This window comes from Natator depressus, chromosome 2, assembly GCF_965152275.1.
Source record: "Natator depressus isolate rNatDep1 chromosome 2, rNatDep2.hap1, whole genome shotgun sequence".
NCBI classification, from domain to species: Eukaryota; Metazoa; Chordata; order Testudines; family Cheloniidae; genus Natator; species Natator depressus.
The window spans coordinates 166,844,635-166,916,723 of record NC_134235.1 but is presented as its reverse complement, the minus strand read 5'-3'; the positions used below and the strand labels follow the sequence as shown (position 1 = coordinate 166,916,723).

Sequence of the window (72,089 nt, the reverse complement as noted above, 5' to 3'; positions counted from 1 at the left end):
TTTTATTTTATTGGTATAACATCACCATGCAGTATAGCCATCCTGAAGTGCAGCACTCATTGCACAGCATTGCAGACAGGAAGGCTGAGTATGATAACAGGACATATGCAAATCTGTGATTCTACCGTTCCCCACCCCTCCCCCTTGCCCTGTTTCCCAAGCAGTTGTGTTTCTTTTCAAGAAATGGATTTTTTGGCTTTGAAAACATTCTTTATTATTGCATAAAGGAAAAGATACCTTAGCCCAGAAAAGAAACAGGCATTGGAAGTCAGTGTAGCAAACACAGATTCCTACTAACATTGGAATTACTGCACTTCACTCCCGTGCAGGGCACCAGACATTACTGGTGGCTTTCAGCCTCAAATTGCTCCCTTAAGGCAACCCTAATCCTTGCAGCCCCGCGCTGGGCACCTCTAATAGCCCTGTCCTCTGGCTGTTCAAATTCAGCCTCCAGGTGTTGAACCTCCGAGTTCCATGCCTGAGTGAATCATTCACCCTTCCCTTTACAAATGTTATGGAGGGTACAGCACGCGGATATAACCGCGGGGATGCTGTCATCGGCCAGGTCCAGCTTCCCATACAGAGAGCGCCAGCGGCCCTTTAAATGGCCAAAAGCACACTCTACAGTCATTCTCCACTGGTTCAGCCTGTTGTTGAACCACTCCTTGCTGCTGTCAAGGCTCCCTGTGTAGGGTTTCATGAACCATGGCATTAAAGGGTAAGCGGGGTCTCAAAGGATCACGATGGGCATTTCGACTTCCCCTATGGTGATCTTCTGGTCTGGGAAAAAAAAGTCCTGGCTTGCAACTTCCTGAACAGGCCAGTGTTCCAAAGATGCGTGCATCATGCACCTTTCCGCGCCAGCCTGCGTTAATGTCAATGAAACGCCCATGGTGATTCACAAGCGCCTGGAGAATCATAGAGAAATACCCCTTCCGATTAACGTTCTCGGAGGCTAGGTGGGCTGGTGCCAGAATTGGAATGTGTGCGCCATCTATTGCCCCTCCACAGTTAGGGAAACCCATTTGTGCAAAGCCATCCACAATGTCATGCACGTTACCCAGAGTCCTGGTTCTTCTGAGCAGGACGCGATTAATGGCCCTGCAAACTTGCATCAACATGATTCCAACGGTCGACTTCCCCACTCCAAACTGGTTAGCGACCGATTGGTAGCTGTCTGGAGTTGCCAGCTTCCAGATTGCAATAGCCACCCGCTTCTCCACCGTCAGGGCAGCTCTCAATCTCGTGTCCTTGCGCCGCAGGGTGGGGCAAGCTTCTCACACAGTCCCATGAAAGTGGCTTTTCTCATCCGAAAGTTCTGCAGCCACTGCTCATCATCCCAGACTTGCACGACGATGTGATCCCACCACTCGGTGTTTGTTTCCTGAGCCCAAAAGCGGCGTTCCACGGTGGTGAGCATGTCCGTGAATGCCACAAGCAAACTCGTGTCATATGCGTTACTCGAGTCGATATCATCATCGGAGCCCTCACTGTCACTTTGGATCATAAGGAGTAACTCGACTGCCAAACGGGACGTGCTGGCGAGACTCGTCAGCATACTCCTCAGCAGTTCGGGCTCCATTCCCGCAGACCGAAAGGGAAGACAGAGCGCGCAGTACAAAAAACGTTGAAAGATGGCGCCAAATGTGGATGGAAGCATAGGGATTGCTGGGATGCAAACTGATGCATCACAGGGCATTGGGACAGGACCCAGAATGCCCCGCACCCCCCGCACCCTTCCCACAAGCCACAGCACCAGAATGGGAAGAGGTGCTCTGTGGGATAGCTGCCCATAATGCACCACTCCCAATGCCGCTGCAAGTGCCGCAGATGTGGCCACGCCAATGCGCTTCCAGCTGTCAGTGTGGACAGACTACAGCGCTTTCTCTACTGCACTCTCCGAAGGTGGGTTTAACTCAAAGCACTCTACATCTGCAAGTGTAGCCATGCCCTAACTCAGGGTATGTCTACACTGAAACTAGGCACCTGCGGCTAGTCCGTGCCAGCTGACTTGGACTCCCAGGGCCTGGGCTGCGGGGCTTTCACTGCAGTGTCGACTTCCAGGCTTGGGCTGGAGCCAAGGTTCTAGGACCCTGCCCCACAGCCCAAGCCCCGTGAGCCCAAGTCAGCTGGCATGAGCTAGCACCCGCTTTAGACATTCCCTCAAAGTGTCATTGCTAAATACAAGATTTGAACAGAGAGTTTAGCATAAGCAGTTAACACATATTTCAAGGGACCATTCAAGGTGAAGTGGCCCATTAACACGGTTCTAGTCGTAGGGGGGGAAGAGGAGGGGGGCGTTGTTAGTGGGTTACAGAATAACAGCCGTGTTAGTCTGTATTCGCAAAAAGAAAAGGAGTACTTGTGGCACCTTAGAGACTAACCAATTTATTTGAGCATAAGCTTTCGTGAGCTACAGCTCACTTCATCGGATGCATACATGGGTTACAGACTATTGCAATAAGCTATAAATACAGTGTCTCCACTAACAATCCCACTAGCTGCTTCTCCCACCCTTCCTTTCCTCCCTATGACTGGTGGGGTGTTAACCAGTCATCATGAATGATCCCTTGAAATACGCGTTAACTACCTTATGCTAAACAATCTGTTCAAATCTTGTATTCAGCAGTGACACTTTGGGTTAGTTTCCCCAGACCTGAAGAACAGCTCTGTGTAAGCTCAAAAGCTTGTCTCTCTCATCAACAGAAGTTGGTCCAATAAAAGATATTTCATCTTCACCCTCCTTGTCTTTCTAGTAGCCTGTCACCAACACGGCTACAACAACACTGCATACTCCTGGTACGGTTTCATATTTTAAATGATACAAAACTGCTATCAGCAAGAACACAAAATATTGAAAATTAAGGCCCCGATCCTACAAACATTTAAGCAGATATGTAACTTTACTTGTATGAATTGACTCCAATGGGCCTCCTGGTGCTTAAAGTTAAGCATGTTTTTGCAGCATAAGTGTTTATAGCATATGGGGCTAAAGTAGTTATTCACTAAAAACCATTCTCTTAGTCACATAAAATATTTGTTTATGTGGTAAAAGTCTAAATAACTTTTCATTGTTTACACTGAAGCAGTTTTGTTTTGAAGTGACAAAGTTATTGTGAACATGTTTTAATACACACAGGTCAACATTTTCGAAAACAGGAACCTAAAGTAAGACTAAATTTAGGCATCTATATGACTTATGGGCACAAGTCCCACTGACTTCAAATCCTGATGGACCAGTATAGCCTGGTTGGAGCACTTCAACATTCTTGACTCAATGCCTGGGGAAGGTGGTGTAGGTTGCAAATATAGCCCGGGCTATTTGCTATCAATTTAGTGTTTGAGTTTGTGTTGTTCTCATGAAAAAGATTTTAATAAGGCCTTGGGCTTTTCTATTTCAGCATAGATGTGCAATTCTAAGTGTGAAACTTCGTAGAGATGTTTTTTCTATTACATCAGCCCTACACCTTTGCCCTGGCCGAGGCACTCTCTGGCCAGTTGCTAGATGGTAAAAATTTTAATGCAGAAATGCAGAAGTGTTCAATAAATAGTTTTGTTCTGTATTTGGAAAACAGCAGGATAATAGACTTGTATCACATGAGGCTGAGGAAATACTTTCCAGTCCATTCGTAACCAAAGAGGATGTTAAATAGCATCTATTAGGGATAAAACTTTTTTAAATCAGCAGGCCCAGATAACTTCAATCCAGAATCCTGGAAGAATTGGCTGAGGAAGTCTCTGGCTCACTGATATTAATTTTTAATAAATCTTGGAATACTGGGGAAATTCCAGAAGACATCAGGATAATTAACCACGGGAACAACTTATTAAGGGTTCTTGTGGATTTTCCATCACCAGCAATTTTTAAACCAAGAGTGGATGTTTTTCTATAAAATATGCTCTAGGAATTATTTTGGGGAAGTGCTAGAGCGTGTGTTATACAGGAGGTCAGACTAGATCAGAATGGTTCCTTCTGGATTTATAATTGATGAATCTATGAAATCTGAAATTCTACTAACAATTAGTAAACGTATTAAAGAAACAAGCACAAAACATCCATTTAAAAAAATTAAGACTCTCAAACAGGAAGAAAATAAAAAAAAAATAGCAACATAGAACTAACATTTTTAAAGGTCAATTAACTTATTTTTTAATCTTGATTTTACTTATTTTTATTATTATTTTAAATACACCCTGGCCTGATGCCTCTGATGTAGGCCTCAAGAAGCTGTTCCATACCCCTAATCATTTTTGTTGCCTCTTTCTGTACCTTTTTCTATTCCAGTATATCTTCTTTTGAGATGGGGTGACCAGATCCGTACACAGTATTCAAGATGTGGGTGTACCATGGATTTCTATAAAGGCAATATTACATTTTCTGTCTTATTATCTATCTCTTTCTTAATGATTCCCAACATTCTGTTAGATTTTTTGACTGTTGCTGCATATTGAGTAGATGTTTTCAGAGAACTATCCACAATGACTCCAGGATTTCTTTCTTGAGTGGTAACAGCTAATTTAGACCCCATCATTTTGTATGTATACTTGGGATTATGTTTTCCAATGTGCATTACTTTTCATTTATCAACACTGAATTACATTTGCCATTTTGTTGCCCAGTCACCCAGGTTAGTAAGATCTCTTAGTTCAGTCCAAACCAGACTGCAAAGAGTTACAATCTTGAGTAGTTTAGTATCATCTGCAAATTTTGTCACCTCACCGTTTATTCCTTTTTCCAGATCATTTATGAATATGTTGAATAATACTGGTCCCAATCCAGACCCTTGGTGGGCACCACTATTTCTCTCTCACATTCTGAAAACGGACCTATTGCTACCCTTTGTTTCCTATTTTTTAAACCAGTTACTGATCCATGAGAGGACCTTCCCTCATATCCCATGACAGCTTACTTTGGTTATGAGCCTTTGGTGAGGGACCTTATCAAAGGCTTTCTGAAAATCTAAGTGTACTATGTCCACTGGATCCCCCTTGTCCACATGCTTGTTGACCCCCCTCAAAGAATTCTAGTACACTGGTGAGGCATGATTTCCCTTTACGAAAGCCATGTTGACTCTTCCCCAACAAATCATGTTCATCTATGTGGAAACACTCCCAGGGACCTCTCTCCACTAGAATCCTGGGTAACAGGTGAAAAAAAATTGTCAGAATGTTACAAGGGTCTTGATCCATTATGAATTCAATAACCTAGCAACATTTCCATCACTTTTTTTTATAACTGTGAAATCACCTCACTCCCAATCCTGGATTTGATCATTTATTTTACCTACCTCATATAGGTCCAGATTTTTCATGTACTACAGTGTCTGTTTGTGTGTGTGTGTCTGTCTGTCTGTCTGTCTTTGCACAGAGGTCTCTTCTCTCCATTGAGGAAAAGGAAAGAAGAGGGGACTGGCTATCCAGAGGATGGTCAAAAGTTAGGCCTGCATTGGATGGCACAAGCTGTCAGAAGAAACCTGGGCAGCACAGCTCCATTGGATACATGTTGCCAGCGAGGCAGAAGGAGGTCAGAGCATCCCAGAACCAAAGGCACAGCACCTTTGTGAGCAAGTGGATTCTCTGAAATCTGGGCAAATCCTGGGTGATCTGATGGTTTTGGGGGATGTGCAAGGCATCAATAAGGCAAAGCAGGGGGAATCTCCCCCTTCTCCATCCCTACTTGGGTAAGCAGCACTCCCCTGCCTCCTATGCAGGTGTGTGACAGCTCCTGCTCCTGTTTCAATCTACTTTAATCACCGGAACAGTGGGCTGTAGTGTGTGCCTGCCTCTTCTGTTGGAGGAGTTTGGGAAATACTCTGTGAATGGATTTTCATGGAGTTTTCTTTCCTCTGTGCCCCCTTGCACTTTGTGTTTTATAATGGTGGGGTGATCCTACCCTTAGTTATCATATTCTTCCCATTTTCTTGCATCAAGTGATTTCTGTACATGATTTCACTGATTAACTCCTCGCTTTGACTTTGCATCATCGTCCTTATCCACCTCTACTTCCCATCACCCTCTTCCAACCCTTACCCTTTTTATGGCCCCTAACCCTCCCCTTCCCAACACCCAACTTCTCCTCCTTTGTTTCTTACTCTTCCCAGCTTGTTATAACAGTATGTCTAAGTGCTGTGTTTAATGTTATGTCTTGAATTAAGTCTTCAGGGAAATTTTGCATCTAAGGTTAGACTGGAAACTCTTCAGGGCAGGGGCAGTGTATTTTATGTTTTGTACAGTGCCTTGCACAGTTTAGCTGGTGCAACATAATGGAAAAATTCTTAGGGGAAGGGACCATCTCTTATCCGTAACAAGACTTTTGTGCTGTCTAAATTTATAGTACTATATATATGTTTAATAATAATCTATACAATTTCTAATGAGGGAGTCTTATTGCATCATAGGCACCGACTCCGTGCGTGCTCCAGGGCTAGAGCGCCCGTGTTAAAAAAAAAAGGTGGGTGCAGCCCCTCTGCTCCGCTCCCTCCCCACCAGCATCTCCCAGCGTGTAGGAGGCACTGAGGGGGAAGAGTGAAGGCGGTGTGTGCTCAGGGGAGGGGGCAGAATGAGGCAGGGTGAAGGTGGGCCTTGGGGAAGGAGTGGAGTGAGGGCGGGGCCTGGGGCGGAGTGGGGGTCGAGCACCCACCAGCACATTAGAAAGCCAGCACCTTTGTATTGCATTATTCATCATCCTATTCAGAGGAGTTAATTGTTTCAGTTATTTTACAGCATATGTTGTATTTCATCCCTTTCATCTAGGGTGTCCCTTTAATTTTCTCCTCCTTTATTCCTTTAGAAGCTAATCTTTTATGTTCCTCTATTCCAGCCACTTTCCCTACTATTTGCTGCATTCTCCAAGTAATCCTTTGAACACACATTTTTAAAGTAAGTCTCTTTAAAAAGACTTTAAGAGAATCCTTTTTAGGACTCTACCAGGATATATATTCAGCATCTATCTGTTCCATATTTGTTTGTGTGTGTTATATATCCTTGTCAAATTCACTCTTCTGTTGAGCAGAGTCATCTTTATATATCCATACTGGCTACCATTGTTGAATAGGGATCTCTAGGCATAAATAGTTTATCACTGATTTTCTTACTCTAATCTCCAGTAGTTTTTCTTCATTGAAGTTTGCTGATGCACAATTTTCAGGCTCGTGCTGGTAATATGACACTAAACTGTTTTCATTGTTGTTGTTGATTATATGCATTTATTATCAGATTAATACAAGTTTTTAATTGATTTGCCTCCAAAGTTCAGGCAGCTTTAGAACTGGCTGGCTTGTATTTTCTAATTTTACTCTTTGCCTCCTTCACCATCATGGAGATCTTTATTTACCATTCATCCCTGGAGGTATCTCAGTTTAATATTCTGCTAATCCTGTGAAGAACTCACCTTTCTGTGACTGAGTTTAGTAAATCACTAAAAGCCATCTGAAAATTTAAACATGGACTCAAACAAACAAACAAACCAACCCTTCGTTAAAACCGACACCTGGGGTGAAGTTCATCCCAAAGTAGATCTGCACCAAAGTCCTGTGCACTTAGGGTGACCAGATGTCCTGATTTTATAGGGACAATCACGATTCTGGGGTCTTTTTCTTATATAGGCTCCTATTACCCCCGACCCCCGTCCCGATTTTTCACACTTGCTGTCTGGTCACCCGATATGCACTGCATATGCCCCACCTAAGTCTGTTATGTCGAGCTTACCTGATAGATTCCATACAGGGGTTGGGTACCAGCTTAGTTTGATGGGGTAGAGGAAATGATCACAGTAAGCTGAAAAGGCTGCACTATCCTGAATACTAGAATTGGTCAAAAAAAAAATAATTTTATGAAGGCTTTTTTCCAAAATATATAGGGTTTTTGGGATGCGGAGTGGGGGAAGGAGGCATAGTTTGAAAACTGATTTTTTTATTTTTTTGTCATATTCAAAACATTTCAACCATCTCTACTAATCACACAGTTGTGGTCAACATCATGGTTACTGGCTTGATAGTGAAAAATTGTGTTAAAACAAGGTTGTTTGGGTATGACCTTGATTATTATACTTGAGGTAGGTTGAATTGCAAGGGTCATGGACAGTGTATTTGAGAGTCTGTATGAGAAGTGAGCTGTAGCTCACGAAAGCTTATGCTCAAATAAATTTGTTAGTCTCTAAGGTGCCACAAGTACTCCTTTCTTTTTTGCAGATACAGACTAACACGGCTGCTACTCTGAAATCTGTATGAGAAGGTGGTGTATATAGCTTTACACTTTTTGGGGGTGGAGTGGGGTGGGATACTTTTTTCTTTCTTTCTCCCTGTGGTTTTGTGTTATGCATTGTTTTCAATCAGCAACCTTAGGTATTTTGCCCCCAGGCATCATCTACGTTTGAATGTAGACAAAACCATATCATTTGCATTCTATGAACGTTTCAGCACTCCAAATGTTGTTTCACAAATACTTGCATAAGCATATTTTACCACGGATATTCAAACATTCACTAAAATTTTTTTTTAACTATTTGATTGTAAAATTCAGTTACTTCTACATTGGTTAGATAAACCATATGGTATTATTTGTATTACCTTCTTAAATGTATTCACTTCTTATTGCTAACGCCAATTGTTCAAACATCACGAGACGGGATGCCAAAAACAATGATATTGGCTTAAAAATAATACATTTGGTATTCTTTTGGTTTGTTTTGGCATCTGCACCTTTAGAGTGCACTTAAGTCATGTTTTAAGCTTTTTTCTATAATCATAAAGGCTGAAAACTTTCATTACTTAAAAAAAATAAAAGTACCTTGAGATTCTCATAATTGCTTGCCTCCAGGATTTGGGTCTGTAAGAAAAACACCAAATTTCATCCAAGTGATCATAAAAATCATAAGAATCAGCAATACTGGATGACAAAGGTAACTAGCCAACACAACAGGAGTTTCAAGTGATGGTGATTTGTTGCAGCACTTCTAGGATCTGTTTGGTTATTGGACCTTGTGCTACTTTTCTGACATGATATTCAGTATGCTTTTGTTATTCATTACACTTGTTTGTTCATTAGTAATGGGCTTGACCTAAAACCCAGACCTAAATATCACCAGATTTTAACATTTAGAGCCAGCTCCTGATCTGAATTTTGTAGCTCCCCTATTTCTCAAAGGTGCTAAAATAAACCCCAGGATTATAAACCACCCTAAATTTTCGGGGTTCAACTCTGGATCCAAATTTTTCAATTCAGGCCTCTCTTTAATACTCAGAAGCCTTCATGTAAGAAAGTGTTATGAATAAAATTTTATTCTTTAATTAATGGAAGATCCTATTAAAAGCAATGTGTAGTTGAGATTCTGTTCTCTGGTATATCTGTATTAAGCCAGAGTAACCCCACTTACTTCAGTGAGTACAACTAAACTCAGGCTCTAGCCCTCACTCTTTCAGTTTTCAGTACTTCGATACTCAATTTCCATGAGCTGCTTTCACTTCCTTTCTAATTCTTTCTTTTTGGAGATGCCATTCCATATTTGTTTGACTAAAAACATGCCAGGTACACACGAATGTTCTAGCTGAGATGGTGAGGGAACTGGAGAAGCTCTGCAATAATTTATGAATACTGTATGTTGACCTGATCGCCGGGATGTGCCCGGTCTGAATATATTGGTTTCGTTTAATAGGGGGCTGTAAGGAAAAACAGGCAGGAAGTGAAAGAATGGCTCAAGATAAACCACCTTTCAGCAAACACGTGAGGGTTGTTAAGGGATAATGCCCGGACAGTTAATTTGAAGATTTTACCTCCTCCCCTAGAAAACCTGCAAAGCTAGTTTTGTCCGGACGGTTCCAAAGCCTGGGAACACAGAAGAACAAAGGAATGCCGGCAGTTTAGAAAGGGTCTCTCTCAAGGAGGGTAGAGAGGTTGTTTGGGGCATTTGTCACAATTCAGGGCAACTGCACCTATATTCCCTGTCCAGGGGTCACCAAGGGCACCCCCTTTTAGACTTCCAGCTCCCAGCCGTTACCTCTTTTGGACAGAGACCCACAGCTCTCTCCCTCCTGACCAGGATATTTCCAAAGTTCCCGGCCTACACTGTGATATTCCCAGCAAGCCAGACTGTTTAAAAGGCCAGTATCTGTGCTTTGCTTTCTCTCCAGAGGCTGTGCCACACAGCTCTTTATAACCAAAAATATTTATTGTTAAGGTGAAAGTATTATCGAGAAAACATATTTAAAACAATGAAAGAACCTACACACATGCTAAAACTATTACTAGCGGTCATGCCAGCTCCAACTTTGGGCTCTGGTAGGTGTTAGTCCTTCAAAACCCACAGCTAGGTTTTCCCTGTGGTTGCAAGTTCGTAACTGTCTCAGATTCAGAACCAAAGTTATCACAAATTGTTCATATTTCTTCTATGCAGCTTGGACCTTTTATCTTGACCTCATGTTACAGGTGATCAGCAGACAGTAACTCATTCCTCAAGGCATAGTTTCAAAAGGCTGGGTATTTGCATTCACCTCTGAGATAGTCCCCAGCAAAATCATTTAGCACTTTTTGTTTCAAAAGTCCATTCTTGTCTGACACATTGTTCAAAATAGTCCTTTTACTAAGTTACATACAATCCAGGCCCACAGTAATACATAAACCATTAACTTAATACAATAGGCTGCAAAGATACTTAAACTTAATTCAATAAGATCTCCCAAGGGTATTGCAAGAAGTCGCTGTATCTGTTAGAGTTTGGGGGAACCAGACTAAAGCAATGGATGGATTGTCTGAAGAAGTTAGGCCTGCCTAGGTTACCATCAGGTAGGTTATGGTAAGCCTTTAGATAGGCTAGCTATGCATGCAGTCTGCACGTTGTTCTAAAATCATCTCTCTAACTGCTCTGTTCCTACTGCAAAAGAAAAAATACTTGGGTTTAAGAAGGCTGTTTGGTCACTCTATTTGCTACTCGTCACAGATGCCTGAAGAGAAGAACTGCAGATACCAAACACCATAGGCGCTGACTCTGTGGTTGCTCGGGGGCTGGAGCACCCACGGAAAAAAAACAGTGGGTCAGCACCCACCACCTGATCAGCTGTTTGGTGGCCCCTGCCAGTCAGCTCCTCCCCCCCCCCATACAGCACCTCCTGCTCGCCGCTAATTAGCTTTTCTGCAGGAGGCACTGGGGGGGGGAGGGGGAAGGGGAGGAGCGAGGGCAGGAAGAGGTGGAGTGAGGGTGGGGCCTTGGGGAGAGCGTGGGGCGGAAAGAGGCAGAGCAAGGCTGGGCCTTGGGAGAAGGGGTGGAGTGGGGGTGGAGCACTCCCATGGAAAGCTGAAAGTCAGCGCTTGTGCTGTGCTAAAAGACAATCACACCTGCTGAGTAAGCACAAAGTACTGTAGCCCCAGGCCCAGCCTAAGAGTGGGAGAATTGTGGAATTCCACCCCAGGAGGGGAAAAGGCACAAAAGGTGAAGGGGTGTGGGAGATGCCAGGAAGGGGACAGACGTGCAGCTAGCCCTGTGACTGTGACAGAGTCTCTCTCAGTGAATTCCATGTGATGATATACGCTCATCCCATTCTGCATCTGGATTGGGATACACAAATGCAAGCACATGCCAATCAAAAATACTTTTGACCTTGTTCGTCCTCTCCATTTGTATTGTTGCGCACCTGTATTTATCTGCTCTAGTCAAAGCTAATCTGGAGGACCCTGAAAAATGAGTTATCTGCATTCCATGCAGACTCACACAAACATACATCTGGCCAGACGTGTACAGAAGGAGGGCTGGTAAAATCCCTTGTCTAATATTTGCTTAAAGGGGAACTGAAATGCTCTATTGTAAAATAAAGAAGTAAATATAACATGTTGTTTAAGATCCCTAATCACTAAGCCCGTATGTACAGTAAGTAATGGAGCTGGTATTAACTGATCTAAGTATTATGTAGTTGTCTTTGCTGTAGTGTCCAAATACCTCTCTAGTACTGAACTGTAATCGGTAAAATCCACCAGCAGCAAATATACCCAATTTGGTTCAAACCCAGGAGTCCTGATTCTGCCACTGTCCAGAAGCCCTGCTTCTGATACAGTTTCCCTACCCCCACAGCCAGATTGGGAGAGTATCAGCTTTGTTTTTTGTGGGTGGGGGAAAAAGTACAGTATGTAACCTTTTCTCTCCCCATATCCTCCAACCTCTGATGTCATGTTAGCTCTGGGGAGGACGTGTTCAATACCACAGTGATCTGTGTGAGGATACTAGATAGGTAACATATCCCAGAGCTGGTGTGTGTATTTGTGCAGGGAATTAGAGAAAGAGTGGGTGGAGGTTTTCTGCTAAGTAGAGGAGAGGGGAATCTGCCCTGTGCCCAGCCAGGGCTCTAACACAGGGGAGCTGTCACCACCATGGAGCAAGGGGTCACCACCACGGAGCAATGGGTCACCACATGCGACTGGAGCATAAGAATAATCATCATGTTGGCACTGCTGGGCTCCCTAGGCTGCTGGTTTGTTTTGTTCTTCTGCTGCAGTATCCTGTTATCAAGAGTTGGAAACCTGCAGGGAGATACTGACTCCTTCTGTCTCACTAGGGAAGGTGCAGCTCCTCAACTCACCATGGACATAAAGGAGGAAGGCGTTTCCCTTCTGGTTACTGGAATCTAGTAGAAGGAGAAACCCTAGGAAAGAGACAAGCCTGCGGAGATGGCTTTGGCTGAAATGTCACTACGTTTAAGTAAGATATGAGTGTTCAATGCAGTAGTGATGACAACCCTTTTCTATGGAGCAGACACATGGCCATTAAAAACAGCTGAGGATAGGAAACTAAACAGTTTTCAGTGTCAAAAGTAATAGCATATTCTCAACATACGGGTTGGGGTTTTTTTTGCTTCACATAAGAAGATACATAGACAATCCTGGCAACTGTGAACAAGATGACTGCAAGGGTGGTTTGTTAGGGGGCTTATTCCTTCACCCACTTACTTCCCTGGTCCTTCTCGCATGAACAGAGAGCAACAATACCCGAAGTCCAAAGGTTCAAATAATTTGATGTTTATTGGGGTGAACTTCCAGCAAGCATGATTCCAGTTTCCTTCCTTAGTGTCCCCCTTCCTAGCTCTGACACCACAGAGCCTTACACCTGTGTCCCCGTTCCCATTCCTGCCCTTAGCAAAACATGATTCCAATTTCCCCACCCCCATTCCCTGTTCCCATCCCCCCCCACACCCACCCACTCACTCACTTCCTGATTGACTGCAGACTATATAGTAAAACTTGAGTTCTGCTTAGCTATACCTTAACCAACCATTTTCCTGAAATTTAACTAACCAATCCTAACATATTGTAACATGATTATGTAACCAATTATATCCCACCACCTTAATTAGTTTACACCCAGCAAAATTAATTATACAGCAGACAGGAACAAGCACAGAACCAGACAGAGATTATACAGACAAACAATAGCAAAGTGGGAACTCTAACGACAAAACAATACAGAAGTGAGGATTTCACATCCCAGCTATTGATAAGTGAGTTCTTGCCAGACAGGATGCTATCAAACTAAGTTTCCTTTTACATTTTCTAGGCACTTCCCTTTCTCTGGAGGCGACAGGCACTATCAGGACAGGATTGTATTCCTAACAGCCCAATAGCACCTTCTTTCAATGTGACTAGTTTGGAATGTGAGGATGTGACCGGTCGCTTCCCAGCTTATGGCTGCCTCTGTTGCTTAGCCAAAAGCCTTAGCCTAAGAACAGGGCCTCAGACTGTCACAGTAAGAGAAGGCCCTTACACTGGCAGACAGTGATTTTGATTCTTTCTTTTATACCTCTATAGCTAGCCAAGTGATAAGAATACACCTAAATTCTTAGAGTATAAGCCTTTAGAGACAGGCCTGAATATCTATATCCTAACATGGGGTCACGTCCAATGTGTAGAGCAGAAGGTACGCTTTTACTGAAGGTTTATAGAGCTGAGGTTGAAGGAAGTAGAGCACGAGGCAGATCACAAATGAGGTTGGAAGATGCAATTTTGAGAGATTTAAGAAGCCTAAATTCTTCCATACGGTCTCTGTCAAAGGAAGACCATCTAGGATAGACTGTTCAGGATAGAAGTCCCTTCTACACACCACCATGGCTACATCATAGCCACCCGAATCTGCTGCTGATGTTGCTTATTTTGTGTTAATAAAGCCAGTGTCTGGGAAGGGAATGAGTTATTGAACCTATGAAGTGTACGTTGACTGTTTTGGAACAACCAGGGGCATGCGCAGGAATTTAAATTTGACCGCTTTTGGAGGGGCATGTTCTGTGCCCGCACCGCAGCCCCAGGGCCGAAGGAGCCCACTCTCCTTTCTGTGGCCCTGGAGGAGTTCTGTGCCCTCACTGATTATTGCGGGGGCTTGTGCCCCTGCTTGCCGCACCTTGTGCATGCCCCTGGGAACAGTGTGAAAGTGCCCCCTACTAACAGGCAGCCAAGCTATTGTGAAGGTAATGTAAAGGACCAGCTACCCTTTCAGGATGGCTCTGCCTTGTTTTGTGAAATTATATCCCCATCCAGAGTTTAACAATGGAGGAGCTGTTCTGTCAGGTGTTCTTCTTTGGAGAGTCAACATATTTACATCACAGCAAAAGAAACTATGACAGCATCAATTCTATTCTTTTTCCCTATGAGGAAATGAATATTTAGCACTATGATTGGAGTGGAAATAATGCACTTAGTTTCTCCCCTGAGGTGACATCCATATTCATTTCTGTGTCATGGCAACTGACAGAGACTATTATATGCTACTTCAGTCTCAAATCATGAGACAGTGATTATATGCAGTAGCTCTCTGCAATTCTTTACCAGCAAGATCAAGTGTTCACAGCAGAATTCAAAGACGCTTGGGTGTCTGATGTTACTGTTTCTCAGCCAGATTAGTAGGAGATTGATGGGCAGCTCTTCTTTATAGTTCTTCTAAACAAGGTTTTTAGCATATCTCAAGAGGAAACTGAATAACTGGTGACACTGAGATCCTAGGGATTGCACAGGGTGAAATTCACTATATGTTCATAAAGCCATGATAACTGAGCTTTATCCAAGTAAAATATGTAAGGGATTGGTAGTAGCAAAATCCGCATCCTGAGGTCAAGACAGGGGACTGCAAAAACCCAACCTTGCGGACACGGTTCCTACTTATGGGCTAGAATAACAGCCTGTACTGCTTGCATGGGGTGCTAGCATCACTGGATGCACGAACTAAGCGCAGGACCCCTGGCCTGCTCCGTTGCTGCCGTATGCTCTGACCTGCGTGGGGCTGACATAAGCACTCCCTGTGGAGTGCAAGAGGTACAGAGAACCACTACACAGCCACTTAGCCAGAGGCTATCCTCACATAATCCCACCCTGGGACTTGGGAGGTACAGAGGGTCTTGTTTGGGCCTTTGGCACCAGGGTGTATTTCACCCCAAGATAATATGGCAAAATCTCAATGGTCTGAACCCTCATTAGCCAAAACTTTTATTTACATCAGTGCCAGATATATCCCAACAAGTTTGAATGAAGCTCTGATCCTCAAGCTTAAACTGTACATCGACTAAGTGTAGAAGGAATGACTATGACGACTATGAATAGGCTATGAGAAGGTCAGTGAATGTAGTCATATACATTATGGAAGGTCATCAGGTACTACAGTGATGGAGGGGGTATTAAAAAAACCTAGAGAGGTAAGTAGGTAGATAGGGTTTTACTGGTCATAACCTATCAAAACTGTAAATCTTGCTTATATGTTTTAATGACTTGCTCTCTGTTGGAGTCTGTTGAAGTACCAGTACCTCTAAGAACAAATAGATCCATAGATGCGGTGTTTTGTTCCAAAACTGAATTGCCACCTGGAATCAGTAGGAATGTGTTGAAGATTTTCCGCTAACGTATACCAGAGCTATCTGGCCTGATCTATGTGTTAAAACAGAGGGATTAAAATAGGAGAAAGGAATACCTGGGACAAATCCTGCTGTTCTTACTTGGGACAGGATTCTACTGAGGACAGCTCAATGCAGGAATCACTGGATGAAATCTATGGTCTGCATTACGTAAAAGGTCAGATTAGGTGGATCTGTATAGTCCATTCTAGCCTTTTTAACAAAAAAATAAAAATATATATAAAAAAAATCTATGAATCTCTAAAGACTGAAGGATTAGGCTCCCTCTCTTTCATTTTGTTAAGAGACATCAGAAATTATAAAGTCATGTAAACAAGCAGCATTTGCAGTGAATAGAGTCACTGTTTAAATGGGTTTTGTTTTTAAATTATTCTGCTATTTATCTCTATAGAGAATCCCCTTTCCTCCTACAATACCGCGAACCTATTAAATTTGTATCTATGATGATGGACTTTAAATACTATTTTTATATCCACTGATAATATGTCTTCCTTGACAGTCTAAGGAAAATATATAGTTTAATTATTATGCAACATAATTATAGCACATTTCACATGTATAATTTTAAACAACCAAGAACTTCCCCTGGTCTTAGCACGTGCATTTTGTTTTCGGTTGGTCTAATTGAAATTGCATTGCCAATTTTCAGCTGGTTTCTGTTAGTCTCAAAAGGCTAAGTTGGTTTTGGAACAGAAATTTATTTATTTGTAGTTCTTCCAGCTGAAATGAATGGGGGCCATCAGAGCAAAAGAGATATGGGGCAATATTCTAATAATTTCTAATAGGAAGGAGGAAATCCACTCCCTAGCATCCACGCCAAGTGCCTTGGTTGGCCACTGTAAAGACCCATGAGGAGAGAGAGGAATCCTCCCACCAAGGCCATAGTATACCATCAGAGCACAGATTTCAGAGTAACAGCCGTGTTAGTCTGTATCCGCAAAAAGAACAGGAGTACATGTGGCACCTTAGAGACTAACAAATTTATTAGAGCATAAGCTTTTGTGGGCTACAGCCCACTTCATCGGACACATAGAATGGAACATATAGTAAGAAGATTATACACACACACACACACACAGAGAGAGAGAGAGAGAGAGAGAGAGAGAAGGTGGAAGTTGCCATACAAACTGTAAGAGGCTCATTAATTAAGCTGAGCTGTTATTAGCAGGAGAAAAAACTTTTGTAGTGATAATCAAGATGGCCCATTTAGACAGTTGACAAGAAGGTGTGAGGATCCTTAACATAGGGAAATAGAGTCAATATGTGTAATGACCCAGTCACTCCCAGTCTCTATTCAAACCCAAGTTAATGGTATCTAGTTTGCATATTAATTCAAGCTCAGCAGTTTCTCATTGGAGTCTGTTTTTGAAGCTTTTCTGTTGCAGAATTGCCACCCTTAAGTCTTTTACTGAGTGGCCAGAGAGGTTGAAGTGTTCTCCTACCTGTTTTTGAATGCATCCGAGGAAGTGAGCTGTAGCTTGCGAAAGCTTATGCTCAAATAAATTTGTTAGTCTCTAAGGTGCCACAAATACTCCTTTTCTTTTTGTTTTTGAATGTTATGATTCCTGATGTCAGATTTGTGTCCATTTATTCTTTTGCGTAGAGACTGTCCGGTTTGGCCAATGTACATGGCAGGGGGCAGTGAGTGCACGAATCACGTGGAGGTAGAAAAGGAGCCAATATTCTGTCTGAGCCTTATTATGGGCCCAATCCTGTCTCTTATTCCACCGATGTAAAAGACCTTCCGGCAGAGGAATGTCTGTGGTTCTATGGCACTAGGGTATACAGGTTGGGGAGGCCACAACCAGCGTGCATACGTTTCAGCTTGGGTATCAGTGGGGCTCAGCTGTGTAATGGGGGCAGGGAAAAGCCAAGGGCAGGAGTTTGGGGCCTGGAGACTGAAGTTCTGTGGTTACGCTGACGCTTTGCTTCTTTCCCCAGGTGGGGCAGCATTATGGCTCCTAGATAGGAATAGAATTCACTGTGCTCTGATGGGTTTGAATAGATATTGGGAGTGGCTGGGTCATTACACATATTGACTATTTCCCTATGTTAAGTATCCTCACACCTTCTTGTCAACCGTCTAAATGGGCCACCTTGATTATCACTACAAAAGTTTTTTTCTCCTGCTGAGAATAGCTCAGCTTAATTAATTAGCCTCTTACAGTTTATATGGCAACTTCCACCTTCTCTGTATGTGTATGTGTATGTGTGTGTATAATCTTCTTACTATATGTTCCATTCTATGCGTCCGATGAAGTGGGCTGTAGCCCACGAAAGCTTATGCTCTAATAAATTTGTTAGTCTCTAAGGTGCCACAAGTACTCCTTTTCCTCTTACTGCATCATTATTGGTGCATATTCCATGATGCACACAGTAGTTTGGAAAGAAATGTATGCATACTTGAGCCAAAAACAATGAACAAATATTGAAACAAACGGGAAACCTTTTGCTAAGAGAAGAAGAAACATTTATATATAGTAAACTGTCTGAAAGTTTTATCCTTTCACTAGTGTTTGTTTTAAAAATTAGTTTAATAATAAATTATTTGCTTGACTGTTCATTGTTACAAATAATAATGGTAACTACGAAGTACCGTCAAGTCCGTTTCAAAGACCTGAGGCATTTCTTCAGGATGAGCTGCCTAAAGAGAAAAGTTAGAATTGTTCAACTATAGAACTAATCCACAAAAAATAAAGTCATTTTAATTCATTCCCAATAGGAAAAAAAATGAAACTAATCCTCTGGAAAGTGGTTTCAGCACAACAGGCAAAAGAAAAACAGAGTAGTAACAAGAAAAGGAGGACTTGTGGCACCTTAGAGACTAACAAATTTATTTGAGCACAGCACAGCTCACTTCATCAGATGCATGTAGCTCACAAAAGCTTGTGCTCAAATAAATTTGTTAGTCTGTATCCACAAAAAGAACAGGGGTACTTGTGGCACCTGAGAAACTAACACGGCTGCTACTCTGAGATTAGTCACAGTAGATGGACTCACTTTTTTCTCCTCCAGAAAATCAGATTGTAATAACAATATGAAAACAGGTACCCAAAGGTTACCTCTCTTAAGACTGACACTCAAACCTTGTACAGGAAAAAGTTATGCCCTGATCATTATATCTCATATATTACTGATCACAGCCCTGGCTTCTGTATACATGAGACATAATCCTCTCAGTTGTCTAGAGAATAAAAATGCATATTAAAAATATTCTCTCCCCACATCTTTTTTTAAAAAGAAAGATATAAAGATCATTTTTAAAATGTATCTATTTTGGCATGGGGCTGAGAGAGGAGGGTATGCACTTTCTTTTTTAAAAAAAGATGTGGGGAGAGAATATTTTTAATATGGATTTTTATTCTCTAGACAACTGAGAGGATTATGTCTCATGTGCACAGAAGCCAGGGCTGTGACCAGTAATATATCACTCCATGCAGAAAATCCACATTCCAACCTGGTGTATTACTTAAGGACATCCTCCGATGTAAATGAGCATAGCTTCATTGACTGTAAACTCTTCAGGCCCTGGGACTGTCACTTACCATAAGTTTGTTCTGTACCTAACAATGGGGTCCTGATCTTGACTGAGGCCTTCAGGTACTTTTTTAATGCAAATAATAGGTAATAACTGAAGTTAATGGAGCTATGCAGTTTACACTAGCTGAAGATCTAGATCCAACTGTCCAAAACTATAAAAACCAAAATGGAGACCTACCGCACATGCTGACTGAAACTCAACTGCTACTGAAACAGTATAGTAAAACATACTCACAGAAATGCAAACCTCTTCCTTATGAAAAAGTCAAATAGAATTTAATAGGGATGAACTCAGTTCACTTGCAAAACTTTCCTTTTTATGGAAATCTCCACAGTCACCAGCAACAGAACACTAGACTCTAGGTAGTCAATAAATTCTACCATGGGGAAAGGGCTATTGCATAGCTAGAGGGCAAGCTACAAACTCTGACCATATTTGGTTTCCTTTAATTGATTCCAGGAAGAAAACAACCATGACCCTCTCATAAACAAGTTAAAAACAAACAAACAAACCCACAACTTAAAGCTTATTCAATATGTAGTGATGAAAAACAAAGATTAAAACAATGACTTTCCTGAAATACATCAATACCTTCCATGGGACAAAGGGAGAATAACGGATACCAAAACCAGTTTAGGAGATCAGCACCCTGATTCCTGGGATCAAGTCTTTTATTGCAGACTAATCTCTGGAAATCATGATAAAGATCTATCATGAATATTTAAATTTTGGAGGTATAAGGGCACTACAGTTCCTTCTCCCAAATAAAGTCAAAACATCACTGGCTGTAACCTGCCCAAACAATTTAGCACTGATCTTTAAGCCTTACCAATTTATTATAGTACCTAGCAATTAATTTACTTAAGGGTTTCTTCAGCCTGAGAAAAACTTAAAAAAATAGATACATAAAACACCAAAGTAGAAGAGGCATTTTTCCAGGGAATATTCCCCCTCAACATTCCTAACCAGGACTTTGAAACAAATACACTAGAGGTCGCTCTTGAAGAATTCATAGGTTTACCTTAATTTTCACTCCAAGTTTTAAGCAAAGTTTTAATGCTGTAGAAAGGTGCTGCTTTATTTGATCCCCACGTTCTGGGCAGAGCCCTGTTGATATGTACTGAATTAACAGCCCTGGATACTGAAGTCTTATATTCATGGAACAGGTATAGCATGGATCGTGGCAGGACAAGCAGTGGGACGAATTCAGGTCTTCCTCCACTCTCCCTATCTTGGGTAAACAGTGCTTTTCCACAGCTCCCCCTCTCCTTTGGGCAGTGTGGTGAGTTCCCCTTCTTGTTACAATCAACTTTAATCATTGCCTGCAAGCTTCCTGGCTCCTCTCTACCTATGCATAATTGTGCCTTACTCCTCCTGACCTAGAGGGGCCACTTCTAGGTTTGAGAGAGAATAGTTCTGTGCTCTTTCACTCTCTGGTGTTTATTCTAAGTTTGCTCACAACTGGTCAGTTGATAATTGTGGTTTTTAACACTGGGACTTGACCTGTAGGAACTGGAATGGGCCCCTAAAACTGAGTTCACAAAAGCCATCACAGAGCCTTTTGCCATGTCACGTTTTCTCTAGGATCTATGCTGCAACAAGGCATTTTGAGAAGCTTCAATCAGCTTTATAGAGAAGCCCAACCAAACAGGAGGCATTCAATAAGGCTGATGTTCTTGACTTTAAAAAGCAACCTCTTATTTTGTAAAAACTAAATCCTCAGTAGAAATGAGCATATACAGGCCTGTAGAAAATCTGAGGAGAAACTCCCTAAGTCCAGAAAAAAACCTCTCTTTATTAATCACAGTCCCAATGGAAATAAAGGTAGCTACTAGCTGGGATCAATTTAGCACAACTGCTTTCCTCTCATTACACTGATTATTGGAGCAGGGAAGGCAGTTGTGATCAGATCAGGACTGGGGTGGAAAACAGATGGGGCCTAGTCTTCTAATAAATGAGGCTCTCCTTAGCAGGGATCTTCTTATTGTTAACCATGCTTTTTATGGTATTGCCTAAGGACCAACCAAAAAAGGGACCCCCATTGTTCTTGGCACTGTAGAAACAGAGGAGCAGATGGTCCTTGGCTGGAAGAGTTGACAGTCTGAATAGAGAAGACAGACACCAGGTCAGGGAATGGGTAGAACACACAAGGAGAGGTTTCAGAGTAACAGCCATGTTAGTCTGTATTCGCAAAAAGAAAAGGAGTACTTGTGGCACCTTAGAGACTAATCAATTTATTTGAGCATGAGCTTTCGTGAGCTACAGCTCACTTCATCGGATGCATACTGTGGAAAATATAGAAGATCTTTTTACACACACATGCTTTGTGTGTATAAAAAGATCTTCTATACTTTCCACAATATGCATCCGATGAAGTGAGCTGTAGCTCACGAAAGCTCATGCTCAAATAAATTGGTTAGTCTCTAAGGTGCCACAAGTACACAAGGAGAGTGAACAATCGGACAGTAGCAAACAGCATGTTAGTGCCCCAATTGTTTGTTGTTGGTTTTGGTGGGTTTACTCAGAAAGGGATCACCTAAACAGAAAGAAAAGGGAAGAGCAGGGGAGAAGAGAGTAAGAGGGATAGGTGAGGTGTTAAGATGACGTGACGGAGACTGTGAGCAAGGGGGAGGGTTGGAGCAATCAGCGTGGGGCAGAAAAAATCTAGATGAAACTGTGGCAAGGTCTCTGAATGTCCAGAAGTCCCTACTTTGTATGCTTCTGTGCCTACCAACTGGAGCCTCTGGCTGGCTCTTCTCTGCACTTTCCCCTAAGGCTATGTGATGGAGGAACTGAAGGAAGTACCACCTGGGTCCTAATGGCCCGACAGTGTTTGATGTGTGGGGTCTTTCCTGCACTGTTCTGGGCCTAGGGAATGCTGGAGGAGGGGTGGCCCCAGCTGGGCCCTATTTTACCCCCCACACCTGAGCCCAGCTGTCCCTCTGTAGTAGGGTTACCAGATAGCAACTGAGAAAAAACGGGACAGGGGGTGGGTGGTAATAGGTGCCAATATAAGAAAAAGTCCCCAAAAATGGGACAGTCCCTTTAAAAACAGGACAGATGGTCACCCTACTCTGTAGGGACATTCAGTTGGCTGAATGAATCTGAGGCTCGGGTGTGTACTCTGTTTTGTATGTTGATTCTGAGTTGAAGTGGCTGGAGACAGGACTCAGGAAATGTGCTCAGACTTTGTTTTTGCTAAAAGAAAAGGGGTACTTGGGCACCTTAGAGACTAACAAATGAGGCTGCTGGAAAGTAATTAAAAGGATATTTTTGTTTGAAACCCAAAAGCCTGGTGTGACTCTCTCAATTTGAGAGATTGAGCCTGAAATGGGGCCTGCTTCAGTTTCATTAGGTGGAAAGAAGACTTATTTGGAAGTTGGTTTCAGAATACGTCTTCATTTGTGTACACAAGCAGCTGGATTGGCACAAAAGACTATGGTGCCTACAGGAGCTGTTACCATCCATCTGGAGGATAACTCTTGATTAAAAAAACACTATCGTGTATCTCTGGTTGTGTCAGAAATCCACTTTTAAAAATCTGTGACTGATATGGATAATTTGCATTCAGAGTTACTCAGACTAACTATGGGTTTTTTTAGAAAGCATAAAAATGGATGACTCTTACATATTTTGCAATCTTTCAGTGTTGGACAGACTATTGCAAATTTAATTTTCTGCTAGTGGACCACAGACCGTGAGTACTCTATTAGATTTCCTGGCAATTAAAATACCTGCAAATAATGGTATTCTTGCCAATCATGTGAAGTGCACATATAGCAAAAATACTTGCAAAGCAATATTATTTCATTATACAGCAGCTGCCTAAAACCCACTAAAGACTTGGAGTGATTACATCTTTTTTTCTTCTCCCTTTATTCCCAACTTCAAGCTCCTATCTTGTGTTGTCATCTTTAAGTTTAGAGTTGTATCTCCTATAATTGGTCACTAAAGTAATGTTACTGCTTGCGTCCTTTTTATATCACACTGAGATGTCTTTGATGCTTCTACTACTGATGTATTTTTAAGTTTACTCTTTACTAGTCCCTACCCCAGTTATATACAGTATATGAAGCACCAGCTCATTGGTGTAAGTGGGCTTTTTTAATGTGTGTAATTTTTTTTTTAATGTCAGAATAAACAAACACCTCTCTCCAGCAAGGATGTCCTGTTGGTATTTGAAGGGTTTACTGGGGGGAGAGGGTGGAGGGGATGAGGTACATTGGCATGTTGGATTACGAGATGCAGTGTGGCCAACTCCAAATATTCATAAATCATCCCCTCCAAAAACAGTAAGATTGTCTTAAATATCATTAGTTTTTTATGTTTTAATTTTGGGTTCTTATTTACTTTCCATTTTTTGACTCTTTAGCATTCACTCAAATCACATTTTCAAGTTTTTCTCTGCAACTATGACAGCTAGAAACTTTTTTTTTGTTTTTAGGCAGCGATTCTTGTGTATTTAGGCTTTGGAAGGATTAGATTTTTATTGGTAAATGTTGTAAACATCAATTTCACCATATGCACAAAAAACAATGAAAAATATTCTGTTGATAAGAATGGAAATGTACAAACAGGCAAAGTAAGAAAAACGTGGCTTACAAACTTTGTTCGATTTAAGGATATTTACTTTGTATATTTTGAGAGGTAATGTTGATAATTTGAGTTTTAGTGGTTACAAAGCTTTAACTTTTCGAATCTCAAGTTCTATTGTCATTAAATACTTTATTGTCTGACACACACACCCCAGAAAAAATCCTGCAACTGTGAATATTTAAATAAATAAAAATTTAAAAAATGCTTAAAAAGAAATGTGGATGTTATCCATTGACATTTATATATATATAAATCAGTTCTGCCGAGCCTACATATATTCACATGACTCCGGGAGCTGAGGCTTTAGGGAAAAATGCCAAATGTCAGGAGACTCTTGATAAAATTGTGATAGCTGTCAATGACTGCAAGGAGGTAGTGGTTGGGGAACACAGGCTGAAAGGGGAAGCCTCCAACCTTCCACCACCCCCAAAGCAAGGACAAAGTGGAAAAGTCACAAGCTGCCTAATGGAGAGAGAGAGAAGTCAGTGGCCCCTGGCCATATGCCCTAGAAAAAGAAAGGGGAGAGATGTCCCCTGAGTACACAGACTCACCTGAAGTCCAGGAAGGGGTAGTAGGCTATGGGTCTCATTTTGTCCTTATCCAGTAAACCGTTCAGCTAGGCTGAGCCAAATGTTGAACTAGGGAGTTGAGCCATAGACCCACCAATAGCTTTGGTCATGGGTCGTTATCCAAATCCTAAACCTACTGAGCTCCCGATCATAGAGATTCTCATTAAAATGCCCCCAAATTCACCCAGATGGACAAATGTCCCTCTGATGCCCCTCCAGCTTATTTGAAGAATTGGATCCCCCCCCCCCCCCATGTTGGCTGCTTTGTGAAAGGGGATATGGCAACCGCTTGAAGCTTTATGCAAAACCTGCTGTTTCCGAGCGGGGAGCCAGCGTGTGGCTCGGGGCAATCGCTCTCCTGGGAGAGCAGCGCCACCTGTTGGCTAAAGATAGTATGACATATAAACTCAGCGCTCGGCTTCCCACGCACAGCCGCAGTTCATTTATTCTTATGCACGCCCTGGGCTAGAAATGCACGCAGTAAGTGATCTGATTGGGCAGCAAGCACAAAGCCCATGCAGGCTTGTCTGCCTTTCAGACAGCAGAGCCGTTTGAGAGGTTACTTTTAGTTTGCATACCGGTTTCCCAGCATGCAGCTCTGAAAATCTGATTTCCCAACCGATGTTGTTTTCTTCCTGCAGTTTTCCTTTTCTTTGCTGTCATGTCCTTCTCACCTATGACAATAAGAAATATATGAACTCTGTTGTAAGCATAGCATTACACTAGTATAACTTTGAGTTAACCATAATAAAAAAGAATTTGGAATCCACGAGCTTTAAATATCTGCTTAGGCAGCATTTTCTCTTGGCTGGTCCGAAGGTAGTGGGTTATCTCAATTGATTGTTCACAGTCAGTTACAGATTGATCTCCTTGTTCTCTCTTTCCCCCCTTCCCACTACTGCACTTGACTAGTCTTTTGTATCTAGGGTTGTTAAATATTTGCTTTCTTAATGCTATTTAAATTTCATTCAGTCAAAACAGAAACAGAAAATGTGATGTGATTTAAAAATTGAGCTTTCAGCTTTATTATCAAAACCTTAAAATAGTACCTATAATCTCAATTTGCCCTGTATTTTATTTTTACTAAGTAGATCAATAAATTACAATAAGACACTTCCAGCCAAAGCAAAATAGTTCAGTTTACTCAACCCTGCCTGCTGGCTGTGAAAAAAGGAATATAATCTGCTAAATATTTCTGAATAGCCTGATGGCATATGGAAATGTTCTGTTGTATTTGGATCGGGGACAATTGCGTCCTAACCATGACATGATTGTGTTTCTATTGTAGACAGGGCCCTATTCTCCAGGGCTGTTCATGTCACATTGAATTTAAAAACTAAAAAGACAGTCTCAGAAGACAGCGATTGTTTTTAAATAGAAGGGAACAGAAGTGAGTAATTCCTTTTTTGTTTGTTTGTTAAACAACAAATGCGCCCACAGCACAATTATATTTTATATTTGTGAGTGCATCTGTCCCAAAGTGGCTAACTCTTTGAGGTAACCTGAGTACGGTTCGTGAAGCACCTCAGCTTAATGCGGCTGTGTTTGCCTGTTGTAAACGCACTTGTCTTGTGTTTAGCAATGCACTTTGGGAATTCTGCTCTGTCTTGCTGTGAGGCAAGGAAGATGGCCCAACTATGGGGCAGCTTTTGGTTAAGGGATCAACAGGAACAGGCTTATGGAAGCCATAGCTATTGTAATACATGTTTCTAATGTAAAATGTCATGTACAATCATTTTATATGATTATGCTTCAGACCTGTTTTGTAAAGTGTGAAGAAATTATAGTGTTGCACATGATAAACTTAATCTGTTTTATGAGCACGTGCATTGCAAAACATAAAAACCCACCTTGTTTCCATGTTTAATGGCACCTTTAAACTTACATAAAACTGCCTATTTTTTTGCAATCCTCAAAAAAAAATGCACTTTTGTTTTGCCAACATCTATAATACTGTGTGATCACAAATGTATATATATTTGGTCAGGGATAGTCTGAAAAGAGAAAAATCTTAACATTAGGAAGTGGGCTTTCAAATTTATTGGGACAACCATACAAGTATGTCTGTAACCTCAAACTGAATGATTTTTCTCTCTTCAACATATCCCTTGATTAAAGTCATGTACATTTTAGCGCTACCACACACTTTTATAGATCTAGCTATAACATCTAATAATGGTTATGCAGATGATGAGTTGTGATGTCTCTTAATGATTGGCTAAGACATTATTTTTGTTTCCCTGGCCCTCTCCACCTGATTCTTTGTCTCATCCACCAATTATATCTTGTCTTTGGGGCAGAGATGGTCACTTACTTTGTAATTGTACAGTGCATAGCCCAATGGATCCTCCTCAGGCAGAGGCTTCCTGGCACTGTTGCAATATAAATATTTAATAATACTTATTGATGCAGGTTTCAATAAGTTGCCCATATTTGTTATTTGAGAGACCTAAACATTGGCAAAATCAAGATGTATTGTTAGACATAAAAGAAATGTTGACATGACTGTGGGTTATGCACCACTGACATTTGTTGTCACATTATTGTGATCAAAGAAAGCAAGCCGTTTTGATCTTTACCACCGCTTTCTTTGTTTGGCTATCTTCTAGTAGTGCATGGATTATTTACTCTATGATATCGTTACAAGAGTCCTGAGAACAGATAAGAGTCTAAAGTACCCATCACATCCGTGATGTGTAAGGGGAGCAGTCAGGGTCAAGTGACCCCTAGATTTCTGCTTGGCCTGCCATGGAGGATGAAGGAGGCTCTGTCCCTCTCCTGCTGCGGCTGTCCCCCCACCTCCCACATGCTTGGCCCCTGTCCCTGGCAGCTGGGTCCGGGCAGGGAGTGGAAGAGGCATAGGATTGCCAGGTGTCCGGTTTCTGACCGGAACGCCGAGTTGAAAAGGGACGCTGGCAGCTCTGCTCAGCGCGCAGAGCCATGTAGCTCCACCTCCGTTTAGGAGCCTGAGGGAGATGCTGGCAGCTTCCCGGGACCCTACTGAGGTAAGCACTGCCCGGAGCCCGCACCCCCTCCTGCACCCCCAACCCCCTGCCCCAGCCCAGAACCCCCTCCTGCACCCTAAACCCTAGCCCCACCCCAGAGCCCACCGCCCCCCAGATAGAACCCTTCCCCCCTCCCACACCCCAACTGTCTGCCCTAGCCTGGATCCCCCTCCCACACTCCAACCCCCCACCCCAGTCAGGAGCCCTCTCCTGCACCCCACACCCCTCATCTCCAGCCCCACCCCAGAGCCTGCACCCCTAGCTGGAGCCCTCACCCTCACCCCAACCCTTTGCCCCATCCCAGATCCCCCTTCAGCACCCTGAACCCCCATTTCTGGCCCCACCCAGGAGCCTGCACCCCCCAGCCCAGAGCCTGGAGCCCCCTCTCACACCCCAACCCCCTGCCTCAGCCTGGAGCCCCCTCCCACACCTCTATTTCTCTGCAAATAGAAATGTGGCCATCCTAAAGGGACAGGACCAGTCACTTCTCATGCCAGCTGCTCTGGGTCGCTGCAGCGTGGCAGCTGCCTGTGAGAGTTCGGCTGGGGAGGAGACAGCCCGCTCCCTGCCAGGGCCCGGATGCTGGGGACAGGGGCTGAGCAAGCTGGAGGTTCCCCCCACCCAGCACATTTCCAGCTCACTCAGCCACTCTCCTCAGCAGCCAGGCCCAGGTGGGGAGCGGGCAGCTGCTGCCCCCACCTACCCAGCCAGGTTCTCTCTCAGGCAGCACAGAGCAGTGACCCAGAGCGGCCAGCTTCTCCCTCCTGCTCCCTGCCCAGGAGCTGACAGGGAGAGCGGCCGAACACGCCCCGGGGCAGGAGCAGCGGGAGAAGGACAGAGCCCCCACCCCGCTGACCCTGCAGGTAGCTCTGGTGGGGCAGGGAGAGCATGGCGGCCACGGGCTGGGAGCAGGGCGGAAGGGGGTGTCACTGGGCAGAGGAGACCTATGGGGCAATCACATGTCCTCCCCTTTAGAGTGTGCCGCCCCAGGTGCGAGGTGTAGCTCAAGTAGCACAGATTGAGCTCAGTCTTCTATATACACAAACATATAAATTTATAACCACAGTCTGTGTACATATCTCATAATGACCATCGGGTCAGAACATGACAGGCTTATAAAAGACCTTAGGCAATATACTTTTATAGTGCAACAATAAAGTCTGCAAACAGTTGGTTTTAACTGCTCATTTTTGGCTGTTTAAACCTGTTCTCCCCCTACGGTGTCTGGACTCTCACAGTGACTAAAAGAAGAGATTGAGCGGAACCTATTGTCTCCTTGATTTAAACTGTTAGGCAAATAGCCTGTTATATAGGGTCTGAATCCAATCAGTTAACCGACCACAGTCACTGAATGTTAAAGGCAACCTGGCAGAAAAGTGGAAAAGGTGATTGGATTAAGCAAGTCTGCTTATACAGTGTAATGAACTGGCTAATGTACAAACCAATGCCTTCTATGGACTGGAATCTGAAGTACTCACTTGTGTGCAAACAGAGATTTTTCCTTCTGTTCATTTGGAAGGGGCTGGAAACAAATGGAAGCAAATCTATTACTAAGGTATCTATGGAGTTTGGCCTGGTGGTGGTGTGCTATGCTGTAACCTAGTTATTTTAGTATAGTTCTAGGTGACCATTAGTTGTTATATCTTCTTGCCACAGCAAAAAATCAAACAATTAAAAAAAACCCAAAAACCTATATTGCAACACACTTTATCACTGTTCTTGGGAATAACCATAGGAAGTGTATGAGACATTTAATGTGACAGATGAGACAACTGAGTTCCCCAAACAGAAATTTGCTGAATACTGTTACTAATGCCACCAGGGGATATTGTCAACTTTATGGATGTGTCCTTGTGTCTCCTTGATTTCAGTAAAGACTGTTGCAGTGTCAGCAGTGGTAGGGTCATGTAGCAAATATCCAGTGGGTGCCTTTTTAGATGATGTACTTTAGTCAAACACAAATTATTGAGCTCCAGAGAGGAGTAAGTGGATGAAATTCTGTAGCCTGTGACACACAGGTGGTCAGACTAGATGATCTAATGGTCCCTTCTGGCCTTAAAAACTTATAAATGTAAGACCATTTAGATCATAATTTGCCTTTACTATTCCCGGCTGCTCTGTTTTCCCTATGTATAGCTATATCACCTTGGGCTTTGATCTTATGGGATCTCAGATAATTCTATTCTGGTATAAGGACACAGAATTTCAGATTGATTTATATAGTTTTGACAAAGTGAGCATATGTCAGTCAAAATCAGGTTGAAAATACATAGTAAGCAGCAACGGTGAAGAGGCACTAGGCTCTTCAGAACTCAAGTACATAGAAATTCAGTTGAAACTTTATTTCTAATGGACTGGATCACTAATAGTGAAAGTGTGATGAAGCTTCCTGCATCCTTGTCTTGCTGGGTAAAATGCAACTTTATCTCATGCTTCCTTTCTGCAACCATGCTATATTGTAGCAGCATTTCTGAAAGCAAAGTCCTCCACCTTTCAATCCTAAGTATCCTCAATAATTCAAAGAATAAAGTCATTGCCCATATTTCATCTTGCAGAGTACAAACTGGAGAATGGCCATGTACCTTCAGCTCTCAAGAGGTTCAACTTAAGCAGTGTTATCCAGCATATGCAGTGAAAATGTAATTTAAATTTTATCATTAACCCAGAGGTTGCTCAGATGACCAAACACATTGAAACAGTGCATGCTGCAAAGGCCCATGTAACATGGTACTTTTGTATAAAGTAAGGTGCCCTAGCATGGAAGCGCCAGTGCTAATGAAGGAAGTATGCGTGACAATAATTCAAGAAACTGACAACTGTGTGGTGTAGTCTTCCTAAGACCTGTAGAAACCAGCATGTAGACTTTTGAACTCCATGGGATTCCTAAAACAGGCATAAGATGCATTTTAGAATTATGGGCAAGATGTGGCTGTGCAAGGGAGCGAGGACTGTTCTCTTATTTATCCCTGCATTGGCATGTGGGATCATCTTTGCTCGTGGGAAAGAGCAGGGGTGCACATCTGACATCCACTGACGGTTGGGGGAAGATGTTGGATCCCTGGGCTCCTCACCCCCACCCAAGCCCGTGGAACTAAGTAAGGTGCATTCTACTTATTTTTTGTAAGGAACTGATGTAAGCAAATTTCAGTATAAGCCATTTTACAACTGATTTGAGAGCATCCACATAGAGTTTTGCAGCAGTTTAGCTAAATTGGTTTTTTTAAAAAAATAAATAAAAACCCCCAAACACCGTGAGGCTACAGCTATACCAGAAAGTTTACAGCAGCGCAGCTGCACCATTGCAGCTGTGGCACTCTAAGCTTAATTACTCCAGCCCCTCTGAACAATGGTAGCTATGTCGGCGGAGCAGCTCTCCCACTGACATGAGCCCTGTCCACACTCACACAAACACCCACGGTCACAATTCCAGATTGATTAACAAATGGATTAATAGCATAACATTTTTTACAATTATTTTTAAATATACATTTTTATGGCTGTAAGATATTTGTGGAACATTTATTTTTCATTTTACGTTATTTTAAGTAGGCTTTTTTTATCCCAGAGCCTTTTTTTTTGGTTACCCGTAACCTGTAATCCGTGGGCTTCATTACTATTTGATTAATGTTGAGGTTTAAGGCTACAATGGGAAAAACCCATTATTTCTGCATCAGACATTAGTAAAACAAATACAGGATTTAAAGAAATCACTGTAGTACGGTAAAGTTTACCATTTTTTCAAAACCAGGATTGCACAGCTTTTTTAATCTCTTGGTGGATTTTTTTTTTAAAATAATGCTCCCAGTTTTCAATGGGACTATTCTGCTTATACCCTTTCAAATAATTATTATATTAATAATTTACATTTGCATGCATGCCAGGGTCAAGAAACATTACTCTGGAGGGCACCAACAGCCTGCAAGAGGCAGAGGAGATCCTTTATTTGGGATTGCTTTTATTCCTTTAAAACTTATGCCACCCCATCCTGTATGCAGCTTAGCTGATTTAAGGATACCCTCAGGGGCATGGCTAAATTTTTTAGGTATCGCTCCATGGCATTTATTTTATTTATAACCATTTTTTAACTTATACTATTAAGAACTTTTACCCCAGTATCAATTGCTCCCAAAATATTCCCTCCCCCCCAGTTTTTGTGGGGTTTGGGAATATTATAAAGCTTTATTTAATTCCTTCAGTCCTTATATAATCGTTGGACAAGCTTTCCACAATGGGGTTCTATTGCCGAGATGTCTGCTAAGGTGAGGTTCACAATACCTTTTTTAAATACATTTTATTGTTTTTACTGTATATTTACATACTGACCATAATTTGACTTTTTTTTTTTAATATTCATTTGAACCACATATGCTTTGATTAAATTAAATTACAGGTGGTTTCAGAATTTACATTTTTTATTTTATGGGGTTTTTGAAGGAGCCATTTTTCTGTTATAGTGGGCTACATATTAGTAACTTTTACCTAAGCACTCTTTAACCACCCTATTATTCAAACATTTTTTAAATATTTTTTTCTGAGGACCCAGGGCCTTCCAAGCGCAAGGCAAAAGAACCTCCCATTCCCCTCCTGGTGTCACTATCTGTAGTCTTGCCTTCCCCAGACTTCCCTGCCCAATGTTCGGGTACAAAAGGGACATTTTTCAGCCTAAAATGAACCTATTCCCCTGGTGCTGTCCACTTGGGGATGCCAGTTCATAAATGAACACAAAAGGGTTTACAGGTGGAAAAATAACTCAAATTTAAACTAGAGTTTGTCACCAATTTGCAGTCTCGAAGTCCCATGTCGGTGTTGCTTTTTTCCTTCCAGCAGCAGATACAGCTGCAGATGCCACAATGAAGGGCTGTCTTGGGTGGGGTTACTTCTGTCTCATTGATATTTAACCAATTCCAGGAGGCCACCAAGTCACCAGGGTCAACATCAGTTTCCACTAAGTCATTCACTTTGCACACCACTGTCATCCTCAGGAAGTTTTCCCACACTGTGGGCACAACAGATTCTGGATTCACACCATCAGAGGAGTAGGCCTGCAATCCAAATGCCAGTCAAAACAGCCCACAGGAATGCATCATCTCTAAGGTCTTTCACCATCCACGCAATTAATAATCCTAAAACAATGAGCAAAACAAAACTTCTTTCCTCCCTATATAGCGGGATGTATAGATTTAAGCATAAATTTAAACATTTAACTAAACTTATTAACTTGTACTTGGAGCCATCTGGGCCTAAGTCCCTTTTTTCCCCCTCCCCCTTTTTCCTTGTGAGGGGGCTCTAACTTTTAACTGTGCTTTGATCACCCATTTATGCTCAGCAAATTCACTAGCCCTGATTTGCTTAGGGCATATTTCACTAGGGAGTGGGCAGTTTTCAGTAACACAGGGGACAATCGCACCAGATATTTTCAATGCTGTAAATGCTCAAACTAGTGCCAAAACTTCCTCTTCACAGGGGGAAAATTCTCTCTCTAAAGTTTGGCGACATAAGATCTAGGCAGTGGCGCTGGAACCAGGGGGGGCCAGGGCCCTCCCACTTTTTGAAAGGGTTGTTGGGGGGGGGGGGGGGGGACGGGACTGGCCTGTCAACTTTTCACCAGGGCAGACCCCGCCCCCTTTCTCCTGAGGCCCATCCCCTGGTCAGGCTAGTGTGGAGTCCAGCCAGGGAGCCCAGGCAGCTGTGGGGAGCTGCAGCGGACCCTCCACCTACCCAGCCTCCAAGTCCTGCCATCAATTTTAAGGATGGGCCAGAGGGCAGCTTGATTGTTCTACTAAAAATCCTTTGGCTCAAAAGCCCATCAGTTGTTTCTTTCAGGTTGGCTTCTGCCTCCTTTGGACACCTATACTGCTTCTGGGGTTGAGGATCAGGGCCGTAACTAGGATTTCTGTATCAATTTTCTCGTATCTTAGCTTTATACTATTCTTTGCTGCCATAGCTTTTAAAGTTTCACTGGCAACATGGTTTTGTAATCTTAAACCTTCCATTCTCTTAGAGTGCTGTGTTTTTATAGCATCACTGAGCTAATTCTTATGCTTTGCATTACATTTCTTAAGTGTTGCATTTTGCTGGTAAAGACTTAGCCACCAAGTACAATCCCTGCAACATGGCTACTTTTTCTGGACTAACACTAAACTTGAAAGATTACTGACAGCTTTCCCTAATGCTGCCTTTATCATATCTTTCTCTGCTTTCGGCTTCATGCCATTACAGTATTCTTTAAACCCCTTATAAGTGGACTTAAGTGCTTCCTTTCCCTGGAAGGCATCCTATCCCCATGGGGCGGACCTCATTCTAATACCCGGTTAGTAAGGAGGGTGAGCTCCTCAGCTAGCCCCCACCCTTCCTGGTCCTCTTTTTTGATGTCTGCCGCTAGGTTTCAAACCTTTGCTGGCAGAATGGCACAGGTATTCTGTCCAACTATGTGTCTGGTTCTGTCAATTCAGTCCTAATAACCTAGATTGCCCAAGCAATTTATGGTCGTAATTTAGGGCTCTGGGCTCTGCCCTCCATGGGCTCAGGACTCATGCCCATTCCCGGTGGAAGAACCTTCACACAGTGAATAGAAACACGTACATGTCAATATATTAACAGAATACACACACCAAGCATCTAATGCTCACCACTCCCAATAAAACAGACAGACGTCTCCCAGTAGCCAGTCAGGGTCACGTTGCCTGGGGCTCAAGCTTCTACAGTCTGATTGTGCAGGGGTTAAATTGTTCTAGCAGGTTTGGTTTCAAGCTGTATCCCAGAATTAAGTTACAACAGCCCCTCTCCAAATTTACACCTACTAGGGATATGGACTCTGCCCCAGCTTTTGTAGGGCTTGTCTCCCTTCTTCTTTTCTCTTTAACCCTTGCCTTCCTTTAAAATCTTAAATGGGAGGGCTCTTGCTTTAAATGAGATTGGTTCATGCAGAGCCACAGATCCTTGTGGCTGTGAAATAAACAGCAATGGGCCCAATTCTTCTTTTGTTTTAATTACTGCTTTTGTCAAAACTGCTTCCAAGCAGTCTTATTGCTTGGCAACCCTATCTTCAAGGACAGTAAAATACTTTCAGCTGTGGCATTAACCCTTTCAAAACAAAAACACACAAAAGAAGAAAAACAGCAGAGACGGTGGGGGGGTGGGCAGCAAAGTGGGGAGAGAGAAGCAGAAGGGGGAAAAAGAGGAGAAAGAGAAGCAGCAGAAGGGGGAAGAAAGGGGGCAAGAGGAGCAGGGGAAAATGGGGTGTGTGGGAATAATAATTTAGGAAGAAACAAAAACCTAAGTCAAACAAAAGACAGCAACAACAAATCTAGAAGTGGGGCTCCGTGAGCCAAAGCATCAGTGAACCCGTACCCCTCGACCCTATCCTGGCTCAGAGAATGGGAGTTGCTGCCACATCCACTGAAGTGAGACAGGGGGTGCCAGCTATCCTTGCCATCCATTCCAAGGCCGTGCTCCATTTTAATGGGCCAATCAACTTCCCCGTGGCTCTAATCCCTACCCATTCTTCCCCTCCCTGGTTACCCCCTTGATGGCCAATCTTTCTGACCGAGGGGGCTGTAGGTGTGGGTGTCTGCAGCTCCTTCACTGTTTCAATCAAGGCACCATACAGGGACTGCCCAGAAGAGTCCAAAGGAAAAAGGAAACTCATGGGGACCATCCCTCTCATACTCATAATGAGGGTACGAGTCAAGATCCTCTGACTTGCCTCCCCCCTCCTAGGCTACAACTCCCTCTGATCCTAGCCACTATTCCCTTTAGCTCTCCCAACATGGCTCTGAGAGCACAGCTTTGTCTCTTACATTCGCTGTGACCTGCCTTGGTCTTATCCTGGGACTCCTTTGGCAACTCAGCTAAAACTGTTGCCGCCCCCCACATTCCCACACTAACCTACGTTTCCCATTGCTTCCAGAGCTGTAGGAACGTTCTGGGACTGATAAAGGCTCCAGACTTCCAAAAATCATTACCATGCTTCTGTACAAAAAAAAAAAAAAAAAAAAATCAAGCAAGCTGTGTTCCAACACTATCTAACTTTCCAGATGATCTGTCCTTCTGACATATTTTCTCAATCAACCAGGCTTATTAGCCTGAGCCCTGAATCAGTAATGGAATGTATCTGTACATCAAGTCGGGACAACACCACAGAAAATTACAGGTTTGCAACCCTGCTCTGTGTCCTCCTCCCTTATGCCAAACACACAAACCGTTTGTATCAATCGTCCCCTTCCTCTCCACCACTCCTGGCTTGCCAAATCTGTTATCCGGGGTTTTCAGAACCCAAAGCAGTAGTAACTTACCTGATGCTCTGAAGGCAGTGCCAGGAATAAATCAGTGGGAACTCAGGAATTCCATCTGATTGATAAAAGCAAGTGTGGTCTCTTATTTAAAACTACTATTTATTAGATATTAAGCATGCACACATGCAATTAAGTTTAGGACATTTCAAATATAGTCACCCATAGTCCGAGATGATTTCAAGTGATCACCAGCCGGACTTCTAGGAGCCCTCTTTCTGTCCAGCTGATGGCAAGTTTAAACGTCAGCTCCTTGTGCTATGAAAAACTCCCTCAGATTGCTCTGAGGTATTTACTTTTACCTCATTTTTTATAGCTAACTTAAGCATATAAACTATAGTGACTCCGAGTGGCTCAGCGTAACAACCTTTCCTGGGTCACCAATTTTTTAAATTTTAACAAACTACTTATTTACTTTTGAACAAAATTCAACCTATTTTGTCTATTCAGAGGGACTGTAAAGGCACAAAAGGAAAGAAGCCTTAGGCCTGAATGACAAGTGTTGCAGTTTCACCCTTCCAGTTATAACTAGGGGATTAGTGCCTATTTTCCTTGCTGGCTCTTACCAGATAATTAAAATGGATTTGTTTTGGAATAAGAGCTGAAAGGGCTTTCAACTAGTAAATCTTGCTGGATGGCATAAAAAAAACCCAGTAAGCTGACCAATACTATTTGTTCGGCAAGAATAAGAGAGTTTGTCAGTTCAGGCAAGCTGAAATATTTAAGAACCGAGCAAAAAAAAAAAAAAAAAAAAAAATCTGTGTCCATTTGCATGTAGAGACTGAACGACTCAAGAGGGCGGGGAAGAGATAGACGGTTCCCTACTTAATTTTCTTCTATCACACATCCTGAAGCCCAGAAGGGCTTACTTGACCAAACATTATCAGCTTGTACAGTAAGTGTAAGATCGTAGTCCTGCTTCGAATACCCAGGTGCTCACATCACAACTGGCAGCAATCAGGAACACACAGTGGGAACAGAGAATGACCTACCTTTTCACACAGGAGAGAGCGTGTTCCTGCCAGAGTTGCAACAGTGGCAGGGTGGCATCAGGGGACATTAGGAGGGCTACAACTAACACGGTTTCTGGTGTGACACCAGAGTTCAAAGGGTTGTATCTTTCACATTTTACAAGCACGGCCTTCTACAAAAACCATCTGCACGCTTGTATTATGAATCTCTCAGTCTCTTTTCCGCCCATGACAACCTCCTTCACTTTACAGTATAAGGAAGGGAATAGTCACGGCGGCCTATTAGGAAGTGATCATAGTACCTAAAAGCAGTGACTCAGACCTGATTGTGTGTGGGGTGGCGAGCACCCTTAGTTCTGATAAATAGGAGTTGAAGGCCACGCAACAGCCCACAATATTTGAACCAGAATATTCTATATAGGTTTTGTCCTGTGCTCATCACTGCAATATCTGAGCACATCCCAGCAGCACAATCTGTGTTCACTAGCTTCAATTCAATTCTTTAATAAAAGGAAGTCAGGTGGAATATAAAACTCCTGTTACACGAACAATGAGATATTCATTTTTGCCTAGGTATGCTGACAGCTCAGGAATAACAGGAGTATAATGAATAGCCCAAAGCAGGCAGCGGAGTGTCATACTGCTCCAATAAGAGAGCACAGAGGGAATAAGATAGGAGCACAAATCTGCATGTTACAGGAGATCTTGGTTTTCTTTTAGACATTGTGGAGAATTAACAAACGAGTTATGAAGGAAAAGTTGGGGGGTATAAGGGTCATTATAGCCAAGGGTAGAGAACAACATTGTTAGGGTCTGAGATCTGCCTGTAAACAGTGTTATACTGAGAGTTTTCTGTGTGGAAATACCTTAAATGGAGCAAGCTGCAATATTAAACCTCTGAGAAGAGAGGAGATACAGTGCTCCTAGAGATTATTTTTAAAACCTACTTCCTATAAGAGGCACTTGTTTCAAGCACATTACAATCTGGGGTTTTTGCAATCCTCTCTCCAATCTAACAAAGGAGGGGGAAAAAATCAAAATCAAGCACAGGGTCTGGCAGTGGAAACAGGATACAAGAGAGAGTCAGAAATTGTATGACAGAAGCTTCTTTGTTCCAAATTACAACGGGCAATTGCCCCTTAATTGGCTTTCATCAGTATCATTTAGGAAAACTATTAAACCTGAGATTTGGGCAGCTTTCTTTAAAGTAAGCAAGCCAAAAGGTCCCTGTCAACATAGGTGCTGACTTCTGCTGGCGCCAGTGGGTGCTCGACCCCCCTCTGCCCCCGCCCCTGCTCCGTCCCATTCCAACCCCTTCCTCAAAGTCCTCGCCCCAACTCCGCCCCTTCCCTGTCCCATTCAACCCCTTCCTCAAATCCCAGCCCCTCCTCCTCCTCTGAGCACGCCACATTCCCTCTCCTCCACCCTCCCTCCTGGAGCTTGCCACGAAACAGCTGTTTTGCAGCAGCAAGCACTGGGAGGTAGGCGGAGAAGCAGGGACATGGCACGCTCAGGGGAGGAGGTGGAGGCAAGGTGGGGCGGGGAGGGGAGCTTGGTTGCCGGTGGGTGCAGAGCACCCACCAATTTTTCCCCGTGGGTGCTCCAGCCCCTATGCTTCTCAAGACTCTGTATTGCCAGCCTCCTCTTCCCACCATTCTTTCCCTTTTTCAGCCCAACCTTTGAACAATCATTCACTAAACTCTGGTCTGTTTTCTGGGTGGATTATATGGATTTTTAAGAGTCTACATGGCACCCAAACATTTGAACCACAAATAAGGAGAAGGGTCACTAGTACAGAAATACTTCTTGAGCTTCAACACACTTGCCCCCTTGCTCTCCCCCCCTTTTTTTTGGGAGGGGGGCCTTAATTAGCTCTGTGGTATTCCCAGAAGAGCCACCTTCTAAAAATTACTAAGGCCAGATTTTTAAATTTTGTTTTTTAAAAATAATTTTGGATGTTTAACATTAGACACCTGCAGCCTGGTTTTTCCAAAGAATGCTGAGCACTTTAAAAAAATAAATAAATCAGGACACACATCTAAAGCTGCACATGCAAAGTTGAGGAGCACTTTCAAGAATTTTAGGACTGAGAACCTGAAAAACTGTCCACAGCAGCTGCAGTTAGTTCTGTGGCAACCCACTGCAGATAGGCATATAAGAGTGCATTGTTACATAAAGGGAATCTGTCCATTTTCTTTAAAAGACCACTATGAACAAAAGCCAATAATACTTAAACCCACCAGTATGTGTCTATTAATATGGTGCTGAACACCAATATAAGAAAGGAGAAGATTTTATCAAGGAAATGGATTTCACTGGCCATATTCCACTAGCTTGTTGTATTAAAAATTAACTAGCTAGCTAGCCAGCCAAGGTTTCAAACAGAGGTAAGTTTTTTCAGCTGGTAAAGATCACATCTTCCCTTGTTTGAACTGGTGCAACTACACTCCTTGCTGGCCCCACCAAAGGTTGAAATCAGGGTTTAGTCTCAAAATATTAAAGCCTCTCTCTAGACTGCACTACAATAGTAAGCAACACATGTCATCATATACTCCTACTTCAAGCATTACACTTCAACTTTTTAAGAGTATAATCAATATAGGAGAAAAGGAGTGAAGGGTGGGGGAGGAAGCCACTGATAAACAGATACAGCCTCATGTTTTTGAAGCGTAATCCTAAAACAACACACAAAGCAAAAGCAGACAGGTGTAGAATCATATTGAGTTAGCACCTTTGTTGTTTGCATCTGATCTTGATAAGACAATGGTCTCCATTTTAAAATTCCCTTCTCATCCTCGAAGACAGAAAGTGATACAGCCACATGAAACACAGCTGTTCAAATTCAAATAGAGAAAGAACTTAAACCCCAACAAACACGAAGAGGCAGATACAAGCCTGTTTGGCAGATTTTTTTTTTTTTTTTTGGGATAAATCTTAAAGAGATAAAAAAATACCCAAAACCAAACTGCACGGTAATCAAAAAAATAATCAAGCTCAAAGGCAGTCACAAAAAATAAAGACTGTATTTTTCCTCCAAAGATCAAAATTATAACTAGCCTAAAGACATTCATGTCGGACAGAAGTTCAGCGTCCAGAATGATTTTTTTGTAATACAAAAATCAGATACTGCAATGTTTTTTCTGCCCAAGAATCCCCTTTGCTCAAACTGCAGAATTGTTCCCTCAACAAATTTTGTGAGTAACTTGCTTTACCTACAACGTACAAACAATTCTTTCTCCACCCTCATCTCATCTAAAGCTCTTCTTTTGTCCTGGTTAGTTTGGTTGCATGTTCCTCTACAAATTTACTCAAATGCTCTAAGTCTCTATTCCCGCCTTCAAATTTAATAGGGTTCTTTTTGTTGTTGCTGGGAGCAAAATAGATGGTGGGAAATCCTTCCACTTTGTAGTGATCATCTGTCATGTCATTGGCAGTAGCATCCATCTTGGCGATGACTAGGTTTTTCTGGTTCTTGTATTTTTTACCCAGCTCAGTGTACACAGGTTCCAGCTGCTTGCAGTGTCCACACCAGGGGGCATAGAACTCTATTAGGACATCAGTCTTTGGATCCATTACTATGGTGTCGAATGTTTTACCCACCACAATCTTCACAGGCCCTTTGTTATTTTTTGGTACTGGCTGGGATTTCACAATAGGTTTCAGTTTTCCTAGAAAAGAAACAAAAAGTGAAGTCAACAAAAGAGGCCACCATTAGACTGAACTAAGTCTCCTCCAGAGAGAGGCTTTAATATTCTGAGGATAAATCCTGATTTCAACCATTGGTGGCCAGCAAGGAGTGTAGTTGTACCAGTTCAAACAAGGGAAGATGTGATCTTCACCATCTGAATAAAATTTACTCTCTATTTGAAACCTGGGTTAGCTAGTTAATTTTTAATATAAGAAGCTGGTGGAATATGGACAGTGAAATCCATTTCCTTGATAAAATCTTCTCCTTTCTTATATTGGTGTTTATCACCATATTAATAGACACATACTGGTTCATTATACTAGCAATGAATATGAATAAAGGACTGCTGTCATTTGAACATACATATTTCATGAGCAAATAAGAAAATTTGGGGCTTACCAACCCTTTCAAGTGACTGACAGACAGTGTGTTAGTACATAGCTAGAATTGTCTAGATGCCACTGTGTCGTCAGAGCAACACAAAGTTAACCAAAAAAAGAAAAGGAATACTTGTGGCACCTTTTCTTTTTTTGCGGATACAGACTAACACGGCTGCTACTCTGAAACCTGAAAGTTAACCAAGATACAAATGCAAGAAGGGGGCAAGAGATAACTATCACCTGTCTAAAACAGAGTTCTGTTTTGAGGCTGTGTATAACTTTATATTGTGGCCACAATCTCAGAAACAGATCCAGGAGGAGGGGGGTGGTGGGGAAGAACAGGACAAAAAAATACCCAACCACCACCAAAACAAAAACACAACCTGCCCCCATGTGTGCAGTCCGTTCACCACCCCCACAGATCACCAACCCTGTGTTTTGGGGGTTTTACCTTTTTTGAATGCCAAAATGAATTCCTTGAGCACATCAGCGTCAAACTCCTCTGGTTCCATGGCATATTTCTTGCCACCCGCATCCAGGATTGCAGCGTTAATATCTTCCCCACTGTCAATCAGCCCCAGATCCTTCATTTCAGAAGAATAATCCTCCTCATCAGAAATGGCAAAAGTATATTCAGGGAAGTCTTTGGCCACCTGTAAGACTTTGCTTCTCCAGTACTGGGTAGCTGAAATCATCAGAACACAAAAGGATTAGCAATTTCTCTCTTCCCCAAAGGCAATTATTTTGGGAGATGCTCACGAGAGTTAAACTCACCAACACGATAATCAAAACTAAAGTCTACAGTATAGTAGACAACCACTAGAGGACGCTTAGCATATCTCTTAGCATCATTGGAGGTCTTGCGATGACCAACGAGTGGCAAAGCATGTTTTGCCACGTGATCCTTTATTTCAGACCCATCAGTAGAATCCTGTTTAAAATAAAAGAGTGCTGCACTTAGAAATGTAAAACTTGAACTTGTTTTTTGGTTTTTTTTTTTTTAAACTATTATCATACAGATGTATTTTATATATAAAACATGCACAATAAATCTCTGAGGTTCTTGAACAGGAGAAGTAGCTTATGCCTTTGGTGTGTCCTCATGAAGCCTTTGGAGGTGGAAAAGGCACAATTAGAGTGATTTCATGCCATTTTAGGAGGCAAAAAAAGCTGGTTCCATTCTCACTCGCCTAAGTGAGAGAAGGAGTAACTCCACTGAACTCAGTGAAGTCACACCAGCATTAAACCAGAGCAAGGACAAATCAGGCCCACTGTAACTAAAATCAAAACCAAACCAAACAGTTAGGGTCTGATCCAAAGCTCACTTAAGTCCGTGGAAAGATTCCCATTGGCTTCAGTGGGGCTTGGATCAGGCCCTTATAATCTTAAAGAAAATATCTACATTTACTGGACTATTAAACTCCAATTTGACGATATGAACTGCTCATGTATATGAATGAACAGAGTCTTCATACATACTTGTAATCAAGCAAGCAGACTTCATTTTTCCTAATAGCCTGGAAAACTACTCACTTTAAGATCCAAAATATTCATTTTGGGCTCGTGTTTTGACTGAAATTTTTCAGGTTGCATGACCACCAGTTTTCCAGGAGTCACTTTCAAGAATTTTGCGATCTCACTGCTGAAGGTGTGGTGAAACTTGTAATCTTCTCTTAAACCATTAGCTGAGAAATTAAAGGGGGGGCGGGGGGGGGAAAGAAATAGTTAGCAACTAAAAGATACTGCACCCAAGGGCTTGTTGACACAGCCTTTCAGTTTGGACTATGATGTGTACCAAAGTGCTGCACTGTAACTCCCCCGTGTGGATGCTACAGGCACTAATTTAGAGGTTCCTAGTTTGCATTCACTTAATCCTCTTCAAACAGGATTACATTAATGCAGACTAGGAACCTTTTACTTCATGCCCACAGCAGGGTTTAAACTAAACTAGTGTTGTCAGGGTTCCTTCCCCACTCTGAACTCTAGGGTACAGATGTGGGGACCTGCATGAAAGACCCCCCTAAGCTTATTCTTACCAGCTTAGGTTAAAAACTTCCCCAAGGTACAAACTTTGCCTTGTCCTTGAACAGTACGCTGCCACCACCAAGAGTTTTAAACAAAGAACAGGGAAAGAGACCACTTGGAGACGTCTTCCCCCAAAATATCCCTACACACCCCCTTTCCTGGGGAGGCTTGAGCATAATATCCTAACCAATTGGTTACAAAATCATCAAAGACCCAAACCCCTGGATCTTAGAACAATGGAAAAATCAGTCAGGTTCTTAAAAGAAGGATTTTAATTAAAGAAAAGGTAAAAGAATCACCTCTGTAAAATCAGGATGAAAAATACTTTACAGGGTAATCAGATTCAAAACACAGGATCCCGCTCTGGGCAAAACCTTAAAGTTACAGAGAACAGGAATAAACCTCCCTCTTAACACAGGGAAAATTCACATAAAACAAAAGAAACTAATCCGCCTTGCCTGGCTTACCTATACTGGTTGCAATATTGGAGACTTGGATTAGGATGGGTTGGAGAAGATGGATTTCTGACTGGTCTCTCTCAGTCCCAAGAGAGAACAAACACGCAAACGAAGAGCACAAACAAAAGCCTTCCCCCCACAAGATTTGAAAGTATCTTGTCCCCTTATTGGTCCTTTGGGTCAGGTGCCAGCCAGGTTAGCTGAGCTTCTTAACCCTTTACAGGTAACAGGACATTGCCTCTGGCCAGGAGGGATTTTATAGCACTGTATACAGAAAGGTGGTTACCCTTCCCTTTATATTTATGACGCTTTTACTTCATGCCCAGAGCAGGTTTAAACTAAACTAGTGTAAATGGTGAATTCTCTGTAACTTGAAGTCTTTAAACCATGACTGGAGAACTTCAGTAGCTCAACCAGAGATTAGGGACCTAATACAAGAGTGGGTGGGTGAGGTTCTGTGGCCTGCAATGTGCAGGAGGTCAGACTAGATGATCATGATGGTCCCTTCTGACCTCAGAGTCTATGAGCATCCACACAGGAGTTACAACACAGCATTTTGGTACCCCGCCCTCCACCCCCCCTCGGTAATCCAAACTTCAGGGCAGCGTAGACATAGCCAAAGATTAAAATCCTTTAACTCTAGTTTAAAGAAATTCTCCCCTTACCCCATGATTTGGAAAGTAGTGGCACCTTAGAGACTAAACTTTTAGAATTTTATACCACCTCAGGTATTACTGTATTTCCACCCACAGGTGAGAATCTGGAGACAAATTTAGCATGCACCTTGGACTGCGCCTCACTTGAACTCTGCCCACCAATCTATCTCCCCTGAAATTTATTCTAGTACTCCAAAACCCTGAGCAACTTCAAATAGCTGCTTTACAATATTTATTTTAATATATTTTGGAATATGCACCTTTCAAAGTAATGTTTCTGGCTCTCTCCTAAATGTGGGACTGTGCAACAGTTTGCTGTGTTGGAATGGCCAGATTAATTGTGAAACTGTACTGCCATGCAGGTGATCAGAGCAGTAAGAGCTAACAAGTATGCTTTGCCATTGGGAGAGGAAAGAGGGAATATCTTGCTGCTCTCTATCCCCCTTTGGTGGATGCCAAGAGGGGCATTGACTGGTTCAAATGATCTGTGTCCAGCCTTCCTCCCCCAAAGGGAGGGAGGCAGTAATATTTGGCCTCTTGTATATTTTAAACACTGCACTCTTCCCAGAGCAATGGGCAGGAGTAACTGGATTGTCAATGATCTGCACTGAGGGACTGGAGAGAAGCACACCCATCCTCAATACTTCCCCATTCCCAGACAACAAGGTAGAGCCCCCTATTCCTCAGTGGACGGAAAAGAAGATCCTTCCTACCAGTCTGTCTTTGAGCTTCCTCTGCGCCCCACTGCCCCCTCCCGGTGCTCATACACCCCAATTCATTAACTGCCTCTCAGCTACCAGCCTTGCCTCTCCACACACTTGTACTGCTGGTTCTGCATCAGTTCTTCTCCCACACCTGGCCTGACCTCCTGTTGCAGCCATACAGCCGGCTTCTTCCTGTTGACTCCCTACTCAAGGAAGTGTGAGGCAAATGTCATCTGGAACAGTCAGGAGGGAGGCAGCAGATGTCAGGAGGGCAGGTAGGGGAGCAGAGAGGTCAGGACTGGTCTCTCTCAAGAGTCTTAGAGTACATCCTCCCTCCTTCCCGGCACAACGCACCCCAGAGTTGTCCCAAAGTATTATGAAATAGCTAGTCCTCAGAGGACCTCTACCTGAGATGTTAGCTAGTTTCCTAAGGATTAAAGGTAAACTGAAAAGCTAAAATAAAAATTAAAATCAGCAGAAATAGGTGAACACTCCCGGCTAGGCAGTCCATGGGAGAACACAGATATGCTTTTAGCTTAGTATTTGAAAAATATAGTTTACCAGCATCTTGATACAGCTGGTAGGCTTTGTCCATCTCTCCATTAAAGATGCCAATGATTATGACATCATCACCATCCTTCAGAAATTCTTGTACCTGTTTGGTAGCCTGAATCTGTTTGGATGGAGGACCAGCCTGATCAATCATGTAATCAACAATACCTGGGACAAAAACAAAAAAAAGTTATTCAGAAGATTTTACTTGAAAGCAAGGTTCAGGTATTGTGCGTCTGTAGCAATTTCAATCTTGTAAAAACCGCATTTCAGTTGGAGATCAAGCTTTCTAAACAGATGCTCTACAGCAACAACAACAAAAATGCTAATTGATCAAGATTTAGACCCTCTAATTTCAGGTGTTCAGTTTACGACTGCTTCTCAGAAGAGCTGAGCAACTGCTACTTCCACCAAATTCAATTGGTGTTGCGATTATTTGGCTCTTCTGAAAATCCAAGCCCCATTTATTTGAAACTGAGCATCCAAAACACAATGCTGAAAATGCTGACTTTAATTCCTCCTGGGTTTTAATCTGGTTAAGAACAGCACTTAACCCTGTCAGCACTTAAGTGAAACACATATCAGTGCAGTGGAATGGTTGCCCATACTGGCACTGCTCTGTCACCTATATATAACTTCTTGTTTTTGTAAACTGGTTTGAGTTGTCTCCCATATGAAAAGGTGCTATAAGTAGGGCCCTACCAAATTCATGGTCCATTTTGGTCAATTTCATAGTCATAGGATTTAAAAAATCGTAAATTTCATGATTTCAGCTATTTCAATCTGAAATTTCAGGGTGTTGTAATTGTAGGGGTCCTGACCCAAAAAGGAGTTGTGGTGGGGAGGTCGCAAAGTTATTGTGGGGGGGTGTGTGTGTGGTACTGCTACTTTTACTTCTGCGTTGCTGGTGGTGGGGTGCTGCCTTCAGAGCTGGGTGCCCGGCCAACAGCCGCCACTCTCAGGTTGCCCAGAAGCAAGGGTGGCAATACCGCGACCCTCTTAAAATAACCTTGAGACACCCACCCCCGCAACTCCCTTTTGGGTCAGGACTCCCCAATTTGAGAAACGCTGGTCTCCACCATGAAATCTGTACAGTATAGGGTAAAAGCACAGAAAAGAACAGATTTCATGGGGAGAGACCAGATTTCATGGTCCGTGACACGTTTTTCATGGCCGTGAATTTGGTAGGGCCCTAGAGATAAGGCCTAGGGCTCTAAGAGATTCAGTCAATCCTGTTAGCCTAGGCAAAGGAGAGAATGCAGTTTTCCATGCCCTCTCTCTCCAGCTACACCAACAGCTGAAGGTACACAAGACTTTTACAAAGTGTTTGTGGTTCATCCTTCCGCCCCACCCCCCCCATTTCTAACTCAAAATAGTAAGACCTGTTACCATATTTTTCTCGTGGGCCATTGTAGTCAAAAGGCTTGCCCTTGCGGAAGATTTTCAGAGTTGGATAGCCAGAGACATCGAACTTCTTTGCGAGATCTGTTTCAGCAATGGCATCCACTTTAGCTAGAGGAATTGGGGGTGTGCGTTTGCTGAGCTCCTGGGCAGCTTTCTCATACTCTGGAGCGAGCCTTTTGCAATGTCCACACCTAAAGAAAAAAAAAAAGCGGTGTGTGTGTGTGTATTTTATAGGTAACAATATCTAGTATGTGGCTTCTTACCTTCCAAGCATATGAAGTGGATAAATTCACATTTCCAGAATGGAAAATAAGTAGGGATGTAGACATTCTTAATTTTTTCCCCTGGTGACTCTTCAGAGAGTTGCTTTCTTAATAAAGGCTGTAACTGACCTGGCTTTAACCACATCACAACATGCCCTCAGCCTATTAAACATGGTATATCTCAGGGAGGATAAGTTGCACAGAGTTACTCCTCTAGCTTTTCACCTGCTGAGAACTAAATCTCAGCAATGGATTAAGTTTTGAGTTTAAAGTGACCAATGATTTTGTCAGAGCTTGTGGGGAGGAAAAAACCCCCCCAAAACAAGCCACAAACCCCAACAAATAGCAGCTAACTTTATCCTCAACAGAAGCTCAGGACTGGAGTAATGGGGTGATAAAGGTCAGAAATGAATCATGCTATAGTGGAGTCAAACACTATGCAATATACCCAGGTCTATGTGACTATCTCCAATGCTCCCCCCAACTTTCATGAGGAAGAGCTCTTCAAAATATCAAGTTCAGTATAAGCTTTCTAACCATCAGAGGAGTGAAGTTTTGGAATAGCCTTCCAAGTGAAGCAGTGGGGGCAAAAGACCTATCTGGCTTTAAGATTAAATTTGATAAGTTTATGGAGGAGATGGTATGATGGGATAAAATGATTTTGGTAATTAATTGATCTTTAAATATTCATGGTAAATAGGCCCAATGGCCTGTGATGGGATGAGATCTGAGTTACTACAGAGAATTCTTTCCTGGGTATCTGGCTGGTGAATCTTGCCCATACGCTCAGGGTTTAGCTGATGGCCATATTTGGGATTGGGAAGGAATTTTCCTTCAGGGCAGATTGGAAGAGGCCCTGGAGGTTTTTCGCCTTCCTCTGTAGCATGGGGCACAGGTCACTTGCTGGAGGATTCTCTGCTCCTTGAAGTCTTTAAACCATGATTTGAGAACTTCAATAGCTCAGACATAGGTGAGAGGTTTTTTGCAGGAGTGGGTGGGTGAGATTCTGTGGCCTGCATTGTGCAGGAGGTCAGACTAGATGATCATAATGGTCCCTTCTGACCTTAGTATCTATGAGTATTCCCATTTAAATACACAATTCATTCAAAACAGAATACCATTCTAAGAATGCAGTCAAGCAAGCAAGCAAGCCATTTTAAGAAGGGATAAGTTTATAGGAAAACTAAATTCGACAGGTGGGAGCCCACAGCTGCCCCTCCCTTCCAGTTTTACAGCCATGCCACATCTGTAAAAGAAGAGAAATTCGCATTCTGTCTTACCACGGGGCATAGAACTCCACCAGCATTATGTCAGCATCATTCACTTCTTCATCAAAGTTATCTTTGGTCAACACCAGTGTAGCTTCTGGTGGAGGGGTCCAATTTGGATCCGAAACCTCTCTAACTTTAGCCACAATTGCTGAAAGACAATTGAATACACAAGTTCGTAATTTTGCATATCCATGCCATCCGTATCTTTCCTAGTGCTATAGCATCAGTCTAAGAGGAAGATTTGAGATCACCAAGAATTTGAGACATTAGTGACTGAGTATTATCTTGGATTGAGCAGATGGCTAGGACCAAGGAACTCCTGAATTCTAATCCTAGTTATACCCTTACTTGTTTGAGCTCCTTTTGTACCTTACTTCTTTGTTAATGGACCCCGTAGAAATTCAAATAATAAACAAAATGTCAGTATTTTAATTCATGCTCCTCCAGGTTTACAGAGCGCAAATACAGTACATTGTAACAAGTTATTTCAGTGTCTCCTTTTCTTATTGAACATTTTGGAATGGCAGCTCTGGAAGAGCCAGCTTTTATCTCAGCCTGGACAGAAGTACAGTATAATCTCCTTAAGTGTCAAATAAGTAGCGGCTTCACAGCCATTGCCAATATACCAATACTGATACTACTGTTAGCTGGCCTCTCTCAGAGCATGAAAGAGTACCACTTTAACAGCCAACTTGCTGTACATTAGTAAGTGGGGGGAGGGGGGGAAGCAGGGAGAGAGAATCCTTTGGGTATCAGTGACACCCAATACCTGGTGAAGTCATACTGTAACATGAAGCTGTTCAAAATACCCTTAAAAAACACACACACACCCCTACCTTGGCCTTAACATTCCTCCATTTAAAATTCAGCTGAAAGGAAGGTTCTGTGCACTCAGGAACAGATCATACAAATGGATCAGCGTGTTAAAAAAGCTCCACTTACAAGCAGTAAGGTGCTACTTCACCCTTCCATTTGCTTCATTACACTGAACTCAGAGAGAACACTGCTTACCATCTTCTGTTCGGGATCCATCATAATCAACTGTCTGCCCCTTCTTCAGAATTTTGATGGTTGGATAGCCGCTAACTTCAAAACGACCTGCCACAGCAGTGGCTGCAGTAGCATCTATTTTGGCAACTGGAATGGGAGGGTCATTTTCCTTCAGCGTTTTGGCTATCTTTTCATATTCTGGAGCAAACTGCTTGCAGTGCCCACACCTGTAAAATCAGAGACATGAACTTGAAGGTATATTTTGCTACTCTGCATTTCCACAGAGCGTTCCACAAGAGGACCTCAGAATTAGTGTGTTATTTTTCCTGCTATGATTTCAAATCTAGAATAGATAGGAGTGTCCAACTGTATTGTTTTAGTAACGTTTGCCCCTTCTATACATAATCTCTCCAGTTCTTACAGTCACAATGGTTACCATAAGATAGTTAAACTTAGAACACTGCCCCTCCTCACTATGGAAAAAGGAAAGCTCTACATATATATTTATAATCGTGCACAGTATAGAGGCAGGATTTCCATTAATACCAGCCAGAGGACTAAACCCCTAAAATTTCCCATCAGCATTTTACTCATGTCAAGTTCTTTATCCTGGTCACAATCTAGGAATCTTGAGCGGGCTTATCCTTATGATCTGTAGGGTCACTTATGAATGGGCTGAGATGAGGTAAGGAAGAGAAGTGAGAGTTGCCTCTTGATCAGATGGGAAGGGATCAGGCCACTCCATGAGTTGCTAATCCAAGCCGTTGCTTGTGCAGAAAAGGTGACATTTTTTCAGGTGAAGCAGGATAAGGAGACAAAAAATGAACTATATTGCACACAAAGTGGTTTTAGAATGTTGCAGCAAAGACAGGGAAAAAACCCACACAAAACACAAACAAACAGAAAAACCACAGTCAAAACAGCAAATAGTTCTTAAACTGCTGTGCATATGTGGGCCCACCAGTAGAGAGACTGCAACAGTCAAGTTCGGTGATCAGGTTGTCCGTGGATGGCGCCTGTATGAAGCGAGAGCACAAAGGGTGGTGAGCACGAGTCGAATCAATGGTCTGATCCAGTATGACGGGTCTCATACTCCTATCTTGGAGTCCAAAATTATTGCTGTACTTGCCCACCCAGTAACTACATTAATATTATTTAACTGATATTGTTAAGCACTTTTGAATGGTAAGATTATTAAGAAGTGCTGGCTACATGGAAGTTCTCGAGACTCTGACCTTCAGCCATAGTCTCCATTATGCTCTCTGTTTTTAATATCAAGAAACACTCATGCTTTGATTTGAAGTTGTCCATGCCTGAAGAGGAGTTTCAGAAAGTTTAAGCAAGATCCATTCAGCTATTTTTGAGTTAAAGGGCAACCAACTCCTCCTATCGACCTCCAAACCACTCCATTATAAAAACCGTAACCACTATTTGAATAAGGCTACAGCAGAAACAACAGAACTGCGAATCCTGGCATAGATGGAACCATCATTAAAGACTTTGGGTGAAATCCTGACCCCACTGAAGTCTTTTGCTAAAGTCATTGGTAATGATTGTGGGGGGGAAATAAACACAACTGTGTGAGCACGCGTGTGGGGGACCACTACGGAGCATGTTCAGCCAGCAGCTAAGAAGAAATAAAAGGTGCCTAACAGAGTGCCATCCACCTTTGACAACATTGTACACCCTCTCTGTCTGGCCATCCTAGAAATCCATATAGGGGCTGGGGCTGCTGGGACAGCCTGCATGACAGAGAGAGAGTTAGTCTTATTTCCACAGGAAAATCTTAAATCAGTTTTGTTTAGCATCAAGGCCAGGTGAAAAAAGTTAAAAGAAAAAAGCGTTTCCATCTTTGTCCATTACAAAGATATGGCCATCAAAACATACATAACTATGCCCTACAAAAAAAAAAAAAAAAAAAAAAAAAAAAAATGCAGTCAGATTCCAGCTACAAAGGTGGGAATTCATCTCTTCCTGATTCCATTCAGATATTACATGATGGAAGCCAATACAAAAAGCTAGATAGGTTCATCTAAATGCTAACTGGGACCAAATTTTCAACTTTAACACTACGAAGAGATCATCTTTCTCACTCAAAAAAAGTGTTTTGCATTTAATTTGCTTGGCTGCTTTTATGTTAATACATTGTCAAATTATAGTTTAAAAAATAAAAACAGTCAGGCAACGCAAAAGGTTCCTGCAGCAGTGCTAACTCAGCATCGTGCCAAAAAACAGTTTCTGCTTCCATGTTTTCCTTTAGCCTATTTCTGTCTGTGGTGTAAAATGCACTAGATTAAATATACTGGCCTAAATTCTGTTTTCAGTTGTATCAATATAAATCCAGGGTAACTCAGAGGAGTTACACCAATGTAAATTGAGTATCTGCAGAATTAGACTACTGAGATGTACAGCAAAACACTGTTAAAAATGCCAACCTTAAGGGGGCCAATTTTTAGTTATAACATATCCCTATTACATTGTTCCACCCCAATGTCAAGTCGCCTTAAAGTGGGCAGAAATAGCCTCATGATAATACCCTTGAACAGGGAGCTCCCCAACCAGAGAATCACTAGTGTCTAAGTCCTGCTCCCAGCCCCCAATGGAGGGAGATGATCAAAGGCTGGCCAGAGTGCACTGTATTATGGCTCCTTTCTGCTTCTCAGGGCCATGGAGTACCAAGGGAAGCAAACCCAGGCTGCACCTACTCACAGTGGGGAACTCCTGCATGTCTTTGGAATATAGGCAACTATATAGTAAGGTAATTTGAAGCTCCCTTTGCCTCCCAATTCAGTCCCAACTCCAGACGCATTAAGGGGGTAACTGAGAATTCCTAGCTATTTTCTGACACTGGGCTGAATTCTGCCCAGACCTTACCTGTGTGTGCAGTGGGGAGGATGCAAGGGGCCTTCTCCTTCCTTATTCTCCCACATGACGTGCATAAGAGGCAGGCACAATTGCAACGCCTGTGGTCAGAGCAGCTCTGTATCTACTCCCCCAGGGCTACACAGTGCCCCAAGCGGCTAGAGCCATGACTACCTACAGTGTGTCCAGCAGTCAGAAGAAACAGGCTGCAGTTCATACATAGGTGCAGTTGCAGGCATATTCCTAGAGTATGCTGGGGAAGAGTTCTACCTCCCGGGGTAGAATGCCTCCCAGTGCTCCCCTGCAATCATGCTGCTCTACGTCACACCTCATTCTAGGTTCTGCCTAACTGGCACAATCCAGACCACTGTGATTTTAGCTATGTAGATCTGCATGCTATTAAACTGCAAGTGACAAATCTGTCCACTGAAAGCCATACGTGGATCACACAAACCCAGCTGAAATCTGTATACTAAAATAAATGTGACTGACTCCTGAAGAAAGTATTTAATGGAGGGTTCGAACCCCATGGACATATCCATTTGGGATATAAAAACGCTGCAAGTTTCGAACCTACCATGGTGCATAGAACTCCAACAGCACGGTGTCTTTGTCTGCAATAAAGGTATCGAAGTTTGCATCGTTCAGAACTAAAACACCATTTTCTTCTTTAACTTCAGAATCATCATCATCCTCATCGTCATCGTCATCATCTTCATCGTCGTCATCCTCTTCCTCTTTTGTAACAGATTCTAGAAAAGTGGGGGGGGGGGGAGAACCAGTTCATGTTAGGTTGTTTCAAGTTTAATGATAAAGCAACACTGTCAGTTTAAAAATTATATTTTTTTAAAAGTAAAAAACAAAACGAAACACTTTGCAGACTATGATCAGAGTGTAACCGATGCAGCTATGACTGCCAGCGTTTGCAGAGAGCCTGAAAAATAGCTCTGAAGTGTGGTGTCCTAGGCATTTTAATAGATGCTAATTCATATGCCAATGAAGATGACACTTTAAATATCAACACAACTGATCATCTGTTCAAAGCATATAACATGAGAAAAGAAAGGACATTATGAATATTTACATCAGTATTTTCCAAACTGTGCGGTATGCCTCCTTGGGGAGGGGCAGGAGGGCGGAGAGGGAGAGGACACAAAGAACTAGCCAGGTAGGGCGAGGCATGGAAGATGTATAAATTAGGATCTAAGTCTTTAATACCACATGGCAAGGTTGTGGTGGGTGAGTATGCAATTGTTTTCATTTAATTTTTTTCCCAAAGTATGAGAAACTGATTTTATTCTTGCATTCGCTCACTGAAATTATACTAATCAGTTTCACTTTCTGGTTCTCAGTTCAGGAAATTGTTCAATCCACAACAAGATTTTCATTACAGTAAAAAAAAAAAAAAAAAAAAACCCCAACCAACAACCCCAAACCCACCACCTTGCAAATTTTATCTAGATACAATGGTTTCAAAGACTTTCTATGTGTTGCACCCGTTATGGCCTTGCACCTGCATTGGGATCCTCTAGCGCAGGGGTAGGCAACCTATGGCATCTGTGCCAAAGGCAACACATGAGCGGATTTTCAGTGGCACTCACACTGCCTGGGTTCTGGCCACCGGTCGGGGGGCGCTGCATTTTAATTTAATTTTAAATGAAGTTTCTTAAACATTTTAAAAACCTTATTTAGTTTACATACAACAATAGTTTAGTTATATATTATAGACTTATAGAAAGAGACCTAAAAATGTTAAAATGTATTACTGGCACACGAAACCTTAAATTAGAGTGAATAAATGAAGACTCGTCACACCACTTCTGACAGGTTGCCGACCCCTGCTCTAGTGCAAACCCCTGCATCCATGTGGAATCCCCTTAGATGTCCTAGATGTAGTAAAATTCCGTGTGATAATGTAGACAAATCTGAACAAACAAAGAGCTTGAATTACCTGACAGCGTTTAATGATGGAAGACAGCAAGAGACTAACTCAGATCACCATTCTGGATATATACTGAAATTAAGGTTTCAGAGTAGCAGCCGTGTTAGTCTGTATTCGCAAAAAGAAAAGGAGTACTTGTGGCACCCTAGAGACTAACAAATAACAAATAAATCGGTTAGTCTCTAAGGTGCCACAAGTACTCCTTTCCTTTTTACTGAAATTAAGGTGTTTGCTTGGATTTATACCGAGGTAGAATTTGACCTGCCGATTATGCTGTTGCCAGCTTCAGGATAAATGGGCAATATACCAGCTACAACATTATAGCTTTCATCATTTTACTACTCAGTGTTTATTCAGAGTGCTATTTTAAGAGTGAATGTATCTGAAGCATTTCCCCCTTGTTTAAATGTTTTGTTGTAGGAGGCAACCGTGAGGCAGTAGAACTTACTAAATAGTCCTCAAATCTACAGATACTGAGCGGAGGGGGAAGAGGGAGAGAAAGAGAAGAAAGCAGCCAGTCAATCCTGGGTGAAGGTTGTCCTAGCTTTCGTTTGTGTATGTTATTTCCACTGCCATGTTCATTCTTGGTTTGGAATTAGGATGCCCCCTCTCTTGTTAAGAAGCCACTTGAGGGATCAAACCACACCAGCAACAGATAACACTGATATCATTCAAAAAAAAGTAAGCCTTATTAAAGAACTTTCAGTGAGTTCATGTAATAGAACAAGCACTAACAAAGCCAAAGCGCTCATTAGCTGCAGGAAAAAGTATTGCCACTGCAGAGCCCCACTATTAAAACGATTATTAATTTCCTCACCCATGTCATGGTGAATGTCCAGTCATCTTGTGAACAAACAGACTGGCACGTAGTAAGACAAGAAACCATGTAAGTGCCTAGCCAAACTTATCTGTTCCAGGCAGGATTCCCAGCTGGGAAAATGTTCTGGCTGCATCTAGAGTTTGTGCATCCAGGATTAAAGGAACACATGAGGGCTAACGGGCAAGGGAGTGGGAATAATAATGGACTACATTCTTTTCTCAGTTATGCTGGTGTAAGTCCACTGATGTCCAATGAAGTACTCTGGAGTTACTTGGATTTCCAACAGTGTAACTGAAAGCATAACCGGACCAGAGAGCAGTAGCTTCTAGGGCCACAGGAGGCAAGTTTTACTGCAGGGAGAGTGGCATTGCTCAGTAAGTTTCTCCTGTTTTTAACTCCCCTTCAGCCCCAAAGCCATTTGTATTTCAGGTAGGTGTGTGTTACTTTTAATTAACATTCAGCTTTAAAGGGTATCTGATACCACAGCTTCTGATGAAATGAGTGCTTGAAGGAGCCAGAAGGCTTGCAGAGGTTATCTATCATAGAGTAGCAGATATCTGGATGCAGATTAAGTTTCTTTAATCAACACTGCTACTGTTTCACCTGCTCTCAAGCGGCAACTGCAAACACTGATTTAAAATTGGTCAATGCACTTGAAAAATGTATGTTACTACTTTGTATTTCCAAAGCATTTCCCCACACAGATCCCAAAGCACTTAAACATGAAAAAAATCTCAAAGCGTTCCTGGGAGTTAGAAAGTATTACTATATCCATTTTATAGATAGGGAAACAGAGAGAAAGAGGTACAAAGGACTGGATTTTTAGAACTGCTTAGCACCCAGAGTTTCCAGTAAACTTGTAAACAGAGCTGCAAGTGAGCAACAAGTTTATGAAATCAGGTCTCCACATGTATTGAGGGTGCTCATCATTTTTGAAGCAAGTCACTCAAGACTTGATTTTCAGGTCACAATGAAATTCTGCGGCAGAAATGAGAAGTCAGTTCAGGACTCCGAGCCTTGTCACTAGTCACCGGACCCCGCTGTGTACCATTACTTACTTACACCCACCCACCCATCACTCTTTAGGTTGCAAAGTCAAGCATTCAGAGTTAAATGTCAGAATTAATATTGCCTCCACAAAATGAACTCACAAGACCATGGAAGTTTTGCATAAGTAAGAACATAAGGAGTCCAGGCCTAGTTCTACTAGTTTATTAAATGGAGGTCTAATTTTACTGCAGCTTCTGTAATTACCTCAGTATCCTTAAAACGCTTCATAGCTTTCTACAGAAGAACTCCTTGATAGGCCACATAGATCATTCTACACTGCTGACAGTAATATTACACTACTTCATTCCCTTGCCCCTTTTACTTCACTGTCAGAAACAAAAAAAGCATCATATCCAGGGTGGATAAAAAATGACCCTCCCCCCAACAGATTTTCTTTTGATTTTGCTATTTAAATTATAAGAAGTTTCTTTTTTAAAATAAACCTGTTTAAAATGAAATCGGAATTTAATACAAAATATGTTAAGGTCTAAACTTATTATCTCTCTTAAAATATTTAAATAAAAATAAATATGTTGAACCCATGAGCTTCTATAAAAAACGTTGAGTTCAAGGCTGCTTTTCTATACAAAGAAAGACTAAGGGGACAAACATCTAACTTTTGAGGTCAGGCTTTATAAATATGGCACAATAGGCTATGAAACTTACGAGACTCATTTTTAAGAGACTTAGGCAAGTAGGAACTTATATTCCAGTTACTTTCACTTAGGCAAGGGCATATTTGAAAATTTTCCCAGACTGACCTGAAATAGTTTAATTCACTGACTACAGTTAATTTCTCAGTTTAATAAATCATTTAGTTGTAAATGTGAAACATGTTTTGATAAGAGAAGTTTATGTATTCAAAATGTTTAATGTTTTAATAAAAATAAATTGTATATGCTGTTTTGTGTGTTTAATTAAACTAGTTACCATCCTACTGCAGCTGGACACAAATCAAGATAAAGTTAATTATTCAGTAAATAAGCAATATATCATTCACCCTCTTCTAACATACTAAAATGTACAATTAAGAATCTGAAAATATTAAGCTATATAGTTGCTTAAGTCAGTGTACCCTCCTAGGTAGCAAAAAGATGTACTAAATCTAATGTAAAGGCTCTATTTAGTTGTAATCAATATTTTTAATGGTTATATCAACCAATAAGAATGCACCTTTCTTTATAAAATAACTGAAGTACAAAAGGAAAAGTTGATTAAAAAGAAATCACTGATTTAAATTAATCCACCTCTTGCACTTTCAAGCGCAGACTTATAATTTGCTGGTCGTAGAGTTTATCCACTTTTGCCTCTAGTTTCACTAGTGTCATTGCTCCTTAGACTGTCTACCTTCAAGTCTGCTGTCAGTTTCAGAAGGATATGACCTGCTAAAGATGTGATGCAAAAACAACCCCTGCACACACAACCCAGCAAATGAAACTTTAAGTTAGAGATTTAAATTTTTTAAGTCAGGTGCCCTGACAGTTACAGAATGAGGCTAGCCTGTTGAGAGACTACAGCTGAAATTGCAGAAGTAGCAAATAAATATTTGCATATAAAGACACAGGTCTGTGCGGAAGGAAAAAGAGATATAGCTATAATCAAATTTAAGTCTATGTTTGTCTTTAAGCTTCCTGAAAAAGAAATTGATGAGGCAGTTAAACAACAAATTTTGTTTCAAAATAAAACCTCACATAAACAGTCACACCAAGTGACCAGCAAATTCAACAAGTCATTACTGAGGGTTAAACTCTCTCTACCTTCTGATAAATAGGAGTAACTTCTGATCACTTCAGTGGGAACCGAACACACAGAGGATGGAATTTCAAGAAAATAAACTTGTTGCTTCAACCCTGCCACAGGTCTTAAGAAACATACCAGAACATTCATCCCAAGCTCTGGGTGCATCTTGGATGATCTTCATGCATATTTCTGGCTGGAAGTTTGCATAACTGTGGTGGATCACATAGATAATGTTTGCATATTTATCATTATTAAACAGTTATCAGAAGAAGGGCCTATTTAGGATTTAGTGTTTTGTTTTTTTAAAGTTACATATGGTCCCACACCAAAACCCTGTATCCAAATACTAAAGATTTTTGGATCTAGATGCAAATTTCACAGCTGGCTCCATCGCTAAGATCTTGAATCTGAACCAGACTTCATTGAACTCTGAGGCAGTTCAGTCTTGGATTCAAATCTGAACTTTGGAGCTTGGGCCCAGCCCCAAAATAAATATGCATAGGAAATGAGGGAAGGACACTCAATGTTAGAACAAAGACAAAATATCTCCCACAAACTTATTCACCTGTGGAGGATTCTTAGTTTTAATTAAGGCTGTGATTATGTCACAAAGGTCTCAGAAGCTGACCTCTGTGACATTTTCTGCCACTGCAGCAGGCGGACCCTGTGCAGCTGCCCAGCCGCGGCGTGAGGCCAGCAGACCCCCACCTCTGCCCAGCCACTGGGGGACTCTGCAGCTACCAGCTGCCTGGGGCGACGGGACCCCGCAGCAGCCCAGCCCCAGGGCAGTGCGACCCCAGAGCTCCTATGCACCACGTCGGTGGGGGACCCAGAAGCCCCAGCAGCACTGTGTACTGAGCCCACCAACCCTTTTGTCAGGGATATTTTTAGTGAAAGTCAGGGACAGGTCACAGGCTGCTGTGATTTTTTGTTTATTTCCTGTGACCTGTCCCTGACTTTTGCTAAAAATATCCGTGATAAAAATTTAGCCTTAGTTATAATGTAGTATGTTCTAGTTCTTCTGGTTTAGATGCTCATGCCAGAACAGGGGTGAGCAAACTCTTTGGCGTGAGGGCCACATCTGGGTGGGGAAATTGCATGCAGGGCCATGCCTGTAGGGCTGGGGCAGGGGGTTGGTGTGTGTGTGTGTGTGTGTGTGGGGAGGGGGGAGTGCAGGGTGTGGGAGGGGTTGCGGTGTGCAGGAAGGAGCTTGGAGTTGGGGCGGAGGAGGGGTGCGGGGCGTACGACGGGGCTCAGGGCAGGGGTGCAGGGTGCAGCAGGGGGCTCAGGGCAGGGGTGCAGGGTGTGGGCTCTGGCCTGGTGCCGCTTACCTGGAGCAGCTCTGGGATGGCAGTGGCGCCACGCCAAAGGCAGGCTCCCTGCCTGCCCTGGCCCCTCACCACTCCCGGAAGCGGCCGGTACCAGGTCGCTGCAGCCCCTGGGGGAAGGGGCAGAGGGCTCCGCGCACTACCCCTTGCCTGTGGGTTGCACACCCGAAACTCCCATTGGCCAGGAATGGGGATCTGTGACCAATGGGAGCTTCTGGTGTGGAACCCACAGACGAGGGCAGTGCACAGAGCTCTCTGCCCCCCCCCACCCCTCCAGGGGCTGCAGGGACATGGTGCCGGGCGCTTCCAGGACTGGCGCGGGGCTCGCGGCGCCATGGGGGTGGCAATCCCGCAAGCCGGATGCAAAGCCCTGAGGGGCCGGATCTGGCCCGTAGTTTGCCTACCCCTGTGCTAGACGTTCCTGTAACGTGATGCAAAAATCAAGGACCTGCTAACTTATAATCATTACAGAGCCTATGGCACTTTTAATAAAACCAGTAAGTCATTCACAATCTTTTCTGTACTTGTGCTCCCTCTTCCATACTGGGATCCACCTGCTACCACCCTCCCATTTAACAGCTTAGGAAGGACAGGGTGGTTATGACTCCCAGACACTTGGTCACAACACCGAGCTTGATAAATCCACCTGTAAGAATATTAACCCATGTGACCAAGCAGAAGCTCACGTCAGGAAAGGTCATAGCCAAACTACCCCTCTGGTCCCCCGCAACTTAAACTATATTTAGTATTCTTCTTCTTCACTGCCTATACAAACTTAGTTAATGCAGAGTAACATTACTTAACTGCTGTATCCCTAGACAGGTGTCTGCATTTCAGTGGTGAAAGTAGTGGTTTGAAAATATATCCCTTACTTATCTCACAGGGGTTTTGAGAGAATTAAGAACTGTAAAATACATTGTGGTCCACAGATGAAGGGTATTATGGGTATGCAATGGATTACTATTAAACTAATGCATATCAGAGGAAAATAAACCTCCAGTTTACATATAAAAGTCTTTGATATTGGCAGTGTGGTACTGTACTCTGTGCACCAGTCATCTGCGAATGGAGGGCAAAATTCTGGCCCCATTGAAGATAATGGCAAAGCTCCCACTAACTTCAGTGGGACCAGGATATCATCCTGAGATGTTTGTGAGCAAATCCTCTGCAGGTAACAGGGAAATAAACTCTAAGACAGCTGTATTCTGAAAGCTGACCAAAGCAAGTGTTCAGGTGAGCAGCCACGCAGCATGGACAGTGTCATACTAAAGAAGCTTCCTAAGGAAGAGTAAAGGTATCTCCTGATTGCTGATTGAAAAGTAGTAGTAAAACAGAGAGAGTAGAATATACCCTCCCACATTAAAGTTCTCCTGATCCTCATATAGCAAAGCTTGAGAACCTTTATAGTTGTGTTGCCCCCAAGGCCCTGATCCTGTAAATGTTTTTGCAGGTGAGTAATTTTTCACACACGTACTTTCATTAAGTTCAATGGGACTATTCACCTGAGCAAGTATTTGCAAGATTGGGATCCAAGTGATTACCTCAGAATCTCTGCTCCAACAAAACTACATACAGTGCCTAACATTTTGGAAGACAAACAAGAAGATTATTGTTTTAATTTGTGTGTGAATAAGGTTTCTAAAAAATTGAACCCCCATCATTTTATATCATGTCCTCAGTCCAATCTAGACTATAAATTATTTCTAATGCAAAGCAGCTTTGTCTCATCTAATTTTGGAAGTGAGGAAACATGCATGGATGATAGAGACACTTAAGATTCAGCAAAACAAAAATGCAACAGAATATTATTTGAAATAAGAGCCACCTCAGAATATAGAGCTTGTAAATATCCTCAGTATTCCGTGTTCCTTTTAATTCTGAAAGGCGTGCTATGTTTAATGTGAAAGGAGACAGTGAATACTAAAGGATGCTAGCTCTTCATTTTATACTTTGCAGGAGGAGACAGGAAGAATGAGCTGCAAGTCAAAGTAATAATTTTCACAGCCTAGGACAAGTAGAAGCCCCATACGAATAGTAAAACACTGAAGAAAGCAACTGCCAGAGTTAGCAAATTGTGATGGATTTTTATTAAATCAAACTAGGCTTTGAGGTCTGTCATTATATAGCCCAAGAGAAGGTTTAGGGAGAAAAAGACCCCTAGAGATCGTTCCACACAACTTCATGAAGTTAATTCTTTTCTACCTCCTATAAAAGCTCTCTCTTTTTAAGACGGTAGTTCCTTAACTTGGAAGGTAATAATTTTTAGATAAGTTGCATTAGGCTAACCACCATCACTACTTATTGATTAGAGGTTTAGATTCATTTCAAGTTCACCAGTGGAAAATAAATGTGTGTGTTTAGGAGAGTACAATTTAATCACCACCAACAGTAATTTAAGTAGTGGTTACGTATTAAGAAGCAAGAAATTCTTCACATTTAAAAACAGTTATTTCGTGGCATTATCCAGTTAATGTTAGGTTAACGTTTCAATTTGGAGCTGTTTTCCAGGCCATTTATTTGCTTCATAAGGTCAAGTGCAATAGTTAGTTCTAGTTACAGCAACATAAAAAGACTAAAAAAATATATTTTTTCATCTGGCAAAATAAGATTAAAGAAATAGAAGTTATAAAATAACTTCAGACTTATTTTAAAACCATGTTTACTTTGCATCGCTCCCTCAAAAGGGCCCAATCCTGCAAACAGGCTTTACTCACAAACATGTTTTGCTGGAACACGTCTTAGAAATGAAATTCACCCTGTCACAGAGTATTCACCTAAGGTGTTATCCCTCAAAGCTCTCAGGCCCTGAGCCTACAACCGACTGTGCACAGACACACCCCTTGTACTGCTATTAAAATCAATGTGCAGTGCATTCAATTGTGGGATTGGCTGTTTAGTAAATGCATAGGCCTCATGCTGACCCTCTGCACTGAGATTAATTTCTCCCTTGGAATTTCTAACCTTATAATAGAATTTTCACTTTCAATGCGAGTGACCCAAGGCAATGAGTTCCAGAATACCTATCTATAAAGAAAGCAAAACAAAGCATAAAATATTTGCACAAAAAGACAGTCAGTCAGTCTTTGGGTTTCTGCAATGCAAATAAGAACAGGACACAAGCTAGTCGGTCAAAAGCAATCAATGAGTTTCATAAATATTGTAAGGGATGTGGCAATTTTATCTAATTAGCAAATCAATAGTCTTTAGATACTCTGGCAAGCATTTTTCTTATTTAACCTCAGGGCTTTAGATTACAACTGCCACCTCCAATTTCCAGAGATTTTGGCTTTTTTACACTTTAACCCCTGTGATCCGCTAACTGCCCTTATTTTCTCATATCTTTTCCTGCATTTTCTATCATTATTTAACATTTTACTTTTCACACATCCTCGAATTCTTTTAATTGCTTACCGACCAGCCCTTGCTTCCCTCCCCCTCCCCGAGTTTTAATCTATTCCTCCTAATTCAACAAGAGACCTCAAGCATCTCTGGAACAGTATCCTCCCAGGGTACAGCAGATTTAGTAGTTATCCCTTTACAAATCCCTCCTCCCTTAAATTTTACAGTCCACAACCTTCTAGCATAAGCCCATTTCATTTTCAGACCGGAGTCAAACTCATCGACTACAGCAGAACTAATCACACACTCACCTCCACCTTGTTCTTCTTCTTGGCATCTTGCTAATATAGCAAGCTGAGCCAGCCCCAGGAGAAGCACTAACAGCCAGACTTTACTGACATTCATCCTTGCATGTACTTGCAATACCCTAAAAACTACACCTTCCCCCACCTGACTTGCTTTGCGCCTCTCCTTTTGCTTTCCTCTCCTTCTTTCTCTTCCTCTTAGGGGGCTGGGCCCAGCCTCCACGCCTGGCCTGAGGTGCCTCTCTCCGATTGGCTGCCTCGGGGATCACCAATCACCAGCTGCCACTAGTTTCAGCTGCAAGAGTCCTGAAGCAGAAGGGGTGGGCATAAGGGGTGAGGACAAAGGAGAGGTGGGGGGGAGGAGGAGGAAAGGGGCGTGGCCTGTCTGCGCAGAGCGGCCACGTCTCGCGTTGGGATTGGCGGGTAGGTCAGAGCGGGAGGCGATAAAGGGGGCAGGGCGAGGCGAGGGTGGGCGCTAGCTGGTGGCGAGCGGCCCGTGAGGGCGCTCCACGTGGGGCTTGTGGGGGCAGGCGGGCGGGACGCTGCGGGTGAGCGCGTGGCTGCTGCAGGGCTGGGGGCGCCTTGGAGGCCGCTGGGCGAGCGGCGCTGGGGAGCTGCGTCCTCAGGCTGGAGCTGCTGGGGCCAAGGGCAGGCCCAGGCTTGCAGGGAACTCGGCTACTATGCATGTGACTCTGAAACGCACACGACACGCTCTTTGCTCCTCACGCGTAGGGGAGGGAGGAACCACAAGCCGCTGGGAAAACCAGGACGCTTCCCTGGTGCCTGAAGCTAAAGCCAGGGGGGGGTCAGTCTGCACCGATTAGCTCTGATTTTCGGCTCTGGTCTGCAGCTTAATCTTGCTATTGTCAAGTGTCTGCTTTCTGTCCTTATGGCTGGCTTTCAATCTCTCCCCCTACCCCAAAGGCTGTGGGGAAGGGAGAAAAGTTTAGAGCATTAAGATGGCAACCTTTTTTGTTGAGGGGATATCCTCTGTTATCTTTGCACTCATGCAGGCGCCAGTCTGAGCACACCTTTTTGCAAAAAGTAAAATACATAGCTGGTGTGACTTCATTTACTTCAGAAAATAAGTAGCTGAGAAGGGGGCATATGCTACAAAGGAGGGTTCTGGGTTTATGCTTCTCCACATGCACATGACTCATCTGCGACTGTTCAACCCAAACTAAGGTGCCACAAGTCCTCCTTTTCTTTTTGCGAATAGAGACTAACACGGCTGTTACGCTGAAACCAAACTTCAGTGTGACCTAAAATAGGTGTGGGAGCTTAGAGCTCTAAGGCCTCATCCTCTCTATAGATTGTTTTAACTTCCCCCTTCCCAAACTTTTCAGAATTATAGAGCGCACCACATACACAAGGTATTCTAGAAAGGGCTAGAAAGCTGATATTCCCCCACCAAGTGTTTTGTAATCTGATTCCAAGATGTTAACAAGGGTAATGGTCCAAACACAACTCAAATTTATTTCAAATATTTAATAGCATTAGTGTGTCTACAATCTCCTTTGTTGCTGCTCTGAACAATTTGAGTGAGGATGCGTGATTGGAGGATTATGTGTGGACAGCAAATTAGATGTGAGTTTGCAACATACTTAATTGGACAGGGAGGCACTATACTAGCTCCTCTATTGAGAGCAGATATATAGAATACTGCATTCAGTTAGGGTACCTCTTTTCCAGAAAGGTGTAGACAAATTTGAATGAATTCAGAGAAAAGCAACAAAAGTTAATGGAGGATTTAGGGACTGACTAATGGCTAAGTAAAAAACTTTTGGAAAGTTACACTTTTAGGGGTAGAGTATGGGAAGGGTATAAAACAAAAAGTTTAGGATTGTACAAGCTTGTAATTAGGAGTAGCTGGATGCAATGAAGAAAGGGAATTTTGAAATCTAATATCAGAGAATTTTCTGATAGGTTTACTTGTGCTGGGGAATTTTTTCCCACTGTAATAGGTTGGAAGCCTTATTTCCTAAGAGATTAAATATGGGATAAAATGGTTAGAAATATACAATGGTGAGAAATCTTACATTGGGTGGGGGTTGGACTATAACTGTTTTTCGGCTTTGATATAAATGTTTTATTAAAGTGGTGGATTAGAATAATGCTACTGCAATTTCTCTCTTCCATGTCCTTTTCTGATATTCCCCTTAAGGATGAAGATATCTTGCTCCCATTCTGTCCTTGATGGAGGTTCTTCTTTTCTGAAAACAGCTGAACTTACCTTTTGAAAGCCATGTTGTTAGAGTGGGTTCAAAATGAACTATAAGAGGCCTTGTTTATTCCATTTGAGTGTATTAAATGGAAGTTTTCTTGACCTAAAGCAATGGTTACAACTTTCATCAGATAAATTTTCACATTTAAACATTTAGGACTGTGAACTTGGACAATATTAGAATTCACATTTTAAAAAAACTGGATTTTAAGAACAATTTACAAAATAAAAGGGAAGAGATTGTATTAGGTATTTTGCAGGCGTTCTTATAGATGAAATACATGGACCTGTTTAAAATTTGCCACTTATCTTCCTCTTAAGTTATATATCTCCTTAGCTGCTACAATGTTTTGTTTATCCTATTTTAAAATAGAGAGTGGATCAGTGTAGGGGTTCTCTAAATTTGACCAGTTATAAATGGTAAATATTTCACTTAGCTGAGCAGTCTTTTGCACATGTTCACTATTTTTTCCACAAGTTGTATTAGGGTTTTTACCATTCAGCCTTAGTATGTGCGCACACAATCCACTGATTTATGCAGGACTAACATGGTTCATGTAGGATGATAACTTTAATTTTCTCTTTTTCCTTTTATATGGCAGCACTGCTCTGGAATTCTATTCAAAACAGAAGCAGGTATCTAGCTCCTACCTATAGCGGTTGTGGGCATGCAATTTTGTAACCTTGCCCCTGAGAAATATGGCAACATTCCGTGAAAACATAGTATAATTTTAGTCCATAGTTTAAGTACACTACCTCCAAACAAAGAACCCACCTGAATGCATAGCATGCTATAAAGTTGTGACCCAAGAGTACAACACAAGCTGTGTATCTATTTTTTCCCCTCTACAATTAAAAACACACTAACTTACAGTAACAACTGTCAAATTGGGATTATGAACATCAAGTACAGGAAGGGAGATACCTAGCAGTCAGGACTCTTGGGTTCTGTTACCAGCTGGGCCACTGACTTGCTCTTGTTGTTTTGGACAGATCACACAAACTGTGCCTCAGTTTCCCAATTTGTAAAATGAGGATAGTAGCTACCTCATGAGGTTAAGTATTTAGTCTGTGATCCCTGGACAAAAAGGCTGCGTAAGAGCCTCTTTATTTCATTCACTTTACAATACTTGCACCCTGTTATAAAAAAAGTCATAGTACCAAAAATTTTAATATCATGCAGTGATTAGCAAGAACTTCCAAGTATTAAGAAATATTTTAGTATTGAAAAAAAATTAGCATGGCTTCAGGAACTAGATGTCATATTGAAAGACCATTGATCCATCTAGTCTGGCATTCTGTGTTTATATCAGTGGCCTGTATCTTATGGTCTTGGGGGAAAAAAAAAAAACACACAAACCTCTGAGCAGTTTTGCGGTTCTAGACCATAGCGTAAGGGAAAAATTCCTTCCCTATTTCATCTGCCAATCAATATGCCTTAAAGAAAGGGTGGCTGATAGGGCAGAGCTTGCATCACAACTCTTTCTCTTGGTCTTATAACTTTTTAACTTAGTTGCTGAAAGTGCAAATATTAATCCTGCCTGCAGAATTCATTCAGTCCCTTTTAAAATGTTAATGTGTGACTGTTGGTCTGCTGTGTTCATGATGCTTTTGTCACTTTTCACATTAGCCAACCTCTCTCTCTCGTAAAATGTGATCCTGGTGAGAGATGCGAAGCTCTCTAATGAGGGCAAACCACTATCCTGTCCTGTGCCTTCTCTCTTTTCGGTTACTGGGCTGGGACCTTGTTCTGTTGATTAGTTAGCAGTCTGTCTCATTGAGGTAGTTTTTTTCAATAACACATTGACTGTACTTGGAGCAGGATTGGATACAAAGTGTTCTGAATGGGGAAACCATTTGAAATATATGAAGTCCCTTTACATTCAAGAGGTCAATATGTGCTGTGCTGCCAATTTTTTTGGTAACAGGATAATGCCACTAGTCAATCACTGGTGACTAGAGGCAACAGACATACTTCTAAACGCTGTTAGATAAAATGCTGTTACTTTGTCACAGCCCTGTAATCTGGTTATATACCTGATCACATTTAGCTTGAAGTGTTTGTAAGTAGCTGGTGTTGCCCACAGAGGCTTATTGTTCCCAAATATCAAGTAGTGTATTAGTATGTGTTGGTGATGAAAGGAGTTCCTGGGTTCAAAACTGGGATAAGTTCTGAAACAGGAGCCATTTCTAAACTGGTGTACCCAACACTGCAGAAGAATCCAGATGATGGTTATTCTTGTATGCTATCCAAAACTAAGGCTACATTTTTAACAGAACATGTTCTCACATCAACCGTATCATATTCTATTCCCTATAAATTTCACCTTTGATAGCCCAACATGTTTGAGAGATGACACATTATGTGGCCAATAAAAAGCTTTTCCAGTCCTTATGTTAGTCATCTTTAGAGTCAAAATCGTGTGTGATGCACCCCCCTCTCCCCACCAAAAAAAACATTTGCACAAGTGAAATATCCTAGTTTAATATATGTTGGGTCTGCATTACCAATACTTACTAGTAATGTACAAATAATTACACAAATCAGCTTATGAATACAGCAATCATGGGGAAAACAATTGCTATTAAACTTCTGATAAATCACAATAAACAACTTGTGGTGCCACCTCTTGAGGGCATAGATGTTGGCAGAGAATCAGTATTGTTTTAGACTCAGGCCAAGGTCATGCCTCGTGTCACAACACCCTTGCTATATGCTGCACCCATTCTTGTATGCAATTCCTACAAGCTTTAAATAGTGTGGTGCTTGCCTCTCCCTGGGTTCCTGTGTTGTTACAGACACTTCACCAAGATTGTCATCACATGCATATTCTTTGTCTAGAGATTAGGTAGTCTTACTAAACTAAAGTGTTGAGGGCCCTATACATATTTTCCATTTCTCCCTGTAGATTCATGGATCCCTGAATGCATCTCTGGTAATAGTAGATCTAGTTATAACTGGGAGGAAAGGCTGGTTGATTGAGATTGCTCTGGAACTATGTCTGCCTGCTGGAATTGCACCAACATGGCAGGTGATCCAGGATATTATGAAGAAAAACATGCTGAGAGAGCAATTAGGACTGGGTCTTGCATATGAGCACATGGTCTTCAGCTGCATGCAGTATACACTTACAGAACAGAACCCTCAGCATGCTTGTGAACATGTGAGACGAAAGCAAATACAAGGTTACCTAGTTTATTCATCGGCTTGGATATTGGCCACCCATATTTTTGTCGTCAGCAGAGAGAAAAGGTCAGTATGTCAGACCCACAGTCTGGCAACAGCTCTGGAGGCTAGTACATGCAGGAACTAATTTTCTGTGGAAATGAAAGCACGAATGGAGATGAGTACTCTAGCTATGCAGCATCTGAGTCTTTACAGTTGAGGCTACTTCTCCCCAGAAGTTCAAGAATGCTGCCCAGCAGCAGACTACTACCACCACCAGTGTAGTCCCTTAGGCAGGCTGTCAGTGTTGTCCTTCCTGTGGTTTCAGCCCAAGTCCCTCAGCTCAGCTTGCACCATCTGCTACCCTGAAGCCTTGTCTGTTTCCTGCTGTATACACATGTGTACCAAACTCTGTAAAATACCAAAGCAATAGTTACAAATGTGGGCATTTTGGTGGCATTGCTGATAGATACAGGCTCACGTTTTAAATCAGAAAAAGAAAGAGAAAAATGTGCTCACTCACCAATAAGGTCCCTGTAGGCACTATTCGTAGAGTACTCCAAGAAAAGATCCTCCAACTCATTCTCCTAGTCTTCTGTGCTTGAACTTTATCCGGTTCCTGCTGCTGGTATGCAGTGTGTTGAATCTGTGTAGAATCTCCACCGTTGGTAGGAAATCCTTGGAGCACATCTAATCTTCTCATTCCATAGAGCTCTGAAAACCAAGCACGTGCCAGTTACATGCCTTATTTTAGTCCACTGTAAGCACCAAAAAAGACATTCATATTCCACCTCCCTGCACACAAACGTAAGCACGACGTATCCCATTCTACTGCAACCCCTTGGAACAAAATCAATGAAGTAAAACTCCCAGACAGACTCCTGGATGGCAGGGTGCCTTAAGCATGTTAGTTGTAAGCAGCTTAGTCCTCCAGTTGTTTGGCTACGTGCCTTCAGAAGTCCAAGGGTGGTGGCTAGCATCAGCAATCTGTCAGTGTTGCCTTTTCTGTGGGTTCAGTGCTGTGGCCCTCAGGTGTGCACCATCTGCCATCTTCAAGCCTTGTTGTCTATGGTTCTCCTATATTGCTCTTGTCTGTTGTGAACTAAACTCTGTTAAATACAGAAAACGAACAATACTTAGAAATGTGTTCATTTTGGTGCTGCTGCTCCTGAATTTTACTTTAGTTGCCTATGACAAAAGGTAAAGCTTACATTTTTAAACCAGAAAGAAAGAAAAATGTGTTCACCTCACCAAGTATCCCAACTGTAGGCATTAATCCTGTTCTAAGAAAAAGTCGTACTCCCTGTCGTCCTGGTCTTCTGTGCTTGAACTTGGTCCTCCTGCTGCTGCTTCCACTGAGCCACTGTACACTGATGCATTGAATCACGATAGCATCTCCTGTTAGCTGGAAATCCTTGCAGCAGATTTCTAGTCTTTATCCATAGTAGATGTGCAATATGCTAGTCACTGTGTTTTGTCCAAGTTGATTTCTAAGCTTAAATATTAATGTTCATTTGAGAGAATATCCTCTCCACATTTGCATTGCTTAGTGGCATTGACAACCAAGAGTGTACTGTGCAAGTGCCATAAAGCAGTGGTTCTCAACCATTTTTTTTTTAATTTATGGACCCCTAAAAAATTTCGAATGGAGGTGGAGACACCTTTGGAAATTTTCGAATGGAGGTGCAGACCCCTTTGGAAATCTGTGTGTGTATATATAGTTGAATTGTGTTCAACCATTCAGTCTTAGTCTTTTGTTGACCCCTTAGACATAGTCCACAGGTTGAGAGAAACTGCCATAAAGCCCTTCTAACCACTTGTATTAATGTGTTTGTACACCTATACCCAGAACAGTAGAGCATTCTTGTCCTCTTTGTTTTGAGCAAAACTTGAGCAAGGTTTGAGAAATGGCTTCAGCTGTCCTCTCCTCCAAGGTAATCAAACCAAAAAAACACTGAAATACCTTTTTATAAATGTTTTGCTGAAATATCAGATTATAACACATAGCTGGCATTGAGCTCCACATCGCAATGTTATCAGGCTGCCGCCTTTGAATCTGGCGGTCTCCAGGAGAAATTTTGTACACCTGAATTGATTTTTAATTCAGAAATTGAAGTCAGTTGTTTTGGTGCAATATACTTCTTTGCATTTTCGACATCTGCATCTAGATCGCCAAAATTGGTGCCTGTTGATCCAAAACAATTGGCAATTATTTTCAGTTTCTCATAATCAAAAATTTTTTCACTCTTTGGTTCACAAGCAGTTAGTGCAGAAAACAAACTGGAGTTGAAGGTGAATCATCTGTCATGTGCAGCAAGAATTCTGTCCAGAATAGGATAGTAAAAATCAGATTTTTATAGATTCTTGAGTGCTCTTTGGAACATCATGTGTAGCTGACTGACCCAGCATACTAGGCACAAAAAAAACAAGGTGAGCTTGGATGATATTTTTTGTCATTTTTGTATCGTTGTCCTCAGCAGTTGTGACTGCTTGACCCTTAGAATAGCAATTGCAAGTTCCTTGGCAGTGGTTTCAACTTCATCAAATAGCTCCTCCCATTTGCTTTAGATTTTCTCATTTCTTGAAGAGCAGCAATATTGCTACCTTAATTACTATTCATTTTATACCTATTTATACTATAGTTTTAACTTTAAACCATATCCCTATACCTTTTGTTAATGGGAATGTACTAACCTTGTTGTCTTTACTCTTGCTGATTGTTTATGTGCTTCAGTAATAGATTTTGAATAGTTGCTGCATCCCTTGGTCTCAAGCTTAACACATTATCTACTATCTAATTGGCAGGTCCTACTCGCATCAGACCCGCACACGTCAGTCCGATGTGCATGCTGGTATATGTAAAGGAAAAGACAAAAATAAGTGCGAGTATTGTCATAAAAGAAAGGGGTAGAAAAGAGAGGAAAGAAAGGAAAAAAGATAGCAGAAAAGAAAAAATTACTGCTTGGTGTCAATTGTCCTTTTATCCAATAGTGGGTGCTATTGTCCTGATTCCCCATCGACCCTTCCCCGTTTTTAGTTTTTAGTACTGGGAGCTAGCAACTAAAACACCCCCACTGAATGTTAGTAACGGGGCAACAGTCCCCTTACATTCCCCCTTGCTAAAATTCTGCCACAGCCACAATATTCACACCAGTACATCCGGGCCCCATAGTAACAACATATACCCACATCGTATCATATCAAAAACCCATTAACAGTTATTAAAAGAACATTTAACATATTTAACATTCCACATCTACTTCTTTATACTATACATAACAATATTAATTAAAACACTACAAAGAACCAATAACATATTATCTCTACGTCTAACAGGACTTATTAGCCCTTTGGGACCTTCTTAAAACTGGTGGTTCGTTACTCTTATTTTCTGCTTCCCTGTTCGCAGGTAAAACTGGGTGAGTTTGAGGGATCTGGCCATTCCCGTTAGGGTTTGGGTTTATCGCACTCTGTTCCTCTCTGTATTCGGTTTGTGGGACTAAAACCATCCCCCAATTGGTTTCTGTCTCCTCAGGGTATGCTGCTCTGTGCCTCCTATGGTCCCTGACTGGACTAAGAGTGCATTGTTTTAGCTGCTCCCTATGTACTACTCTCTCAGGACCTCCTCGTTCAGGCCGGATGGTGTAAACTGGTAGCTCGGGATTGTTGTGAGTGACTACAATGTGGGGATTTGACTCCCACTTGTCCTGTATTTTATTACGCCCCCGGTGTCTATGGTTACGAACTAGCACACGGTCACCAGGCCTGATGAGAGCCCCACTGGACTTGCGATCATAAGTCCTTTTCCTACTTTGGGCTGTGTCTTTAGTTGTATTGAGAGCAACTTCACAGGCTATTTTCAGCCTGTCATGGTGACCTTTGACCCAGTCATCCAAATTGGTCACCTCATCCTCCTCAGGGCCCTCTCTGTCCAGAATATCCAACGGCAACCTGGGATCCCTCCCAAACATGAGATAAAAAGGAGCGTAACCTGTCGACGAATGGACATGGCTGTTACAGGCCAACACCAGCTCAGGGAGATGTTCCTGCCAGGCTCGCTTCTTTTCAGGTGGGAGT

At 42.3% G+C, this 72,089-nt stretch overlaps 1 protein-coding gene across 1 annotated transcript; it reads right to left on the bottom strand.

The window, feature by feature from the left end:
- Nucleotides 1-39,848: 39,848 nt before the first annotated feature.
- Nucleotides 39,849-62,898, bottom strand: PDIA4 (protein disulfide isomerase family A member 4). The gene is made up of 10 exons (XM_074945266.1): nt 62,629-62,898; nt 52,676-52,850; nt 49,258-49,463; nt 48,256-48,394; nt 46,698-46,903; nt 45,318-45,476; nt 42,447-42,598; nt 41,688-41,844; nt 41,365-41,598; nt 39,849-40,513 (listed from the first exon to the last, which is right to left on the bottom strand). Exons 1-10 carry the CDS (start codon nt 62,720-62,722, stop codon nt 40,098-40,100), a joined length of 1,938 nt encoding a protein of 645 aa, XP_074801367.1. The 5' UTR covers nt 62,723-62,898; the 3' UTR covers nt 39,849-40,097.
- Nucleotides 62,899-72,089: the final 9,191 nt, after the last annotated feature.

What these genes read in the sequence shown, in the direction of transcription:
- PDIA4 (XM_074945266.1), bottom strand. Translation starts at nt 62,722, where the DNA reads ATGAATGTCAGTAAAGTCTGGCTGTTAGTGCTTCTCCTGGGGCTGGCT. An exon ending in TGGATCCCGAACAGAAGATG is followed by an intron (nt 48,395 to 49,257) that starts GTAAGCAGTGTT and finishes ATTGTCTTTCAG; the next exon opens with CAATTGTGGCTAAAGTTAGA. An exon ending in TAGTTTTGATTATCGTGTTG is followed by an intron (nt 41,599 to 41,687) that starts GTGAGTTTAACT and finishes TGATGATTTCAG; the next exon opens with CTACCCAGTACTGGAGAAGC.